General features: G+C 32.8%; 2 protein-coding genes across 3 annotated transcripts; one reads left to right on the top strand and one right to left on the bottom strand.

Moving 5' to 3' along the window:
* The first annotated feature begins 13996 nt into the window (after positions 1-13996).
* LOC146995980 (uncharacterized) lies at positions 13997-19791 on the top strand. The gene is made up of 2 exons (XM_085822494.1): positions 13997-16212; positions 16444-19791. Exons 1-2 carry the CDS (start codon positions 14035-14037, stop codon positions 18955-18957), a joined length of 4692 nt encoding a protein of 1563 aa, XP_085678620.1. The 5' UTR covers positions 13997-14034; the 3' UTR covers positions 18958-19791.
* A 12158-nt stretch (positions 19792-31949) lies between these two features.
* boca (LDLR chaperone boca) lies at positions 31950-55436 on the bottom strand. Of its 2 annotated transcripts, none has more exons than XM_035364288.2 (5): positions 55174-55435; positions 50616-50769; positions 41184-41265; positions 38897-39041; positions 31950-34492 (listed from the first exon to the last, which is right to left on the bottom strand). In XM_035364288.2, the coding sequence occupies exons 1-5, from the start codon at positions 55333-55335 to the stop codon at positions 34463-34465; spliced, it is 573 nt and encodes a 190-aa protein (XP_035220179.1). In that variant the 5' UTR covers positions 55336-55435; the 3' UTR covers positions 31950-34462. The 2 variants fall into 2 exon arrangements, with proteins under 2 accessions (XP_035220179.1, XP_035220178.1); XM_035364287.2 differs by lacking the exon at positions 31950-34492 and adding an exon at positions 34545-35178 and having other exon boundaries at positions 55174-55436.
* Positions 55437-72089: the final 16653 nt, after the last annotated feature.

The raw sequence follows: 72089 nt of genomic DNA on the forward strand, positions 1-72089 counted from the left end.
TAAGAGTCTTATCCAATGTCTTATTAGATTTTGAATCTTTGGCGCTTAACTAGATACTTTAACTCCGCAAGTTAAATTAATATTGTTTACAATTTGTAAATAGAGAAATATTTATAAAAGTGACAAAAGCGTACATAATTTAATTACGGAAGATATTTATACATTTTTAGAACCATTTTAAGGCCCTTTAATTAGTGTTTAAAATGTGAAGAGTTTTTTTTTTTTTTTTTTTTTTTTTTTTTTTTTTTTTTTTTTAATTTTTGATGCTATAGCCTTTTTTTTAGACCATAAGTCTCCATCATGATTTCCATCACAGAAAGGGTTTTCGGTAAATTTCCAGAAGTACTGATTTTTATATCTCTTGCACACTTTCCAGTCTTCACAGCCATGGCGGGTTTTCGCTTAGAAAGAGCACTTTTCAAGAGATCAGTGACAACATTGGTAAAACGTCAGGGAACTTTGCAATCAAATAGGCATTTTTATCCTGAACTTGACACCACATAAATTTGTTTAAATACGAATCTAAATGACGACGTATGATTTTGTTGTGTATTTTATTTCGCCATTTTGACAAACCTCAGAGTCTTTCTGTGTTTTGAGTATGCGCACCAGTATCAGGATCTACAAAATTATATATCAGCGGCTAACGTTAAAATGTTCAAATGCCTCAACTCCTTATTCGTTTTGTGCGCTTTCCAAGTACTTTAAACAATTCTAGATCAAAAACGAAGCGGGGTAAATACTTCTAGACTGGCTTGTTCAGAATCAATCGCAACTGCATAAAACCAAAGTAAACATCTTATGAGTGCGATGTGACATCATATTTAAACCAATGCTAACGCTGAGTTACACTATTTAGTGACACTTTTTGCTGACAAGAAAATACGTAAGTACCATTAATCATTTAAAAAGTCTACTCATCTGGGTTTTCTTACCAGTACTTTTCAGCAAGTATTCCAGCATTTGACGAATTCCTTGATCATCTGTATAAACTTAAAGAATTTAAACTAACATTGTTATCTTTTGCCCTCCCCTCTCATTCTTCTCTAAGAATTCATTAAAAGAGGGTTCATATTTGTCTGTGACTGACGCATCAAATGCTGGTCTTACGGTTGTTATGTTATTTTATTTTAGTACAGCTTGATAGGGTAAGTAAAATGCTTACCGACTGGAAACCCAAGGTCCGAGATCTCGGTCTTCTTCAGAAAAGTTTCTTTATAATTTTTTTTCCACGCATTCTTACTATTGATGTCCGAAAGAAACTTCCTCCAAGACTCTAATTTGCCCTCAAGAAGCATTTCATTGTATTTTTTCCTTAAATCAAGGTATTTCCGCTTATAAATGTTCCGTATATCATTACTAGAAGTTCCCTGAAACCTCTGTTTAGCAGCGTTAACTTTCTTTCCCATAATGGAAACCAGTTCTTCTAATGGGCACAGATTTAATACATACCCGAAAAATAACTGAAGTTATAAAATCAACAATCACGTCAAGCGAGTCAGTACTTGAGCAAGAAATCCAAACTATTTATGATCAAAGAAATATACCGTAAACAACATTTTTCAAAATATTTCCAGTTTGCTTTTTTATATTAAACAAAAGTCTAGTAATAGCAATAAAAGAAGCAGCAGAAACAGATAAGTCGAATTCAATCATTGCATGGTGTGACAATGATTCACAGTCCGAGAGACACCAGCGGGAAACATTCGCTAGCAAATCAGCTCTCATAATGGTGACGTCTATATACCTTGATCCCTGTTCTGAACAAAAGGTAGGACCGCAGTCCTCATTGATCATATATAAGTTACAGGAGCTGATAAAATCTCCAAGCAACTCCAAAGAAAATAGTGGGCTGGAACCTATTTCACAATATCGCTAGTACATCGAAATTCAATTTAGGTTCTCTTAGACTAAACCAGACATTGACGCTGCAGTAAAAATTTTTAACAAACTTCAGGAATTCCTACAAAAATGGCGAACAATTACCTGGACGGCACACTTCCTGCACGTATCAGAGCAGTTATTACTCAACGGAACAGATTTCGCAAACAGTACAGTAAGGATTGGAATCCGGCTATTAAGACGGACATAAATAGGTTCACAAGGCAGATTAAAGCTCTTATCATTGAGCACCGAAACAAAGCATGGAGCTACAAAATAGACAAATCTGGAGGACGGTTCATTCTGGAGCTTCGCTCGGAACCTAAAAAGAGCCTGTCACCATTCTCAGCCAATCAAAACAACACACAGTTTTGCATATACCGATCAGGAAAAAGCGGACACTTTCGCAAAGCATCTGAGCGAGCAGTTCACTCCGAATGTAGTTCTGAATAATAATGACTCTGATATTGACAACTTTGTTCAAGAATGGCTTGACATTAGCACACCGAACAACACGATTAAGCTCACTATTCCTTTAGAAATAAAAGATATCATCAAGCACACCAACTCAAAAAAGGCGCCTGGAAGTGATAAAATTACGAACAGAATGATAAAGAACCTGCTTCACTGTCTTAATTACCAAGCTGACTAGCATCTACAATGCTTGTTTGACGCATTCTTGTTTTCCAAACCCGTGGAAGCATGCAAGCATTTTTCTGATACAAATGCTACGTACTATGTACTATGATGCTACGTAAGATTTTGTTTTGAAGAACGTTTAATTTTTGTCTGTCTATTTTTCGGGCAGTAGCCCAGGCTGGAACTGCATAGAAGATTATTGAGCGAATAAGTTAGATGTAGATATATTTCTTACGAACTTTCTTAGTTTAGACAATTCAATTTAAAAGCAGTTAAAGTAAAGTAGCAGACGATAACACGGCGAAGGTAAAAACTTACTCTTACAAATATTTAAAAAAAAAATCTGATGTGTACACCACATGACTTCCTTGTACAGGATATTAAATTATGCGCATTATTTCTTACATTTCATTTAAACTTATTGGATTGAATTGAATCTACTTCGCCGACAGCGCATAAACCTTATAGAATAAATGCATTCTTTAAAACTCACTGTATTTGTTTACCATAGTGACACTCTGGCGCTAAGTTCACTTAACAGTATTATATTTCGTTCATATTATAACTCAAAAAGCATAAAATTTACATCATTTAAAGAATTATCTAATCGTTGCCACATGTTCTATTCAAATACTATAATAAAGCTAGAACGATGTATAAAAGAAATTAAGCAAGCAAAACAAAAAAGAAACAGTTTTTCACAGACGATTGAGTATTTCTCATTCAATTAATTCAGTTCTGACTTCGCGACCAAGCAAAATTACATAAAAACTCAAAATATCTGTATTAAAAATTACGAAGTAAATCTTAAACACTTATTTCCTCGAAAACATTCCAGAAAGGATTAAGCATGATTTACTTCGCAATAATAAATGAACGCGTTATCTTTGTTGTTGCGAAGCTAAGTTTCCCTAGATTGGTAACAAATTCACTAGTCTGCTGTTTCAAATGTAAACAATCAATGGCCGCCATAAAAAAAAGGCTTAGCGGCACTTAAACAACTTTAAAATTGTTGATAATTCTAAAAATATTGCATACAGATTTACTAATGGCATAAAAACCTTAACTGGAAGATAAAAACAACATAATTCAATCATTTTTAAAGCAAAAAATGTACAATTTACAAACATATAAGAGCAAAGAAACTGAGATCACTGAGCCGGGTAACAGAGCGGATATTTATATAAATATATTTATATACGTTTGGTGCGGCCGATTGCAACCAAAATACGAAGTGCACATCTACATGTTATAGCAGTCCTATATACAAAATTTCAACGTTCTGAGACTACTCGTTTTTGAGTTATGCGAAATACGTACGTACTGGGTTACTTCTTTGGCAATATGAAGCAACTCCAATGATGGAACACAGAAAAAACTTTATTTAACACTCAAATGGAGACATACAAAACAAGAAGAAGAAAGATTTCTAACATTTAAAAATAAATTACATTCTTCGTGCGAGAGTCGCACGTGGCACTCGAGTCTGGTTTCAAATATTGCCATTCACAAATACCTTAATGTTCATCTATTTAAATTATTTAAACTAATAGATTTTAATAATATTTAAAGCTGTTACAACCTCTTCCCCAACGGAGAGACTTTTACCGAAGGGAAAAGTTCTGTAAAATTCGAAAGTTTTATAAGCTCGGCTTGTTCAATTGCTTAAAGAGAAAAGGTAACTTCTCTCATAAGTTTCCAAATGTCAGGCCAAAATTTTAAGTTTGAAACAAATATTTTTACACCACATTTAAATAGGAAGAAAGTGGACAGCGTTCAAATTAGTCTTCCTTTTTACTTCCTTGTACGAAGTAAAGAGGAAGTATTGTAATCGCGAAAAGTTTCAGGCAGCATATTTCAACGAAAATATCCCATTTTGACCTCTTTCAAATGCAATTTAACGACGTATTTCCGTGATACTGTATGTAAGGACAGAATAAAACAGTCTTTTTCTCCAAAAAAATTATAAAACTGCTTTAAAATGAATTCTGAAGAGAATTTTTCGTGGCCTCTGTACGAACGTATGTACGTGCGTACATACGTATCTCGCATAAATGAAAAACGAGTAGCCTCAGAACGTTGAAATTTTGTATATAGGACTGCTATAACATGTAGATGTGCACCTCGTATTTTGGTTGCAATCGGCCGCACCAAACGTATATAAATATATTTATATATATATCCACTCTGTTACCCGGCTCAGTGATCTCAATTTCTTTACTCTTATATGTTTGTAAATTGTACATTTTTTGCTTTAAAAATGATTGAATTATGTTGTTTTTATCTTTCGGTTAAGGTTTTTATGCCTTTAGTAAATCTGTATGCAATATTTTTAGAATTATCAACAATTTTAAAGCTGTTTAAGTGCCGCTAAGCCTTTTTTTTATGGCGGCCATTGATTGTTTACATTTGAAACAGCAGGCTAGTGAATTTGTTGCCAATCTAGAGAAACTTAGCTTCGCAACAACAAAGATAACGCGTTCATTTATTATTGCGAATTAAATCATGCTTAATCCTTTCTGGAATGTTTTCGAGGAAATAAGTATTTAAGATTTACTTCGTAATTTTTAATACAGATATTTTGAGTTTTTATGCAATTTTGCCTTGTCGCGTAGTCAGAACTGAATTAATTGAATGAGAAATACTCAATCGTCTGTGAAAAACTGTTCTTTTATACATCGTTCTAGCTTTATTATAGTATTTGAATAGAACATGTGGCAACGATTAGATAATTCTTTAAATGATGTAAATTATGTGCATTCTGAGTTATAATATGAACGAAATATAATACTGTCAAGTAAACCTAGCGCCAGAGTGTCGCTATGGTAAACAAAGTGAATTTTAAAGAATGCATTTATTCTATTGTGGTTTATGCGCTGTCGGCGAAGTAGGTTTAATTCAATCTAATAAGTTTAAATGAAATGCAAGAAAAAATGCGTATAATTTAATATTCCGTACAAGGAAGTCATGTGGTGTATACATCAGATTTTTTTCTTGACGGCGCCTAGATCTCTTCCATGGTGGACCAGTTCCTCGGATATAATTCACAGCAAAGCCTTTCCTCAGTTCATCTGTGCCTTTCGGATAATATTCAATTGTCATTTTCTTTCGACAATTGTTTTCTTTGTCTATTAGTAGTGGCTTTGATATTAAATCAAAAGTCGAAAGATGATGATAACGCTGCATTGCAAAATGATTCTCAATATTAATTTCTTTATCGTTTTCCAATTTTTCGTGAACATCTTCCACGTCTAATTCCGGTGATTTAACTTCTTCTTCAAAGACATCTCTGGATGCTTTATTTCCTTCCTTCATCGGTTCCAAGATCTTCTCTTCAGCTATTTTTCTTTTCCTTTGACTCTAGTAGAGACGGCATTAACCTGGTGAGGATGACTATCAGGTTCCTTTCTTTGTTTATTCAACAGTGCAAAAGTTCGATTGCCTAATAAATACCTTCCCTTGTCGAGTTCATTTCTAATAATGGCAGCCTTAGTTATTACTCGCCCAAGAGCGCAATTTAGTTCGATCTCAGCCAATGGTAAACAGGCTAGATTCAAATTTAATGGCTGTTGCAACCACACATTTTCACCTGTCAGCATTTCTGGCGTGATGTATTTGCGACAAACTATATCAATACTAGCACCTGAATCCCTTAATATAGGAATTTTATGACCATTTACGTAACCCATACTAGTATAAGGTAATAGAAATTTATCCTCTGGTTTTGCACTAATTCTGTTAAGATTAGCAGGAGATTCAGTACTATTCTTAAGTTTTGGACATTGGGATCTTAAATGTTGATAGGACCCACACTGATAGCATTGTGGCGTCTTTCGTTTTTCATATTTATCATCTGGACGTGGACTTCTAGGTCTATGAAACCAGCTTTGCTAATTAAATCCTGATGAGAATTTTTTTTCAGTTTTATTTTTATTATCTGAACTCAATTTACCTTGAGTTAGTGCATTGTATCTTTCTTTCTGCCGATCCACTACAGGCCTTTTTTTGAAAGTTTTTGCAAACGTTTTCATAGGCATCAAGTTTTTCAGCTAATTTTTTAGATGAAACCATCTCTACCCACTCATCAAGAAAATGATCTCGAATTTCAGGAGGAACTCGACGTTTAAGTTGATCAGTCACCATCAAATCTAGCAAATGATCAAAAGTCATAACTCCTAGACCAGTCACCCATTCTTTGAAATAATTTTCTATTTCACAATTGAAATCCAGCCGTGTGGATTCGGTACTCTTTTGATGTTTCATAAATTTCTGCCTAAACTTTTCCGGGCTTAGTTTAAACCGTCTTAACAATAAATTCTTCACGTGCTCATAGTCTTTAGCTTTATCGGAGGGTTCTCTAGCTATTAACTGGATTACTTCGTAAGGAAGTAGTCCTAGTAAATGAGATAAAAATTCTTCTTTATCAATTTTAGCCCATTCTGCTTGCCTTTCAAACAAAAGCAAATATAGACTGATATCTCCTTTCTTGTCATCGAATTTCTGCATAAGATGACGCAGCTTCGTTTTCGGCCGGATCTGTCCGCTATTTTGAGACTTCGTCTCTGCTTCAAGTCTTAATCTCTCTAATTCATACAGTTCGTTCTTTCTCCGCTCTTCTGCTTCTTCCTGTCTCCTACGTTCTTCTCTTTCCCTTTCCTCCCTCTCTTTCCGTTCTTCTCTTTCCTCTCTCTCTCTCCCCCCGTTCTTCTCTTTCCTCCCTCTCTTTCTGTTCGTCTCTTTTCTCCCTCTCTTTCCGTTCTTCTATTATTGTGTCTAAGACTCCTTTGACGAATACTTCATCATAATCTCTACTTCCAACAATTTTCTGTTTTAAATCGACTATTTTCAAATCTGCAGTCACATGAACTCCCAGTTCAGCCGCGACATTTTGCAAATCTTCCTTACGAGCTCTTCCTAAGTAAGACATTGTTTCTATGTTTAAAATTAACGAACACTGTATTCTTTATACTTCCTCAAAATAGCTCAATTCAATTACTTTAATTAATTAATGCAGTCAGGAATCACGGAATTAAATGCCGTGATACCTTAAAAATGAAATATTTAAATTATATGAAGTTCATTCTCTCTACCACATTAATTATGACTAAAATAAGAATAACAACATAGAGCAATATATATATATATCTACTGTCTGGACAACTAAAATGAATATTAAAAATAATATCAAATACGTAAATAAAATAAGACAATTCAATATTAACAGGAAGTAATAATCTGCTACCGCTAATATTATGTTCAGTGATGAACTAATAAAATAAAAATACGCACGATTATTCGATCTCGGTCGGTGCCTCCAAAATAATTATGACTGTGATACTTCTTTGGCAATATGAAGCAACTCCAGTGATGGAACACAGAAAGAACTTTATATAACACTCAAATGGCGACATACAAAACAAGAAGAAGAAAGAATTCTAACATTTAAAAATAAATTACATTCTTCGTGCGAGAGTCGCTCGAATTATTAAAATTATTTAAACTACAAGATTTTAATAATATTTAAAGCTGTTACAGTACATACGCCACGAAAAATTCTCTTCAGAATTCATTTTAAAGCAGTTTTATAATTTTTTTGGAATGATGATGCGTAATAAATAAATATTTATTACGCATCATTGAGGGAAAAAATTTCATATTATTAATTCTTCTTAAAAATTTATTTGAAATTTAAGATTAAAAACAGCTGTGGCAATTCACTGTAAGAAAAATCCATAAACCACATTTGGCGTTATTATCGCTCAAAAAAAAAGATGCCAAATTTCAAAACGCGACACAGAAAATTTTGAATAAAAAACTGTAATTTTTGCAGGTATGCTTACAACTACAACTACTTTAAGATGATGGTAAAAATTTTAAGGTTCAAAAATAAGGTTTTAAATTCAAAATTTTTTTCGAAAAATTTATAAAAATTATTTTAAAATAGAAATTTTACAAATAAAACACAAATTGATGAATTTTATTTGGAATGAACCTAAATTTCGAAATATGAAAAAAAAATAAAAAAAGTTTAATAAAAAAAAGAGATATTAATAAATATATGCCAAATTAAGTTAACATTGAGGAGCTAAAATTTTGAGAGCTAAATTTTTAAAAACTACTCGTACGATATTTACAAAACTTGGCAGTCTGGCATAATTTGAGTCGTAGAATCGAAATATGGAAAAAAATTGGTATGTTATTTCAGAAAAAGTCCGGTTTTGTGTCAAAATACCTATGTTAAAATAGTGCTATATATAAATGTAATATATATTCTAAGTTGCGCTTTCGAGATAAGAAAAACGCAATTTGAATTTTGTCAATCGGCCAAATAGAACGGGAGATATAGAACTGCCCCCTTTTTATTATTATTTGCGCAGTGCACATGGTTTTGAATTATAGGCGCTCCGTAACTTATCATTGGCATCAATGACTTAATACGTTCAAAACTTTTAGAAATCAAACACTTTAACTCACACACTGCATGCCTTGCTTCTTCACGAATATTCTGGTTCATATTACACGTTGACTTCAATAGCCGTTTCAAGTTTATCATAGCAACATATCATAGCGCACTATAAAACGCATCATCGTCCTCTTCGTCCATTTTTAGCACCCCTTTACTTCGTAGCACTTCTCAAAGATGTAGACAAACCGTCGTGCTAGACTTAACTGTACCGAAATCTTGCAAGAGCCGTAAAATTAAAAATACTTCTTTCAACTTGAAACATATTACACAAATATAAAGCAGAGTACTTGCACAAACAAAATTATACATAATAAATAGTTTACACGCATTAATTACCGCAAAATAAAGCTGAAAATCAGAGCTCAAGAAAACACACACGGCAATCATTATTATTTTGTTGAAGTAAAGCTTTAAATTGACCTTATATTTTTGGGAGAATGTCCTTGATGTGATGGTTTTCAGGTTTATGATCATATTTAAGTGCTGATATTTTTTATACATTTATATATCTTTTCATGCATTTCTTTTTATTTAATTCTTTCTTCACTTCGAATTTGCATATAGTTACAAATTTATTCAGAAATTTTGAATAAGCCAGTTTTTGTTAACATGTAGAGCTAAAAAATCTTTAAGAAATATTTTAATTCAAGAAAATTGGATAACTGGAACAAAATGTACCATATTTTTAAACAAATTCAGTGCCTCAATAATTTATTTCTGGTTGGAGTAACATTTAAATAGATTCACTCGAAACATTTAGGTGAGTAAACTATAAAACAAAATTTAAGGATAGAATTTTATAACTATGTACCTAAATACTGAAAAAACTCTTTTTGAGAAAATGAAAAGTTTTGCTCTTTCAAATACATTTAATTTTTTTTTTAACTTTATTGTACCGTAGTCATGTTGCGATGGCTGCTCGGCAGATTTTGGTTCCGTTTTATTTTTGTTTATTTTTTGTAAGATTTTGCTTTTTGAGCGACTTTAAAAATAATTGTTTCAACTTTGAAGAATGGAATTTTTTTTCGAAGCATCTTACTCGTTATACTGCACATCTGTATTAATTTTTAAAATTGTCAGTTTTTAAAATTCAGTTTCACGCAAAATAATTTTTAAAACATACAACTACATTTCACTTCAGAACGGTTTACACCAGCAAACCTTTTTTTTTTTTTTTTTTTTTTTTTTAAAAAAAAAAAAAAAGCTTCATTTTGTACATAGAAATGATCCTTTGAATTCAGATTTCTAAAAAGTATTTTTGTTTCTAACTGATGTAATTCTGAAAGCAAATGCTTATGCGCAATACCATTGACAGAGCGTAATAGTCAGGAAAACTACTGTCGAGTCTCGGTTAAAAGCTATTTAAAAGACGCCTCTTGAAAATCATATTGTTACGGATTTAGTATTTAAATAGCTTATGTTAGTTGAATTGTAAATTAAATGGTTTTATTTCCCGCGCAGTGCAGCGCGTGACGAATATTAAAAGAAAACTAAGCCGGAAAATTGAAAATACAAGAGCGCGTGCATGTAACATTTAATAAATATCTCTTTTTGATTTCGAGAAAGTACTAGAAAATTCTCGCGCGCGATTTTAAAATCTTATAAAAGGAGGAAAACCTCTCAGTTCGTAGTAGTTACTTAGTTTGTTGTTGTTTTAAGAGTTTGTTTAGAAAACTGCTCTTGTTGATTGTAGCGAATTCGCGGATTAGCTTTCTTTAGCTGTTTTGAATTAAGTTCTCTTGAACGTTTGAGTAGTCAAAAAATAACTACTGTGAGATATTATAATACTGCACGAATATCTGAGGAGATTTAAGCATTTTTGTTGTGATAATAATAAATTTTGTTGACTTTTCATTGGTCTTGTGCATTCATTTCGTAACGAACCCGTACGCATGCAACAATTTTTGGTGTCAGAAGTGGGATTGATGTTCAGTAGCTCTTGTGTCGTAGCGGGTCTTCATCTTCTCCGTCGCCAAGTTAACTCGCTCTCGTGCAGAACGGTGCATCACCTCAAACCGGGCCTGGACATCTTGGATGTATTCTTCAGGCGATGAAGGCGCATCCGTAGGGCGACCAAACAGGCGGTCACAAGGCTGACGAAGGTCTGGACCGAAGAGCATCTCGGATGAAGAATAGCCGGTAGTCTGATGTTTCTCTTCGACCCTAGTATGATTTCGGCAGCTTTCTGAGCTGGGTCTTTCAGACAAGGCGTAGGCGGTTCCAGGTGAGGATCCCTTCTGACGATGGATAGTCGTGTCCTCAGATGTCGACAGCAGTTTGTTGTTTTTGAAGTCTAAGGAAAAATTGTATTTCCTTAAAAAGTCCAATCCGAGTATGCATGGATCTGTAATATCCGCCACATATGACGCGTGATGGTAGGCGGCACTTCCAAACATGATGTTCACGTTTAACTTACCAGCTATGTCAATCTTATCACCCGATGGAGTCTGAAGGGTAACACAGGATGGCGTCCAAATAAGTTTATCTTTAATCCGTTGAGCTAAATCTCTCCCAATGATGGTAACATTAGCTCCTGTGTCAATGATCATATTGCAAGGATTTCCATCAATGTGCCCATTGATGGACAGTCCGCTACTGTTGCCACTGTAGAAATCTTGAGCGCTTTAAAACAAGGTTTATCATTCTCTGGCAACCTCCGTTCCTCGATATGGCTATTAATTTGTTCCTGCGTCGTTGCTGGGAAATGATCTTATTTTCCGTAACTTGGGGTATTCTGCAATTCTTCCGGACGTGGCCTTCAGCTTCATAGTACCAGCACTTTGGTTTCTTGTCACATCTTTTCCGTCCCATGGCATTTAGTTGTCTGTTTAACCCGCCTCTCTTATTTTCCGTGCTCTGGGGTGTTCTGCAGTTCCTTTGTATGTGGCCTTCAACGCCGCAGTTCCAGCAATTTAGGGTTGGTTTCTTCTCACCAATATTCCGTGTCAAGGCATTCACTGGTCTTGTCAAATCATCCGTTTTATTATCTGTGCCCTGGGGTGTTCTGCAATGCCGTCGTATGTGCCCTTCAATACCGCATTTCCAACACCTTACAGCCACTTTGTTCTCATTCCTACTCCGTATCAAAGCATTGACTTCTCTAGCTAAATCATCTAAACGAGCCATTAGTTGATCTACTGGCTCGTGGACTCGCGCAGCTCTGACTGGGTAGCGATCTCTACGAGTTACTTGCTGGGCTGCCTCCAATTTCACGGCGTACAACAGAGCGCTTTTTACATCTTTATCCGCCATTCGCTGAGCCTTCTATATTTCGGGATCCCGGATGCCATCGATAAAATATTGCAGCGACAGGATTTCTCTTGTTTCTGTCGGGCACCCCGAAAAGGCGTGATGTGACAACATTTCAACATCCGTGGCGAGCTCCTGAAGTGTTTCGGTGGACTTCTGCTGACGGGATTTTAGTTGAAGCCTGCTGTAGTCTTTTAAACACTTCTCTCCAAAGCGCAGCTCCAATGCGCCGGATAAAGCTTCAAAGTCTAATCTCTGGTTTTCGGGAAGAGTCAGCAGGATATCCGCTGCGTGTGCTCTCAAAGAAGCGGCAAGATGACAGGCCTTATTCTTCCCATCCATTCGCTTCCGCCACTATAGAAATTGCGTCTTATATACTTGCCGGGAAGTCTTCCCATCATATGTACATAGCTTCAGAAAGGAACGAGTAGGCATGGGTAGAAATTTAAAACCATCCGAATTGCTCCCTGCCGTCGCTACGAATTTCTTTAAAGTATCCACTTCTCTGGCGACTGCAGAAACTCTGTCATCAATTTGTTGTTCGACATGTTCTTGGACGACAGATACTTTTGTTCATGTTATTTGATATTGTAATGTAATGTTTATGCCTTAGTTGCATTTATGCCTCAGTTATAAGTTTGACTTCCTGTCCAGGGATTGTACTGCCCGGGACGTGCAGTCCTTGGGAAGGGAGCAGTGTTACGGATTTGGTATTTAAATAGCTTATGTTAGTTGAATTGTAAATTAAATGGTTTTATTTCCCGCGCAGTGCAGCGCGTGACGAATATTAAAAGAAAGCTAAGCCGAAAAATTGAAAATACAAGAGCGCGTGCATTTAACATTTAATAAATATCTCTTTTTGATTTCGAGAAAGTACTAGAAAATTCTCGCGCGCGATTTTAAAATCTTATAAAAGGAGGAAAACCTCTCAGTTCGTAGTAGTCACTTAGTTTGTTGTTGTTTTAAGAGTTTGATCAGAAAACTGCTCTCGTTGATTGTAGCGAATTCGCGGATTAGCTTTCTTTAGCTGTTTTGAATTAAGTTCTCTTGAACGTTTAAGTAGTCAAAAGATAACTACTGTGAGATATTATAATACTGCACGAATATCTGAGGAGATTTAAGCATTTTTGTAGTGATAATAATAAATTTTGTTGATTTTTCATCGGTCTTGTGCATTCATTTCGTAACGAACCCGTACGCACTCAACAATATTATATTGGATTAATCGATTATGTCGAAGAACTCGAGGATATCTGCTTATGGGAGGCATGCCTCCATGGAGGGTTCTCAAGGACTCACTGTTTGAGTAGGATGTGGCAATTCCGAGGTACCCTAGCTTTTCAAGGAATAATCTTTATAAGACGGGTGTCACGATACTTAAGTCCCCGTGATCTATCTTCTTGTTGCATAATCGAGAAAATATTGTTAAGAATTTTATTATTACTATTTTTTATTATTATTGTCTATTTTTCAAAAGTGTGTTTTTGTTTTATTATAGTGGGAAGCTGTAACTATATGTCTTTTCTTGTGTGGCAACAACGCTTCTGTAATTCTTCAATTTGAACTTTTGGATGTGTGCCAAGTTTGATGGCGTAATGCTCTGGTGAGAGCGTCGATTGATTGTGTAGATGAAACATGTTGTTTCAGAACGTTATTTCTTTAAAATATGTAAAATAAATGTTTTGTTTTCTGAACTGGGATTATGCAAACGTTATTTAGTTTCAACATAAAAGTTTGGCGTCCGTTTGACAGGACGTTTGTGTGATTTCGAGTAGTTTTGATTTAGGCGTTTTGTTAAAATGGAGTTGTTAAAGGCAAAACGTAAAAGTGAACGTACTTCGTTTACGTTAACTACGAAGATTGTGGAAGAAGAATTGCCTACTTGTACGGATCCTGAGAGATTGCAAGTGTTGTTGGGACAACTAATTGACAAATTTGAACGCTTGGACAGTACTCAAAGCAGTGTTTTAGAACAAACCAAGGAAGCTGATTTTGAAAATGAATTTAATACGGCTGAAGGATACAGAGATTCCTTTATAGCTTTAAAGGTGAAACTTCAGAATAAAATCGGACAATTGAATTCGATGAATGTTACTACAGATATGGCTTCAGTTTCGATTTCGGATCCTAAAGAAAATAAAAACAGGAAGTTCAAACTTCCTAAACTTGAACTGAAAAAATTTTCTGGAGATGCAAGAGAATTTTTAGGCTTTTGGAGCCAATTCTCCAAAATTCATGAAGATGCGGATATTGTGCCGGAAGATAAATTTTTGTACTTAGTGCAAAGTGCAGTACCTGGCTCAAAGGCAGCTCAACTTTTGAACAGTTTTCCTGTTACCGCCGCGAATTATCCTAAAGCTATCGAGCAGCTGAAAGAAAGATTTGGTAGAGAAGACCTTCTGGTGCAGATCTATGTAAGAGATTTGCTTGGGCTTGTTACAAAGAATGCTACAACAGGCAGAACGGCGTCGGACTTAGGAGTACTTTATGATAGTATAGAAAGTAAATTACGAGCGCTGGAAAGCTTAGGACGCACCAAGGAAAAGTTTGCTGATTTCTTGGGACCTTTAGTGGAGTCGTGCCTACCTGAGAATATTCTACGTGCCTGGGAGCGGAGTCGAACTTCTGAACAGGGACAGGAAAAGAGTTCTGAAAGAACGCTTGAAAAACTAATGTGTTTTTTAAGGCATGAAGTAGAATCGGAAGAAATGATTAGATTAGCACAATCAGGATTTACTCATTCTGTTAAGCGTCTTAATAAAAATGTTATTTCAGGTAATTCAGATTTAGCAACAGCTGCCGCGCTGGTAAGTACAAATGAAACCAGTAAAGGTAAGCAAAATGTTTGTATATTTTGTGGTAAGCCTCATATGAGTGCTAAGTGTTTTAAAGCTGAAAATATGAGCTTAAATGAAAAGAGGCAACTTGTACAAAAGAAAGGTGTTTGTTTTTCATGTTTAAGAATTGGCCATTTAAAAAACCAATGTAAAGCCAATATTAAATGCCCCATTTGCAGTTGTGATCATATAAAATTTATGTGTCCTCAGAATGTTAGTTCTGTAAAACAAAATGACTCTAAGTTGGATGTTTCCCTTTCTAATAACAGTAAGAGCGAGAAAGTTTATTTGCAAACTTTATGTGTTCTAATTAAAGTTAAAGATCGAGAGAGAAAAATTAGAATTCTCTTGGATTCGGGATCCCAACGATCATACGTTGGGGAGAAAATTATGAAGCGAATGAAGGCTGATCCTATTCGACAGGAGAAAGTAATTCATGGTTTGTTTGGGGGGAGGGAAACTGCGCCTGTAACCCATTCTGTTTTTGCTATTGACATAAGCAGTTTAGATAACACTTTTAGGTGTTGTTTTGAAGCTTTTTCTGAAAAAAAGATATGTGGATTTGTTCCAACAATCAAGAATGCTCAGATTATAGAGGAATTGAAAAGCAGGAAAATTGAGGTCAGTGACACATTTTGCGAGGAAAGTGAAATTGATTTATTGATAGGTGCAGATGTCATTGGTAAACTGTTAACTGACGAATACCTAGAATTACCCTCTGGTTTAACTGCAGTCAAAACAAAACTGGGTTGGACGGTTATGGGTAAAGAAAATGATACTGTCAGGGATAATGCCCTAATAAGTCTTTCCTTGCATGTAAATAATGCTTCTTTGAAATCTTTATGGGAGCTTGAAGTTTTGGGTATTTCCGACCCGACGGAAAATAGTAAAACGAAAAATCTTCATTGCGACTACGAGATTGATTTTCAGAATAAATTATCTATTCGGCCCGATGGTAGATATGAATTAGAATTACCCTGGAAATGCGAATCTACCAATTTATCAGATAATAAAAGCATTGCTTTGACACGTCATCAAAAAATGATAAAGAGGGCAAAAGAAAATAATTCTTTGAAGGAATATCAAGAAGTGTTTAGAGAGTGGGAAAATTTAAATATTATAGAAAAGGTTCCGGAAAAGGTGTTTTGGTGTATTTAATTATGGCAAAGCACACAAGGGCTATCTGCCTAAAGTGAGGGATGCCTTTCGTGGAGGACTTTCTAAGGGAAACTGGCTCGTATACACGTTACACATGGGGAAAACCACGAAAACGCCCATGCAGCCAGCCCGTTCGCGGGATTCGAACCTCAGGCCGAACTACCAGTGTTCAGCGTCTTTACCGCTCGGCCGCTGGTGGGCGTTCCGGAAAAGGAATTAAACAATAAATGCCACTTTTTACCACACAGACCGGTTATTAAGATGAATAGTGAAAGCACTAAGGTAAGACCCGTTTTTGATGCTTCATCTTGTGAAAAGGGAAAACCATCTTTGAATCAGTGTTTATTGAAAGGACCTAATTTAATAGAATTAGTCCCTGATATTTTAGACAGAATGAGATTTTTTCCTATTGGTCTGAGTGCAGACATAGAGAAAGCATTCTTGCAGTTAGGAATTTCTCCGAAGGATAGAGATTACTTGCGATTTTTCTATCCAAGTGATGAGGGAGAAATAGTGTATAGGCACTGCAGAGTAGTTTTTGGGGTTTCCTGCAGCCCTTATCTACTAGGTGCGTCTATTAAATATCTCTTGAATAATTGTCCATCTGACTTTTTAGATGTGGCTGACAAATTAAAAAATTCGTTCTATGTAGATAATTGTATTACGGGTGTTTACAATATTGAGAAACAAGAGGATTTAATTCAAAAGGCCAAAAGTCTTATGTCGAGAGGCAGATTTAATTTAAGGGGATGGGAGAGGAATGTTGCTTCCAAATATATTACAAAACATTCTGGGGACACACCTCTTTTAGGAATATTGTGGAATTTAGACAATGATACTTTAAGGTGTAATATAAATGTAAATATGATAACTTGTGATACTAAGGTAACTAAGAGACTGATTCTGTCTATTGTACAATCAATTTTTGATCCAATTGGAATACTTGCACCAATAACTTTGCTTCCAAAACTTTTGTTACAAGAAACATGGAAGTTGAAATTTTCTTGGGACGAGGTATTTCCTCATGATTTTGTAAGTAAATTTTTTGTGTGGTTATCTGATATACTTTTGTTGAAAAATGTGGCAATACCCCGATTCATTGGAACCTTTGCAACAGTTGAATTGCATGTATTTGTCGATGCCTGCAAATATGCTTATGCAGGATGTATTTTCGCGAGAAGTGTTGATTCATGCAGTGTAAAAATTACTCTCTTAAGAGCAAAATCTAGAGTAGCTCCTATTAAGAATTTGACGATTCCTAGATTGGAATTAATGTCCTGTTGCATTGGATCCCGATTATTATATTCTGTTTGTAAAGCTCTTAATGATTTTGATATAAATGTAATTTTATGGTGTGATTCCACAGTCGCATTATGGTGGATCAGAAATCCTGGTAATTGGTCAAACTTTGTAAGCAACCGTGTTAAAGAAATTACTAAGTTGACAAAACCTGAATCATGGAGGCATGTGCCTGGTAATATGAACCCAGCAGATGTGTTATCTCGAGGTTGCTCTGCTAAACAAATGATTAACTCGGAGTGGTTTAAGGGACCTCTCTGGCTAAGAGAAAGCCCTGAATTTTGGCCTACCAATATTGTTTGTCAGCCGAGCGAAGCTGACTTGGAAAAGAGGAAGGTAAAACTTATTAATGTTAACTTTTCAGAGGATACCACTCCTTGGTATGCAAAAAGAGTTTCTGATTATGAAAAAATGATTCGTGTAACCGGTTGGGTGTTACGTTTTATTTCTAACTGTAGGAAGAAGTCAAATTTGTGTAAAGAATCTAAACTAACTGTTGCTGAAATCATAAATTCCGAAAAAGTTTTGATTCGGTTGGTTCAAAGCTCAAATTTCCCTGACATTGGAGCTCTTAATCCACTTGATGTATTCATTGATAATGAAAAAATTATAAGAGTTAAAACTAGAATATTGGAACGCAAAGACAATTCTGAATTTTTAACACCAATTTTGTTACCGAGTAAATGTATCTTTACTACATTGTTAATTGAGTCAGTTCATAAGAAACATTGTCATGCTGGAACTCAAATGCTTCAATCTATTTTAAGAGAAAGATTCTGGATACTAAAACAACGTAAAACTGTGCGTAATGTGTTAAAAGGGTGTGTAATATGTCAACGATATAAAGCGAAACCGATGTCTTGCGAAGTGACTCCTCTTCCTGAAGATCGCGTAGGAGATTATAGGGCTTTTGAAATTTTGGGAGTAGATTTAGCTGGCCCATTGTTTTTGAAAAACGGTAAGAAGGTTTGGATGGCACTCTTCACATGCGCTGTGTACAGGGCAATCCATCTAGAACTGGTGACTTCGTTATCAATAGAATCTTTTCTTTTGGCTTTAAGACGATTCATAGCCAGACGTGGCAGACCACGAACCATTTATTCTGACAATGGGAGTAACTTCCGAGGAACGTATAACGAAATGTCTAAACTTAACTGGGACATAATAGAGAATGAGGCAAAAATAAAGAGAATAGTATGGAAATTCAATCCACCAACAGCCTCCTGGTGGGGAGGTTGGTGGGAACGGCTAGTTCGCATGGTTAAAGAACTTTTAAGACGTTCTTTGGGAAAATCGGTTTTATCTTATGAAGAACTGGAAACCTTAATTTGCGATTGTGAGTCGGTAATTAATTCTCGACCTTTAACATATATTTCGGAGAACTCTGAAGATGCTATCCCTTTTAACTCCGTCAATGTTTTTAATTGAAAATTGTACTTCGAATGTAGCAGATATAGATAAAATTGACTCTCAGCATTTTTTGAGAAGAATTAAATACCGCACAAAACTTCTTAAAGATTTAAGGAACCGCTTCCGAAAAGAATATTTGGGGCAATTAATAATGAAACAACCACAAAATAAAGTAACCCGGTTGCCTAAAATTGGGGAGATAGTCTTAATAGGCGATGATTTCAAAAAACGCTTGTATTGGCCTTTGGGTAAAATTATAGAGAAAATTCCTGGTCGGGATGGCAAAGTTCGAACAGTTAAACTAAAAACTCAGAATGGGATTTTCATAAGGCCCGTTCAGCGTATTTATCCACTAGAGATACAACTAAGTGAAAATTATTTAGTTGAAGAGCCTAACGTTAACGATGATAAGAAAAACGATCAGACTGACGTACAGCATATAAAACAGAAATTTACGTCGTCAGGACGGCTTGTTAAGAAACCTAATGTACTAGACCTTTTTAATAGGATAACATATGTTTTTGAGTCGTTTGCCACTGACTCAAAAAGGGGGGAGGATGTTGCATAATCGAGAAAATATTGTTAAGAATTTTATTATTACTATTTTTTTATTATTATTGTCTATTTTTCAAAAGTGTGTTTTTGTTTTATTATTGTGGGAAGCTGTAACTATATGTCTTTTCTTGTGTGGCAACAACGCTTCTGTAATTCTTCAATTTGAACTTTTGGATGTGTGCCAAGTTTGATGGCGTAATGCTCTGGTGAGAGCGTCGATTGATTGTGTAGATGAAACATGTTGTTTCAGAACGTTATTTCTTTAAAATATGTAAAATAAATGTTTTGTTTTCTGAACTCGGATTATGCAAACGTTATTTAGTTTCAACATTCTTTTCCCTTTCCCATGCTCTTTGCTTTCATTTTATACTCCTTTCCTCCATTGTGGTTTCTTCTTCGGAAGATCGGATTTACTGCTAAATGCTATTACTAAACTTTTATTCCTGACTTACCATGGTGAGAAAAGTGCCTGCGCGTCTACCGTGCTTGAACGCCCTTACGGCTGGAAAGGAAGGTCATGGTAGTGGAGGAGCGAGGTCCTATCTACAACATCCTGCTTTAACCTCTGCTTCAGTCCAAACGGGAGACATTTAGCTGTCCTTGCTAGTGCCTATCGGCTAGTCACTAGTTCGGGAAAGCTGAGGCTTCAGAATGTGGAGGGACACGACTAGCTCTGCAGCAGGGATTTGAGTTTCCTTGTTGGGCTACATAGTGGATGCAGCCACCGGACCCGAATTTCTCTTATTTTTTAAATATGGATCCCAAAACTAATTTCAAATTACAACAGACAAAGAAACCAAGAACAGAACCAGTAGAAAGTGTACCAGACCAATCTTCTGATCGTTTTCTTGTCATCACCAGTCGATCAGATGATTTATAAACACCGCCGTCGTTATTTATATACAAGCTTATCAAGGAGAGACTGAAGTGAAGAAACTTCGTTCTGGTGACTTGCTTGTCAATCAGCTTCTAAACAATTTTCACATTTTCTGAAAATGACTACTATGGAACAGGTTAACCCCTGGAATAAACCTCTTAATTTCTCGATTTCAAAACTTGATTTCTTTCGCATTGCAGAGAAAGAAATTTTCAGCGAACTATTAGAGCAGAATGTCAAGTGAATCAAAAATATGAAAGAAAGGCCAGTTGAATAATACAAAACAGTGATCCTTATCTTCAACTTGCCTGATCTCACAAAAAGCATAAAGGCTGGGTTCTTGAACTATCCCATAAGAACGTACTTTCATAACCTAATGCGGTACTTCCAGTGCCAGCGCTTAGGCCATAATATCCTATTGTGGCAGTGTAACATGTGTTCGCTGTTCTGTGGTTGGCCACGATAATAAAAGTTGTATTGCTGGGGTACTGCGCACAAACTTCAAGCATTTTCGAGATCTTATCCAAACTGGGGAACAGAAAAATAAATCCAAGCAGTGAAATTATACAGATGAAGAGAAATAGTAAATAATACTCAATCACGATGTAACATATCCTATGCAAGTGTTGTCAACCTACTCTTGGGCAGTAGACAACTAAACAGTATTGTGTCAAACCAAAACCTCCTCCTAAACCAGCAATAGTCTAAATTACAAATGTAAATCAAACCCCATTATCAACAAAAATTAATGCAGTTATGGGGGAAAATACGGTATGGAAATAAAGAACAAGAGAAAATTCAAAAAACTCTCATAACTCAAAGCCTGAGCTCTTTTGGGAGCATGCGTTCGGAACATTTAAATACCAATATGGAAGTTTCTAAACACCTAACCAGGGAAAACCAAAAGCACAGCACCGGAAAAACAAGCACCACTCATGATGACCATCACAATTTCATGGAACTGTCATGGCTTCCACGAGATCTCTTAACATCAAGGATGTGATCGATGACCATCATCCTATGCGCTTGGCAGTACAGAAAACTATGTGAAAACTTGAGCAACAAGCAAGTTCAAGTTTGGGAGCTAGTCTTTTACTAGAAAGGATAATTCTGTAGGTAAGCGTGTCAATGGAAGTGTAGGTCTCCTCGCCTCACTTGACTATCCGTTAAGTGCTCTTCGTTTGACAACATGCCTCCAAGCTGTCACAATACTAATTAATTTTGTTTTCAGTTTGTTCTGCCTATTTACCTCCAAATGATCAACGAGATTTGGGTGATCTCATAGACAGCTGTCTGAGCTTTTTAATTTTATAGAAGACTTTGATATTTGCATCCCTCTTTGGGAAAATAAGGATCTAAATTCACGAAGGAGACGGATCGAAAAACGATGGAAGCTCATTTATTATGCTTGTTGAACAATGGGCAGCACATCTGCTTCCATCATCCTACACAAACTTTTCAGGCAGTCTTGTCATTTGTTTGTCATGCCTTCTAGCACATTGCTCTTTTAACGTGAGAAATGACCCGTATTACATTGATCACTTATCTATATCTGTAACTTTTACAGGAAGTTTCCCATTCAAAGAGGATCTTCTTTCGTCGTATACAGATATCGGGGAGGAAATGGTGAACAATGCGCCTATCGATGAAGCAATGAAAGCTACTAATTCCAAGTAGCTACAAACTCTATCCTTGTAATACCAAGAATTGTTCCTAAATGCTCAACACCATGGTGGAACCGTTGATTTTAAGGCAACAGAGTATAAAAACCTGAGGAATTTTTTTTAGATACCTTACTTTCTCAAGCATCACAGATTTCAAAAAGGCCAAAGGAAACGCAAGAAAAGTAAGAGGCAAAGTCAAAGAGAATCATATATATCCCAAGTGTCATCTGTAACACTCAATGCGCCAAGTAAACGCGTATAGCAAAGGCATGTGAAATGTATATAAAGACCACTCACTTTCCTTTCTAGAAAAAGCTGAGTGATTAGTACCACGGAAGAAATTGCAAATACTACTGGTGAGACTTACTACCATTCCTAGTGGCAGTAATTACCAAGCAGCATTTCTTTCTGCCAAGCGACCAGGGCGTAGGTAGCTAAAGGGGAAACATCTGTTATCACGCGCAGCATCCAGGGAGCGCTGAACTGATGTTAAGAATTTTATAGAATGAAATGTTTCTCATTCTTGGCAAACAAGAGGGGCGTGAAATCTTCAGTTTTCCCCGGACCCTAAAAACCCTAGGGGTAGCTCTGCAAGCGACACTCGGAAACATTTCCCATTGCCTTCACCTCTCCCAAATCGGATTCATTAACAACGATTTTACCATCTTTGAGCTAAAGAGGAACTGTTTTACTGACACACTTTGTTACTGATCAGTGATCCTCCGAAGAACCTTAAATTTGACATTAAGTACATTCCTGTATATACAGATAGTTCAAAAAGAATTAATTATATTGGAGCTTGTTTTGTGATTGATAATCATATGAAGAGCATCCGTTTGCATGATATTTGCTCACTTTTGACCTCTAAATTAACTGCTATATACTAGGCACTTTCTTTGATATGTAAGCTATGCCAGAGAAAGTTTATTATTTATAGGAATTTGTTCAGTGCACTTAAAGCTTTAGAAACATTTTCCGACATCCAGAATCCTGTGGTTGTTAAAGTTCTGAAGTTAAATTTTAAACACCGCAGATATAAAATTCTTTACTGCTGTGTTCGAACATGTAGAAAATGTAATGAGCTGGCAGACATCACAGCAAAGTCTCTTGTTGAAATGTGCAATCGGCTTATTCCTTCCAGAGATATCAACATTATCATCAAGTAGAAGATCCTGTGTAAGTGACAACAACTCTGGGACATTCAGCTCCATAACATGAGAAACATTAAACCTAGAGTAGAATATTGGGAGGGTAATAGAAACCGGAGAGAGGAAGTCTTGTTAACTCGTCTCATTATTGGTCATTCTTAACCAACACACCTTCTAAAAGTCAAGAGTGTACCTGTTTGTTGTAATTCCGTTTTTTCGGAGCGTCACATTTTATTAGAGTGCCCTTATTTTAATGTTCTTCATGAGAAGTATATTCATAGTTCTGAAGTAATACAGTCAAAAGTCGTTAATTCGGACACCCATAATCCGGAATGATCTATAATCCGGACCTAAAAGCTGCAAACTTTCTGCGCATGCGTCGCATTGAAGCATGCGCGTAAGACTTTTACGACTGCGAATATGCTTGTGCGCGTTTAATGTATAACGGACGGTATAAGCTAAGCTAAAATTATCTAATTATCTATTTCAGTTAATGTTGCAGATTGCGTTGTTCCTTAATCTTCGAATTGGATACGGCTTATTATTTTTTGCAAACTGTTAGAGTAATTTTATAAAAGTAAGCTTGAACTTTCGATTATGTCAAATAGAATTTCTGATTTATATTTAGTAATATGTAAAGGATCTACAAAGCGAAAGTATGTTTCGAAGTTCATTAAACAAAAAGTGGAATTGCTGCAAGAAATGGATAAAGGCATATCCTTTGTTTATCTAAACTTTGTTTACCTTTAACGCCGCGGCGCGCAATGAATTGGAACTTGATCTGCCAGCACTATTCTTATCTTCAGGGCAGATGTTTTTATTTTATTTGGCTTATAATTCCTTACTAAATGTAGTATTTCATCTCGATGTACTCCGTCTTTGATATGATTTAAATCAAATTCCTCGTCATTATAATTCGCTTCCGATAGCGAAGAAAGTGACAGAGGTTATTGAAAACGAAAAAATTTCGATTGACAAATTAGTCGGTAGACACAGCAATTATAGGACTTGAACAGTGGAACTTTGTAACTGAACGAGAAATTATGTCTGTTTATAGAATTAAAGAGAATGTATTATCACATAAAAAAACGAAGCAACTTAAACAACTTACATTAAAAGAAATGTTTAATAAAGTAAATAAATAAATATTAAGCTTTTTTTGGGGGGGGTAAATTTTGATACCCTTTAGATCATAATTTTTCTTTATATAAATTACGGTTTCATATTTTTAATTTTATAATTTCTGCATGCCATCTTAAACTGATGATCTATAATCCGGAATCGCCGAAGTTCCGACGAGTCCGGATTAACGACTTTTGATTGCATATGATCCTTTAAAAATCGAGTAAGACTAAATTTTAATGTATTCCTGTATTTAAGAGATACTGGTTTTTAATATTAACTTTGAAATGGTTTTAATGTGTGGTTAATGTACAGTGGTGGCCAAATTGTGGACACTTTTGGAAATTTTTATGTTTTTGAACTTTGTATGCTTATAGAAAATGTTACGTTTCGCAAAATGCAAACTAGTATATATCATTTTAAAGACAATTCATTACTGAATTCAATACAAAACACAAAATTCAATTATTTGCAATACAAAAAAGTTATATGTACTTTAATATAAATAAAAAACACAGTTATGAAGTGGTTTGTAATGTCTAGCTTTCCTGGCCAGTCACTGTTCTTGTTCTGAGAACCAATCAAATGTTAGTAACTGCCAGTAGAAGCTGACATCATGTTTACACTTGAAACAATACATTATTATGCTTTGTTCTGTAGAAAGAGGACCTGTTTCTTATACCCTGCAATTACAAGTAGGAATTTTTGTAAAAATTTTTAATATTTAGTCAAGAAGCAATGACATCAAATAAAAGAGTAGATTGAACACCTAGAAAGAGATGTAATATTATTGCGTTACGAGAAAGTGGACCTCCAACAAAACTGCAGTAGTGATACAACCCAGTTTCTTCCTTTCACTTTTTTTTTTTTTTTTTGTTGTTGTGTGCTGTTTTGTTTCAGCTGAGAATAGAATATTTTTGTTAGATCAGTGCTCGATTTCTATAAATGTGTGAATTAAGCGAAGCTACGAGAAAATGAAAAACATGCATTCAAGTACTTACGTACTTCCCCACTGGCCATAACAGTTAGCGGAGATCCCTGCAAACATTTTGGCGGAGGTTTAAACAACCAGATTAGGTTATTCGAATATGGAAAAGCAATAAGGACAATCTGCCTAATGCTGAGAAACCTTTGTTGAGGACGTTCTAATGGAAACTGACTTGTGTTCACGTTACACAAGGGGAAAACTTATGAAAAACCAACCATACAGCCATCCCGTTCATCTGGAATCAAACTCCCTGTATTTAGTGGTTTTATCCACTCTAACATTGGTGGATGAAGGAAAAGATAGCTCTTTTAGTTAATCAGCTGGTAAAAGTTTATGGCACAGCATATAAAAATTGAAATAAATATAAGCTCGAAATTTGTGCCAATCATTCCGATGGAAATTTCGAAGCAATATCAGTTCACTTATATTCGTTACAAATACTAAACTGGCTTATCAAACAACTTGTATTACTCATTGCTAAACCAACCCAGTATTAATCAAGACATAAATATACAAAATCAAGTTGTGTAAAAATATATAAATAAAATCAAGGTGCTATCTTATGAGCGTATTATGTAGTCACGCTATCCTTTACTTTCATCAAATCACACTATTTATTGATTTTCTTTGTCAAAAACTGGCAACAGAATGTATGTAAGTACTGTTGAACCTTGTAAGTGATTAACAGACCCCACTAAAGAAAGTAACAGAAAACTTACACACCTTAATTATAACATTTATCATAAATTATGATATTCCAATTTATCAACCATTAATTCTAGTCATTTTCTTCCCTCAACAAGAGCCCTTATTCTAAAAACAAAATGTTCCCCTAAACAATTACTCTAGAATGAAACATCAATTCAACAAATTCTAAAGCTCTACATAATATTAGAAGGAAAAAAAAAATTAATTTAAGAGAAAACTTTTGTTATTTAATGCTAGCAATTTAAATAAAATTCCTATTGATACAAAATTAGAATTTGTAGTTATATAATTAAAATTGTAAGTTAAATATTCATAATAAAACTATACTCGAATCTCCTGAATATTCACGGAATACAGGTTCTTTTCGCTGCCAAGATATAATGTTTGTCAAGTAAGGCACTGGCAATATTCTACAGCAAATTTTACATTAAAACTCAGAAAAGAACACCCCACACACAAAAAAAGGTGGAAACTAAATAGATGAAGATATCAACTTAAGTGGTCACGCAGATTTTAAAATAAACATATTCTATGTTCTGATAAAAGTGTAGCACATTGATACCCCCCCCCCAAAAAAAACACATTAACAAAATAGTTTGAGTACTTTTTTAAAGAATTTAAAGAAGGTATCGGTCTATGCAAGTGAAATAAAAAGAAGTTTACTTCAATGACATTCTGCTGAAGAGTTAGACAAGCTGAAAAATAATTTTAAAGACAAGGAAACAGAACGTGTGAGACCAAACAATATGCAGCAGATTTAAAAAAATATTAACACATCTTCTTTTTATTATAATGAAATATTATTCAAGATTTGCTTAAATAGGCCTATAATTAAAGCAACAGGAGAGAGATCTTTTTTTGTTTCAAAACAAGAATTATTCAAGAAATTCAGCAGGGTAGGAAAGACAATCTTGCTAAAGAAAAGGATGCTCTCAAACAGCTAAACTGTGAAGATATCATTAATCATTTTTCTGAAATGGAAATCTAAAGTAAAAATAATAATAATAATAATATTTTAAAATCAGCTAAATAACTATAATTATCTAACCTAAAATAATTCTCCTTATATCAGAAATTGTATGGTAAATACAATTATTGTATTGGTGTTTATATTCGATATTATTATAAAAATTTTAAGTAAACCACTTATATAAATGAAACTCCATGTCTACGGCCCATAAGAGGCTTATTTTGACACTCCTGCATCTGTTTAATATACATTACCAGCATATTCAATAGTTACTGAATTTATATCTTAAGTTCTGGAGCCTATATGGCTCACTTAACCTTCAAAGCTAAGAGACTGCAGCCAAGTTTCAACAGGTCAGTGCATGACTACACATGGCCTGCAACATTCAACAGTACTTCACACCGATCAGATCTCAGTGCAGTCTTAATTCACTCATTCTTCCACACTAGTAAAATGCTATCAAACACATCTGGCTGTCATGCATCAAACACATCTGGCTGATGATTCATAAAGCATACAGTGGACCAGCATACACCATTCATAGCTATGCCAAATTAATTTTAGACTAGTATAGCCTATGTACACATCCAAAAAAAAAAAATTTTTTTTTTTGCAATACTGAGGTATGTTTAAGCAGTTACCAAGAGGTTTAAGCCAACCAAGGAGAGTTCTCAAAATATGTGATTGATGATGTAATTTCTTCGTGTTCTGCAAGTTGAATGGGCTTTAACTATAACCAATTTATCTTTGCATCTTACAGTTCAGTAAAAATGACTCTAATAGTTTTTATTCTCATGCTGTTGGTTTTAGATGGCCAGTAGCATATTTTTTTTTTTTTTTTTGTGTCCCATGTTTTTACATTTTCTTTTCACATTTTATCTGTGGATAGATCTTACCAACATATCTGTGACTTTTTATGGCCTTCTGCAGTGGAAATAATTATAAAGAAAACTGAAATTTTTTCACATTTAAAAAAATTATTCACTAAAACTAATGAATCCTTTCAAGTTTTTTAAATTTTAAATTTAAGAATATTAGTTTCTTTCCACTTTAAATAAAAATTCAGTGCTTTTCATTGGCATTTGTTCTTTTCCCAGGTACCGAGTACCTTCTAAGACATTCTACTGAAGAAGTAATGAAAGCAACTTGCCAACAACCACTTAATCAACTTACTTTTAATTCAGAGTATTTCACAGAAATACTATGAAGAAAAACAGCATAAACTACACAGATATATAACAATTTAAAACTATTTACTAAAACCAACATTTTCACATTTTTTAAATTTTAAAATAAACTCAAGAAAGCCAATTTCTTCCCCCTATAAACTACAGGTTAAGAAAAAAAACTTTTCTGTTCAGATTGCTCGTTCTCATAGATACTAGATGTCTTCTGAGACAAATTATTAGACTGATGTAACAAATTCATCTCATTCCTTTAGGTGAAAAAGATACATATGCTTTCATATAATAGCCATAACTTATTATGGCTTCTTGCCATCTACCTTGCAGTAAAATAATCTTACATCAATAAAAATATTGATATAGAATTTTTTAAAAAAATCGTAATGTTGTATCATCCAAGGTTTGAAGAGCCAGTGTAAATTCTCTAATAACAATAACAATAATAATAATAATAATAATAATGGCATTCTGAAACAAAGCCAGGGAAATAACTTACTGAGGGTTGCAGTACCACTTCAATCATACTGGAACAACAAGCAATGGCTCACATGTACATTATCCATTTTAAACATTTGACACTATATGGTTTGGTTTATTAGATTACGACAAAGCACTCGAGGGCTATCTGCCTTAAGGGAGGGATGCCTTCATGGAGGACTTTTTAAGGGAAACTGGCTCGTATACACATTACACATGCAGAAAACCACGAAAACACCAATGCAGCCAGCCCATTTCGAACCTCGGACCGAACTACCAGTGTTCAGCGACGTTACCGTTTTTGGCCGCTGGTGGGCCTTTGACACTATATGAATAATTTACAAAGGCAAGCATATTGCCTTTGTATGCTGTCTGTCTAAATGTTTTAATTGACTGAAAATTTTCATTATCACAGTGTCATATACAAATGTCAAACCCACTTGTAATTTGAATCTTCACTAATGGGACAAACTTTCATCAACCCATTACAAATATCTGACAGAAGAAATGGATTATATTCACATTACACACAGGGAAAACCAATGTTCAGCAATGTTATCCACTTATAAACCCATAAATATATGTAATAATAGCAGTTACAAACTACACTAACACATGAAGTAGCTAACTGAAAATGTAACACTTATATTAACCACATTAAAGGAATTTTGCAAAATAATGCACAATTACTTAAATTGCATTCAGATTATTAATTGATTATGAGAATCAGTCAAAATGTTAGTGGCACTGCCTAAGGAAAAAAAAAAAAAAAAATAAATAAATAAATAAATAAAAACAGGAGCAAAATTTTTACAATAACTTTATTTATATCTTAAAGTTCCATTCAAAATCTACTTTTCAACATAATTACCTCCGTTATAAGCATTTGTCGAGATGTGGTACAAGTTTTTCGATGCCTTCTGCAAAGAAATCCCATCCAGTGTCCGATAACCATTGTTGGGCTGCAGCTTTCACTTCGGCATCCAAATGGTACCTTCGCTTTGAAAGTTCTTGTTTCATGGGACCAAATACATGGAAGTCAGGAGGTGAAAGGTCTATTATAAGGAGGGTGATTCCACACTTTCTACCTAAACTTTTTCAGAAGTTCGCACGTTTGTTTTGCTGCATGCGGTTTTGCATTGTCATGCAGGAGCACAATGTCTTTCGACAGTTTACGTGGCCATCAATTTTTAAGTGATTTCTGCAATCATTTTAGTGCTTCACAATAAGAAGATGCATTAGTTGTGGCACCCTTCGGCATGATTTCTGTATGCACCACGCCTTCTCTGTCGAAAAACAGCGTCATCATCACCTTTCCTGCATATGGAACAGTTCGAAACTTTGTTCGTGTTGGGGAACTGCAATGTTTCCACTCGAGCAACCTGCATTTCATTTCAGGTGAGAAGTGGTGAATCCAAGTTTCATCTCCAGTCACAATTTTGTCCAAAAACTCATTTCCTTTTGTTTGGTAAAGCTGCAGAAATGCAAATTCACTTTCAAAATGCCTTTTTTTTTTTATGTTCCTCCGTCAACGGACGTGGCACCCATTGAGCACAAACTTTAGGAAATTTAAGGTGATCGCAATAATTTTATGCACACTTCCATGAGAAATATCCATTTCATTTGAGATTTCATCTATTGTTATGCGTCTGTTTGCAAGAATGCATTCATTCACGCAAGCAGCAATTTCCGAATTTGTCGCAGTTGATGGTCTTCCATCGCGCTCAGCGTCGTCAGTATCTGTGCGTCCATTCTCAAACATGTTGCACCATTTCGCGATAGCTTGACGTGACATTGCATTCACCATACACTTCATGCAAATGCCCATAAATTTCAGAGCAGTTGCACCTTTTTGCTCACAAAAAATGAATCACTGTAGACATTTCTAATTTGGATGCTATTTGCAGCTGTCAAGACATGTTTGCAACGGATTATCAGAAAAACTAAGCTTGCCTCGGGGTCACTCGATAAAGGTACATGTCTGAAGTGTTGCCACACAGTGTCATCCAAATAGTCTTAGATGGAACTTATTTACGCAGTAGTGCAACAAACTTTCCGACTGACCTACATACATTGCAAATCTACACTCTCTAATCAAATTTGAGTTCAACAAGAAATACTGACACTAGTTTTATATTTCAGTCATTTAAATTGTTTTTTCCATGAAATTTTTAGAATGCATGTCTGACCTAATTTAAATCAAATGATTTCAAGTTTGGTTCTTTCAGTTTATGCAAACAATAGTTTTTGCTCATCTTTCAGGTCAATTTAAGTATATAATGAAATTAATGGAATTTATTTTTAAATAATTTAAATATGAATCCTGAATCAAGTATGTCTACGAAACTATGTATCAGATATGTCTATGAACACACTTTATTGGATTGATTACAATTTCAACAAAATTTTTACTGAAATAAATGGTTGTATATGGTCATACCTTTCTACTAGTTTTACTACTTAAAATTAATTTATATATCACCAAATACTGGTTAATTATTATTAAAATTAATTTATACATTACCAAATACTGGTAATTATGTTCAACACAACTACTATTCTTGGACTGGCTGCATATCAATAAGAACATCTCCTTCCAGATCACAATCATCAGTTTTCATCCATTTATTGCTTTATAAAGATAAAATGCATATTTTGCAATTTTTTTTATAAAGAATTTATGGTAATTTAATATTGAACTAGTATGATATGATGATGATTAAGAAGAACATGATTACAAATCTCCTATTTTATCTGAAATTTAAACATTTCTTTTATTAATATTTTATATATACTCAACTAGAAATTATCACTGAAAAAAGAAAGTTAATCACATAATGAGAATCCTTGGACACAATTTTCAGGTTTATGTAGCAAAGGGATTATTGCCTCAATAAGTTCATGCACAACTTTCTAAATGAAACTAACTTAAAACACGGAGTACCATAAAAACACCCACACAGCCAGCCCAAGAATGAAATACCACATAAAACTAGCCAGTGTTTAGAATTCACTAAATCATTTGTGGGCTTCTTTATAAAAGAAAGATGAAACCTGAAATTATTGATTTTTTCAAATGAAATTTTAAAATTAATAATAGATCAAGCATGAATTAGATAAAAACAGCTTTCTCAGTCTATTGATAATATAATGAAAACTACAATATCTCTGCACATACATCTGACATTTACAGTTTTTCCCATCTTACTTTGATTATTAATTCAGACTATAAATTCTATGAGAATGAACTGAATAAAGAAATACAGTTAATGTAATTAAACCCCACAGAAAAATTTAAATTTAGACAAGAGACTTAATGAATAAATATGCAACCATTTTATTTCCTTTTCCCATTACAACACATGAAGGTAAAAAAATCTGATTGAACTCATTTTTAACAATGCATAGGAAAACCCAGACATGATGGCAGCAAACATATATAAGCTGCAGCTATTTATAATTGACAAGTTCTTACATATGAAATTCAATAGTTTTCTCAGGTACAATTTCATACATGATTGTTCAAATATTCAAAATTCAAAAATTATAATCAAATTTTAAATTGAAGTTATAGGTTTTGAGAATACTTTTCTACTTTATAAAGAAAAAATTTACATAAATTCAATGGCCTAGTTCTAGTATAAAAAAGATTATTTCAGAGAAAGTTTATAACATTTGAAAAAATGAAATGAATACATATTAGCTGCAATATGTGTTCTGGATTTTCAATAAAACTGTTCTCAAAAGGCAAACTGATGTAAATGCACTGAAGTCCTGGTTATTTATATGTGATCTTTCCTGGTTATTTATTTATAGTGTGTATATGTGATCTAATAAAGAAAAAAATATCTTTGACAATTGTACTTGAAAGTTTCTGAGGAAATTCACAAATCTTATTGCGATGCAATTTATTGCTAAGCCTTGTAATAAAGTTAAAAACTCAACACTAATTCATATCTGAAAAACTAATCCCTTGCGTTATAAAGGAGGAAGATTTTCCCCATGAAATTATGTAATACATCAAGCCTTTTTAAAACTGCTTTGGGTGATCAAGATCTAAAATGTAAATGAAGAAAGCATGGAAGAACAGTTCATTTTGCTACACAGCTTTCATTTCTGCTAAGATATAGGATTTTTATCATAAAAAAAATATTCTGAATTCAGTAATGTAACATTCTGAAAATAGTAACATAGAAAAATTAGAATAAAATAGCAGGGAGGGGAATAAACCATTTAGCACTGATTTGTGTAGATAAGCTATTAAGACAGTATGAGCCAATAAACTGAAAATGAGAACAATGACATCCTAACTTTGTGTAGTATTTGTAATATTGCACAAAATAATGTCAACTTGACCTGCAAGTAAGTTATCTAAGAATTTTGTTATAAGAACAGCTGTAAATCTAAGTTTCATTATTATAATTAAAACTTATTTTACACAATATAATATATGCTGTTTTCTTTAAACCAATAAAGGGTTGATTTTTCATGGTACCCAAGACCATTTTCAGAACATCTATATTTTGGGATTGTTATGTATTCATGCACTGAATAGTACAGATAATCAAGAGTTCAATATACCTTTTGCAACATTGGCAATCAGAATTAAATGTATGAGAATGAAAACCTTCAAGTTAGTAGTTCATGGTTTATAAATAAATTACATTTGATCAAAAAAAAAAGGGAAAAAATTGAAATGCACAGTTCATATTGCATTAATGCAGTATTTGTTCATAACAATTTCAGTAATATGATTATAAATAAATTAATCACAAAATCTAATTAGACTTAATAACATTTTCTTTCTTCCTCTGTTAATAAAAATTGTATATATTAACCCAAAATAAATTTAAAAGACAATAAAGCATACTATTGTCAGCCTGCATTCAGTATTAAAGAGAGAGGACATCATTTTTCAATTTGAAATTTATACTTTACTATTAAAAGAAAATAATTGTCATAAGCATCGCATAATTTAACACATATAATCTTGAAATATAACTTCATGATTAAAGGTTTAACATGAACAACAAAAATAAAAAATAACATGAACAACAAAAACCCAAAATAAATTTAAAAGACAATAAAGCATACTATTGTCAGCCTGCATTCAGTATTAAAGAGAGAGGACATCATTTTTCAATTTGAAATTTATACTTTACTATTAAAAGAAAATAATTGTCATAAGCATCGCTTAATTTAACACATATAATCTTGAAATATAACTTCATGATTAAAGGTTTAACATGAACAACAAAAATATACATCCTTACAATATATATACACCTGAACTTCATTAAGAACAATACTGATAGCAAATCAAGAAATTTTTAAAAACTGTCTAACCTATATATAATATAAAATAATTCCAAATTATGTTATTGAGAAAATGTAATAGACTAAGTTTTCACACTGCAAAATTAAAATATTCAGATATTCCCCCTCCTCCAAAAGAATTTCCATAATTGAAGAGAAAATTTACATGAAAGATTTACCTTGTTCTTTTACAAAAGCAAAATAAAACAAATACATTTAATGGAACCAAAATAAAAAAAAGTAAGTTAAAATTATCAGATAAATTTCAATACAGTATATTAAATATATATGAATATTTGTTGGAGTTTGTGTAATCTAATGTATATTTAATGCAATGTGAAGTACAAAAATTTCAGTATAAAATAAATGCAAAGAATACTCAGTTAGCATACACTTTACAACATTTTTGGAAAAGTTATATTTGCAAAAGAAATACTATATAAAAAATAGAGATTCAGGATATACACATGAGCAATGCATATTCTTTTCAGGACACATTAACATGGCATCAGTGTCATAACTCATCTTTCTTTCCTTTATTTTTCTGTCAAAAAGATAAATCATATCACTTAAGATGCATTTAAAAGTTAAATATATGAAGCTATATATTCAAAAAAATATGTATATAAAAGATTGGGGAATGCTTAGTTGAAAACAACAAATACAAGAAAATTAAGGATACATAATCCTTAGAAAATATTTAAGTGTAAATCATTTTGATTTTCAACAAATCAGACATAGAGTGACACCTTGGTATACTTCATTATTCCGTCCTAGATCCCTCAATGTACACCAAACGAATTTTTCCAAAAGAAATAAAGGGAAAATAATTAATCCTCGCTTATTAAAAAACTATAGTTATAATACTTTTGATACTAAAATTTAAATGCAGTGGGTGAAACATATACAGTACATATATGAAGTACTGTACATAATACAGCATGTAAATATTCTTCTACTATCCAAATCAAAAAAACAATTTTTCAACATGCTCTGATCTTTGTTTCATAATCGATTTCACCTTCTTCACAACATTAGTCAAATTTAATCATGTCTGTTTTTCATAATCATGGACAACATTATACTTGGCATATGGTTTTGCAATAGCCAAGTTCCAGATGCTGTCTTCATACTTTTTAACAATTGCTTCTTTTTTTCCATCTCCATGGTAACCATAACAGTTTTCTTCAGTGCTTAACAGGCTGTTAACGAATTTAATAAACATTTATCCTAAAAAATACAAAATCACTTGAGAATTCAGATTATAGCATGAGTTGTTTAGTGAAAAGTAGCAACAGGCATACTGAGGCTCAGTTTTGGCATTTCTTGAAAGAGATATAAGTGTACTGTGCCCAGGCATGATCAAACTTGAGTTGCATTTCAAACAAATGTCATATACCAAATAAAAACTTTCCCATTCAAACAGGTTGTAAACCAAACTGGATATTTTTAAAGCAGATTATTATTAAGGTACCACTGTATCTCTAACACACTATTATACTGTAATATAATAGCATATCTCAATACTAGCTCTTTAGTAGAGGTGCCTGAAACCTGACAGATGCTATGACAAAGATCTCTATACAATAGTTGCTGCTTAATTTGATCACATTTGCCTATGGCTATTTTGATAACATTAAACAATGAGAAAATATATCCTTCCAAATAGCAACAGAATTAAACTAATTTAATGTAAAAATCATAATAAACATACACAGGGTTCATAGCCACATTTTAGTTAAAAAAATAAGCACCTATAAGCACTTTTCAAGCACATTTTAAGAAAAAAAAAATAAGCACCTGTCTAATTACATTATACATAACTGCATAACCTTAAAAATTAGACTTGTAATTTAAAATATGAGAAAAGCAGTATTTATTAAGAGAGAATAAGCATTACCTCAACCATGGAAAATAATTACTTTTTTTTTTAAATTTTAAATAAAAGTTCAATTTACAGAACTAGTTTACAATGAGAGGGAAAAAAAAACTATGCAGAACTAAACTATATTACAAGATTTAATGATGAAATTTCAGTTCAAAATAGAGAAAATAAATAATAATAAGGCATATTTATTGTATTCGCTTGGAACCTAATACTACAATTTATTTTCCCACTCATATTGATATTTAAATAATTTAAATCTAAATTCTGAACATTTTCTAAATTTTCATTGTATATCAGTTTTTTCTTAACAGATATTGCAAGCAAAGTAATTTAGGTAAAAAAGAGGAACATTTCTGAAATCAGAAGACAGTGTGCTTCATGCAGTCATCCTTTAACAGTAAAAGCTTAACTAACCAGCATACTTGGAAATTGGCGAATATTCGGACAGTCGAGCATAACTTGAGAAAGAGGAGTGGGGTAGACTGTAGCCGCTCTTTAGATTTTTCCGCTAAATAAATGCTTTTGACATTTCGATATGTGCATCATATAAAAATAAACCAATGGAACTGAAAAATATTCTGCTTAGCAAGCACAGTAAAACTCTTTTTAAGTGTTCATATACAAATCGCGGACAGAACATCAAAATTAATTATCTCTGCAAAATATCGCACGTTGTTGCGCAATACGTGTGCCGTAATTCTTTCCTACGTGATATTACGCAATTGGAATCAATAGCTGCTGGTATTGGGAGAATAAAGAACTAAATAACTGGGGTGTTTTTCATTCTAATTTTCAACAGACGGCGTTAAATTTCCGGAATAGAATCATTCTTCATTTGGGTTGGTAGACCGCAGAATTTTTAGTCCTATTCAACTATTCAATCCAGATTGGATAGTGACCAAAAAAAAAAAAAAAAAAATCCGCTGCTTGTTTTGCAGCAAACTATAACAGTTTCAATATTCGAGATTTTGCGGAGAATGGGGAGAACCTCCCAATCTTCGTACAGTATAATGTATTGACCAAAAAAATGAAATTATTTTTAATATTCGATTACTTTCCCTTTATTTAAGCCATTCCGAATATTATTCCTTAGACAGCTAATCTGTGTTGAAACACAACCATTTTTGGAAGTTTGCTATACTTTAGCAGGTACTGCAACTATGTTATTATCAACATTCATACATATGCTCATAATATAAGCATAATGATCATAATAAACATGAATATGAACTGACCACGCGGAACGAGAATGCAAATTATTTAGATCTTGATAGAAATTCAAACGTGTGTAGTATTTGGGTGGGAGGAGAAAAATGCCCAATGTACCGGAATTTTCTACTGCTTTCACAATTCTTTGACCAATAGAACGACGGGCACCTGTCTGTAGTCTTCTTGCACACCAAAGGTTATGTTAATGCAGAGACAGGGGGAAAAGCTATTTCTGGGAGTATGATTCACCATGACATTTCTATTAGGAAGAAAAGTTGTTTATTTAGTTTCGGCTTTGGTACGGGGAAAAATAGCGCGTTCATTAAAAAAAAAAAAAAAAAAAAAGCACTAAAAGCAAAAAATAAGCACTAAAAACCAAAAAATAAGGGCTTTAAAGAAAAAGTAAGCACCTATAAAGGCCTTTATATTTTACTTTCAAATATAAGGACTTATAAGGACTGCTACGAACCCTGATACAAATAGATATTTTCACAGCATTTTAGTTAGACTGTTCATGATGTTTCTGGAAACTGACTGATGCTGCACCCTTACTCATAATTTTCAGGCATCCCTCATTGAAGATGAACTTGCCAATGTAAAATTTTAAATTATGCATAAAAGCAACCTTGATTTGTTGGAGACATTATCATTCCCCCCCCCCAAGGAAAAAAAATTATGCACTCCCTACCCCGTTGCATAAGAAAGACTGGCATCTCATTACCCCACAAAATCCATGTCAAACTTAAGTTGTTTTTTTAATTTAAAATGGTACACTGAAATTAAAACTATGCTATTTGTTAACTTAACTCCTCACTTGGCAATATTTTTCTGTCACCTAGTATTTTTTATACTTAATGTTAACCTTATTGGGCAAATTTCTTTAAGCAACTTAATTTTTAAAAAATTATTCTATAACAGTATGATCATATTAAAAAAGTGATGCATTTTTCATGTTTTCATATGCAAATGGGTGGGACTTTGGCAAATTGATAACAATATCTGAATAACAATATTAATTGCAACATTAAGTGCCATCTCCAGGAATAATATTTTTGAAGATAATAAATAGCATGGAATATTTCCATTTTACTGATTAAGCAAAATACTGGAATAACAGTTTTAAGGGATTTGCATTTATTTCTGTATGATAAAAAAATGTTCTTTTTTAAGTAAAATTAAGACCATATTTTTTATATAATGTTTGAAAATATTTCCAAAGCATTACTTTTGCATTTCTAACAAATTTTGATCTTGCTTAGTGACATGATGCATACATTACTCCAAATTTGTATTAAAATACCTGCTAAAACCCATTCACTCAAATAAAACTTAAAATTTCATTTTTAGCACACGGATGTATTACAATGAGACCTCTTGTAGTGATTATCTTCGTAATATAAGCACTTCTGAAAATGATAAGTATTTTTTAGAACCTAACTAGATAACAATATGAGTATCACCTCTCTAAAATGATTATTTATGCAAATCAAAAATGTCCAGTACTCAGACTTAATATGTTAAAGAAAGTTCACTGTATAACATTTACTAATTTCCAAAACTCATTTTAATTCATATTTTTAGGAAAATTATAAGAATTATAAATACTAAATTTAATTATTCAAAACACTAAATGTTTTTTTTATTCTTAAGCTGGCTTAAAATAGATGAAATATTTATTTATATCTTTTAAATCAAGCAAAAGAAAGTAAGTTAAAATATATAATTAAAATAAGACCACAATAAAATTATATACAAATATAAATTCTTTAAAAAAATTTTCTTACTAATTATATCAAATTTTTCCTTATGCATCATTAAATAGAAAATATTAAAGTGCTTTAAAAAACATACCTTAGAACTATATTTTCCATAATACTCTTTATTCTCTATAGAAACGACCTCCATTCGTTTTTGCTCAACTAAGAAATCTTTTGCTTCCCATGCCTGGCTGCCATCTTTAAACATAAATATAACTCTGTCTTGCCCTATCGGGTATCTATATTAAAAAATAATAATAATAATTTTTTACATTACCTGTCTAAGGGCTTTTGCCCATATGCCTTCGCACTTGAAATTTATTTTTTACATTAAAAACTTGAGTCTATTACATAACATCCAGTTATTAATAAAAACTCAGATTTTATTTAAAAAAAATGCATTTGATGAGAAGTTATGTAGCTGCAAAGAACATTTAAAAATACATTTCATAAAATAATGAAAAATTGTTTAAGTTTTAAAGAGTCTTAAGCGCACACATTATACCTCTAAAGTGTATCACTATTCATATCATAAATATTATGTACATATTCATACTCAGAATTATACGATCATCTATAAAACCATGCATTACTCACAATTATATGAAAGGAAATGCAGTATGCTTACTGAATAATACAGAAATATGGGTCATTAAAAAATGTGTTTTTTGGACACTGCACATAGTGCTTGCTTTGTTTCTATTTTGTTAACAAAGCAATCAGTCACAAAATCTTTACATATTTTATTTCCAGAAATGATGCCTAATAGTTAGATAAAAGAATTTTTGCCCAACACTCGGATAACAAAATATTTTCTCAATACAATAAGTTCCAAATTTTTCTAACTGCTATCTATATATATCAAATTTCTCAAATACTAAGCAGAAATTAATGAAATCTGGTAGAAGATTGCAATTTATGCTAAGCAATTATACCATACAACACTGGAAGTACTAATCATAAATATAATAAATATGAGTACTGCTCATGAGAGCAAGACTATCTAAAATTGGCATTTCAAGATGGTACATAAAATGAAGCCAATAAGGAATATGCTAACTTCTATTAAACATACAGATCACAAAATGAGTTATGAGACAGCTGATGAATTTCTGTGGCATCCATTCTTGCATCAAAGCTATTCTAAGCTCCTAAATGATTCCTGAAAACAGCTAGTGACTTGCAATTACTCTCCCAAGTACATCCCTGTCTTGTTAATCTGAAGATCTAGCTGACCAATATATATGCCTAATATCTTCATTTTGAAGATATTTGTTCATCACTTTAGCCCTGTGTGGAAAAATATTGTCATCCATAAAACAAACTGACAGCCAACTCGCAATTGAAAAGTCCCACCTAAATCTCATATCTCTAAGCCAGTATTAATCAAATTTAAATTGTACTATAAACTTTTGCCGAATTGGATAAGGGCCGAATTGGATATATTTAGTTATTCTTCCTGTCATTACGAAATGCATGTCTTATACATATATAACACTTAAAATAAGAACTACTAGTATTTTAATTACCAATTCAATAAAAACTATAATGTAAATGTATTTTGAAAACTAATAAATAAACTGTTGTATAACTTTAACATTGAAAATATGCAGACAATTTTTAATAATGCATTTTATTTCATCGAGTCAAAAATTATTTCTTCGCATGCATTGTAGCATATAGTCACACTGATCAGTATGGATATAGCAATTTTCTAATCTCAAAACCAAGTAAGTATAATCCCTTCTTTCTCCAAATTTATTCCCTTGTGACTACCCTCTCCTCCCAAAATCAAAGCCATTTCTCTCAAATGGTTTTTCTCCACCCACCCCCAAAGAGATTCAAAAATTCAAAATATAAGGTTACAATCTCTCTTATGATGTGTATCAAAAATAGACATTTACAAGTTTTTCCTTTTATTATCTAAAAATGTCACCGATAACCTTAACACAGAAGAATCACATTTCAAATAATATATATCAGTTAAAGTTCAATCGTTTTTTATTTCTTTCCTTCCCCCTTTCCCCTTAGTCCTGGTCTATTGTCTTTAATTTGATGTGATGGTGCTTCTGTTATGTTCAAAATACGCTTCTTGGTGTGAAATAACTTTCTCTAACTATCAATGCCATTTGTACTGCATTATTAATTCCTATACAATATGAATTTTAATACTTTATTTTATGTATATAATTTTTTTAATGAATTTTCCCTTGATAGCAATTACAAAATCCACAGTATTGCAGTTTACTTTCTTCTTTCTCACAAATTATGATTGAGCAAACATAATTTAGATTAATTTTTACTTGAATAGTCATTACAAAAATTCAGGAAACTAAGGAAAATGTTAGACATCTCAAGGTACAGAAAAGATATTAAATTACCTCTCAACATTTATATGATTATTCATTAAACTGGTTTGCCACAAAGAAGTTATTTTTTCTGTTTCTTGCTCAGTGGGATTGCCTAAAACAAAACAAAACAAAAAATGTATATATATTTAGATATATGTAATGAAAGCAAAACTCAGAAGCAATGATATAGAAGAAAAATTGTTAGCGCAGAAGCAGAAATATTGCCTTTCATAGATACTGAGCATGGGAATCCATTATAAAGAGCAACTTAGGAGCCGAGGTAGATGAAATCGTTATCTTCAGTTTAAAAGACATGTTGCAACCACAAACAATATCCATGCTTATTTCAAAACATTTACATTTTTGATAGCTTTGCAGTAAGAACAAAGCAGCAAGCTGCAGTTCAGCTAGGCCAAAGTGAAGAAAAGTTAGTAGTATTGAGGATGAAATCTTAATTCAGAATGAGTTAATTTTGGTTCTCAATACATCTGATTGGACAATTAATACTGCTGTAAAATTATTATTGTCTGACTGAGTTTTAGTTCCATTTACATCACCAGCATTATGCAAATGTCATACGACATGGATTAGTCTCGAAATGATGTAATGCAGAAAGAAATTAGTACTTTGAGAATAGAGAAGGGAAATAAATTAAATTTAAGCAATGAGGGGTTATTGCTAATTTAAATAAAAGTTTAATATCTTTTATCATTCTTACATATTCCACCACTCCTGGGTGAATCTTGATTGTTGTGGGAGAATACCAGACCAGGTGAGTTGCTTTCTAAGTTATACATGTTAGAAATATCATATCTGTGTAACTACAAATTATGTATTGAAATATTTTTAATGGAATATTATGGCATCATATTGCACTGTTATCTACAAAAAGTGTGTGTGGAAAATTTCATATTATGTGTCGACAGCTTGTCATGGAATAGTTTAAAAAAAATCAATCTCAGTGCTTGGCCTTAGCGACCGACATTATTAGTGAGTTAAATAAAATGTAACATATAATATCATCATAGTGGAAAATTCCCCTTCTGTTTTAAGGCCCAGCATGCCATAGTTTTAAAATATTCCTGACAATCACACAATTAATATCTTTTAATCATTTAGAAACAATTTATAATCTTTTTATCTTTCTGTTTTGAAAGAAGACAAAGAGTTTGTTTTATTGCCTATAAAAATTTCAAAACATAATAATACATATATTTTTATGTTGGAATTTAAAAATGATAAGCATCAAATAGTTGGGAAAAATTGAGCAACTTTCAAAAATTCACCAAAAATCAGAAATTATGTTAACAATTGTGCATAAGATCTTTTTCTGCTCTATCTGATGGTGCAATGAGTAAATTCTGAGATTTTCCACTTGTTTGTTAAATGCAGATATGTGTGAAAAAATCTTTTCAACATTAGAATTAAAAAATTAATTTTGAAAAAATTACTTAACCACATTACACTGCCATTCGCAAAGAGCATTTGTGCAAAATTTGAGCTCAACAGCTTATCAGGGAAAGGTTACAAATGACTCTAGCTACAAGCACCATGAATGTGCTAAATAAAAGCTTATAAAAATGAATAAACCTAGGTCATATTTTTTTACAACTAGCTATATTGGCGACTCTGGAAATTAGAATGCAATTAAATATATTGAACTTTATATTATCAGAATTTTATTCACCAAATTTCCTTATGATTTCATGATAAAAATATTAGAAAATATAAATAATCAACAACTTTTGATTAAAAAATATAAACAAATTCAAAATTGTTCATAATAATAATTTATGAATAAACAACTGATGCTAATATCAACAGTACATTTCTTTCTAAAATTTTAGAAATGTACCTTGTGTTATTATTTCCCATTTCTCTAACTGCAATTATGTCATTCCATTGAAAATTCCATAGTTTTATTACAGGTACAATAACTAAACATATATTTAAACTCAATAATTATTAAATTTGGCCTTCATTTGATATAGAGGCCTTTATTTATTTATTTTAAATTAACCGACACCTTTCCATCTTCTCTGACTTCGTTCTTAACCGACACATTTAAATATTTACAAAAATTTTTATGTATTTCTCAAAGGACAGAAACATAGATTGACAAATAAAATCAGTGAATAATTATTCTATCATAAAATATATGACGTTTGGCTTATGAGCTGTTCTGCTAGTGCATGTGCAGTTTATGCTTTTCGGCATGGTGATAACTCTCTCTTTTTTTTTTTTTTTTTTTTTTTTGTATGTATGTATGCATATGTACTACACTGTGCAAAAAAAATAAATGGGACAGTTCTATATCTGCGGTTCTGCTGCGCCGATTGATGAAATTCAAATTGCGTTTCCATGTATCAAAAGCCCATTTTAGGATATATATTAGATTTACACATAGCATTGTTCTAACTTAGATATTTTGACGGTTGATCTTTACATTATGGTAACTGGTAGTTTGGCGACATTTTGGAGGCGATAAAGGTTACTTACTACCTGGGACTTTGGTAATAATGTGAGCAGTACTCAGTTCCGATTACGCATTATTTTGTGTGAGGGAAATGAGAGATCATGGGATATGTCATGTGATATTAATGGACGAATTAGGGTTCTTTAATCGGAAAAGGGGGGAATTTGGACAAATATCTGTGGATGTATATTATTTTGTATTGAGCTTCATTGTGTGTTGTGTGAAGTAGGGTTGAATAATTTTGGGATTGTATGGCGCTGTCTAAAGTGAATTCGAAATTTTTAATACGTTTGTGTGATAATTCAAAAGAATTGGTTGAATGGTGCATGAGTGTAGGTTTAATTGCGGATAAGTATGAATGTCCAAAATGTGGGAATGAAATGAGATTGTGTGAAAGGAAGGATATTACTGATAAGTTTGAATGGCGGTGCAAGAAATCTGGTGAAAATGGACATTTTGTGAAACGGAGTGTAAGGAAGGGTACGTGGTTTGCTGAAAGTCGTTTGAGTATGGGTGAGATTTTATTGATTTCTTATTATTGGGTGAATAGATTGCCAGTTGACTATTGGATTTCGGATTTAGAAATTAGTAGTAGGACTGCAGCTGATTGGAATTCTTTTTGTAGGAAAGTGTGCGTGGAATTTTGCGAAAATGATATGGGTATGCTTGGTGGTATGAATGTTATTGTGGAAATTGATGAGAGTAAGTTTGGGAAGCGGAAGTATGAGAGAGGTAGGAGAGTGGAAGGAAAATGGGTGTTTGGTGGGATTGAAAGGGGTAGTAATAAATGTTTTTTTAAGGTTGTGCGAGATAGAAGTAAAGATTGTTTATTGAGTTTTATAAAACAATATATTTTACCGGGTACTATAATTATTTCAGATTGTTGGAAATCATATCAATGTTTGGAAGATGAAGGGTTTAAGCATCTTGCTGTGAACCACAAATATTATTTTAAAGATCCGGAAACTGGTGCGCATACCAACACAATAGAGGGCACCTGGAGTGGTATAAAAAGCGCCATTCCTAGGCATTGCGACAAGGAGAATTTTGCTTTTTACTTAGCGGAGAAATTTGGAGGAAAAATTCGGAAAAAAAATCGTTCAGTAATTTTATTGAATCCATAATAAAAGTGTATCCACCATGTAAGGAAGATTAAGAAGATTAGGTTAGTTAGACATTGTTAAGAATGTGAGTAGTATTTAGTTCTGATTACACATTATTTTGTGTGAGGGAAATGAGAGATCATGGGATATGTCATGTGATATTAATTGACAAATTACTGTTCTTAAATCGGGAAAAAATCTGGAAATTTTGTATTTGGCTTTATTCTGTGTTGTGTGAAATAGTGTTTGTGAATTTTTGGATTCCATGGCCGTAACTAAAGTGAATTCGAAATGGGTATTTAGTGGTATTTAAAAGGGTAGTAATAAATGTTTCTTTAAGGTTGTGTGAGAGAGAAATAAAGATGTTTTATTATGTTATTTATTTTACCTGGTGTCTTGCTTTGAAAGAAAAGTATGATTTTAAAGATTCTGAAACAGAAGGAAGAAAAGTGTATCCGCCACGTAATCAAGATTCTGAAGAAGATTAGGTAAGTTAGTATTTTTAATTATTTGAGGATATTATTTTTATGCATTGTTCTAAATGTAAGGTGGAAAGGAATTTGGTATTATTGGGAAAATTGTTATTAGCAATGATTTAGTTTAAAGTAATTAGGATTGTAAGGTAATTTTTATTAATTTAACGTATGTGCTCATTTATATTTTAAGTAGTGTTTTTGAATTTAATTATATTTTAATGAAATGATAGTTATTTTGTGAATTTTATGTTTGTAGGAATTTGGTATACGTTTAAGTTGAAATAAACGTACATGGAAATAATTTAAATATTTGATACTAAGTATTTGTAATACTTGCGGTATGAATTCGTTGGTGACGTGTATAATGTAATAGATGATTTAGAGGTAAAAGTTTTTGGATATTTTATTTATTTTATATGTGGAAATGTTCATATTTGTAAAGGGTAAATACTTTTTCGCGATCAGGTAATTTCATATATGTTCTTTTTACCGGGTTTAAAGATTGAGAAAATTGTCATGTATTTTCGTGAAATTTTTCTAATTTATGAGAAAAAAGCAGTGTACATGGATATAGTGAAGAGTGTGCGCAATGCCATTTTTGTGCAATTCTGGGATGTTTTTTTAAGTAAAAATAAGTCGACGTGTACATGGTTTAGTGATATTTTAATTAAATGATAGTTATTTTGTGAATTTTATGTTTGTAGGAATATGGTATACGTTTAAGTTGAAATAAACGTGCATGGAAATAATTTAAATATTTGATACTAAGTATTTGTAATGCTTGCGGTATGAATTTGTTGGTGACGTGTATAATGTAATAGATGATTTAGAGGTAAAAGTTTTTGGATATTTTATTTATTTTATACGTGGAAATGTTCATATTTGTAAAGGGTAAATACTTTTTCGCGATCAGGTAATTTCATATATGTTCTTTTTACCGGGTTTAAAGATTGAGAAAATTGTCATGTATTTTCGTGAAATTTTTCTAATTTATGAGAAAAAAGCAGTGTACATGGATATAGTGAAGAGTGTGCGCAATGCCATTTTTGTGCAATTCTGGGATGTTTTTTGAAGTAAAAATAAGTCGGCGTGTACATGGTTTATGTGTATGTGTTATTTTGAAAAACGCGTAAGGAGGATGGTATTGTGCACTTTTTCCCAATTTTTCAGAGAATATTTGTTATGATTAAGCAGTTTTGTTTGATAAAATTTCTAGTATAAGTGTAATTCGGTTAGTAGATTGTTGGAAGAAGTGTTCAGGAGATAAAAAGAAAAGAAACATGTCTTTACTTCATGAAGACAAAATCGCGGCGGGGAAAAAAAAATAGAGGGTTGCTGTAGGAGAGTTGGTCGCCAAAAAATCGCCAAGTTACCATAATGTAAAGATCAACCATTTTGACAAAAAAAAAAAATCAGACTTTTTCTGAAATAACATACCAATTTTTTCCATATTTCAATTCTATGATTTAAATTATGCTTATATATTAAATTTTGTAATTTTTGGTGAAAAATTTATGGAGAAATTAAAAAAATTTATCTTTAGAAATTTTTTTCAGTTTGTGGCAAGCATAATTCACTTGGCGAGCTTCTTAATTTATAGCAACCTATTTTCCTTTGCCTTTTTTAATTGTGCACAAGTTGGGGAAAAAGTCATCGTTCATACTTTGAAATAATTTTTAAAATGTATGGATACCACATTTTCGTTATTATCGCTTATAATAAATAGGTAAAATTTCAAAATGCGCTAAAATGTAAATTCACATATATCTTTAAAAATTTTGAATAAAAAAACTCCAATTTTTCACAAGTATGCTTAGAAATAGATCTACTTCAAACTGATGTTAAAAATTTTATAGGTTTATAGGTATATAATATGCTTTGTTTGCTTCACTTTCACTCCTGTACGAAACCGTGTTCAAATTAATCTCATTAAAAATGTTGATTGGTGTTATAATCTATTTAGGCTCATTTTTTTAATTCAAAAATAATTTTGTTTTTATTCCAACATTCTATACTTAACATAAATTAAATATACATGTTTCTGACTAAATAAAAAGTACATTGATAAATCAAAACATTATTATGACCTCTACAATGTAAAAGTGAACTTGCAGAAATAAGGCATATGGCATGTGACAAAATGACATCTAATAGCTGCTAATATTTATTACTATGTGCAAATGTAATGGGAAAGACTGCAGAAAAACTAGATTATAATGGCTTGGAAGCTATGAACAAGCATCTTCAAAATAGCACTGCTTATCACTACCTTCCATTGTTAGAAACTTTGAAAAGATGAAGAAGCAAGAGGAAACCAGTAACTGATATTAAGGCATTAGATATCCACACTTGATCAACAAATGTTGGAGATTGTCCACCTGCCTTAATCAAGGCAAATAGGCAGCTGCCAGTAGTGCACCAGGCTACTAAATACAATGCAAGTCCAAGCATATTTGAACATGTAGTTTTATATATATGTAGTATAGGGCACTACAACACACGTTTTTCTCATGTCCTCTATTAATCTAGCATCATCAACATTTCAGACAACAGGTACAGGCTGAAGGAAGTACTGTACCTGTGCATTACTATAAATATATATCAGCTATCACTGGGCTTTGCTAACTATTAAACTCTCATCCCAATTTTGAAGATTACCGAAAGAAGGCAGGTCAAATGTCCGAACCCTCTTCCCCTACTACCAACCTCTTAAAAGGATTTTTGGTTTGCCATGTATTTTGAATGCCCACTTGTCACACATACACTATATGTTTACACGTGGTATTATTTATGCTTTTACCTTTTCTGGGATATAAACCCAGGCCCATCGATATGGCATTCAGCTTCACTAACCATTATCCTATCTGGGAGGCTGTAACTACATAGCGCCTCTAAATATCATAATTGGACCATGCAAGAACAGAAAATAACTGCTCGGAATTTGTTTCTTTTATATAATTTTAATGGCCATAACACATCTTTCTGGTGTTTGTTCATCAACATATGTACTGCAGAACATAAGCAGGCCAGTAATAAACGTATCATACTTTGAAAGAAGTTCTCGTGGATCAGTAACTGTTATAGGACATACTATGGCAACTGTGCAATGCTGCTTAAAGAAACTCACTGACTGGTGTCCTGGTCTCCCAACTTACTGGGTATTAATCTTATTGACCACATCTGGAAAGTCATAAAGCACCCACTTGGTGCTTACCACCTCCTCCTAATCTACAAGAAGTGGATGATCTCTGTTTGCAAATCTGGTACAGTCTTCTACTGCATATTTATTAATATTTTCTAATATACATGCCATGACAGGTTCCAACTGTTCTGTATGCCAAAAGCATTAACAGGATGGTCATAATCAGTATACTCAAAATACACAAGATATTACTCCTAGCTAAAAAATTTGCTATGTAACAAAATGTACCATAGTACATTTTGAAATGAAAATGTACCATAGTACATTTTGTTACATAGCAAATGGTAACAAAATACAGTCAAAAGTCATCAATCCAGACTCGTCGGGACTTCGGCGATTCCGAATTATAGATCATCAGTTTAAATTTGGTAAGATGGCATGCAGAAATTATAAAATTAAAAATATGAAACCGCAATTTATGAAATAAAGAACAATTATGATCTAAAGGGTATCAAAATTTACAAAAAAAAAAAAAAAAACTTAATATTCATTTGCTTACTTTATTAAACATTTCTTTCAATGTAAGTTGTTTAAGTTGCTTCATTTTCTGTGATAATACTTTCTCTTTAATTCTATAAACAGACATAATTTCTTCTTCAGTTACAAAGTTCTGCTGTTAAAGTCCTATAATTGCTGTGTCGAGAATACCGACTAATTTGTCAATCGAAATTTTTTCATTTTCAATAACCTCTGTGTCACTTTCTTCTTTATCAGAAGCGAATTATAATAATGAGGAATTATTTAATAATGAGGAATTTGATTTAAATCATATCAAAGACGGAGTACATCGAGATGAAATACTACATTTAGTAAGGAATTCTAAGCCAAATAAAATAAAAACATCTGCCCTAAAGATAAGAATAGTGCTGACAGATTAACTTTCAATTCATTGCACGGCGCGGCGGGCCGCAGAGCAGCGTGAAATTGATAAACAGATTTCGGAATGGTTCGAGAAACGAAGGATATGCTTTTATCCATTTTTTGCAGCAATTCCACTTTTTGTTTAATGGACTTCGAAACATACTTTCGCTTTGTAGATCCTTTACATATTAGTAAATATATATCGGAAATTCTATTTGACATAATCGAAAGTTCAAGCTTACTTTTATAAAATTGCTCTAACAGTCTGCAAAAAATAATAAGCGGGATCCAATTCGAAGATTAAGGAATGACGCAATCTGCAACATTAACTGAATTAGATAATTTTAGCTTAGCTTATACCGTCCGTTATACATGAAACGCGCAAGCGTAAACGTATTACGCACATGCGCACACACATATTCGCAGCCGTAAATGTCTTATATATATACTTTCTGTGCATGCGTCAATGCGACGCATATGCAGAAAGTTTGTAGCTTTGAGGTCCGGATTATAGATCATTCTCGGATTATGGGTGTCCGAATTAACGACTTTTGATTGTACAAGTATTCAAATAATCAGTCATTTTGTTACAATTCACCATAAAGTTTATCATGCATCAACTGACACCTATCATTCTCATGGTGTCACTGGGAATTATATTGCAGTAAATATCTGTTGCTTTCAACCATGTTTAACTAAACAGGTAATAAAAGAAATAAATCATACAGCAATTATGAATGGAATCTAGTTATTCCACATCAATTTCCTTATTTTATTCCAATGATATATATATATATATGTGTGTGTGCTTATTAATATTATTCTAATAAATGTTTAATGCTGAAATTACACAATATACTTTTCAGGGAAAATGCAGAGTAAAATATATTTAGCTCTATGGCAATACATTAACAATCAGACAACAATCAATAAAAAAAATTAACAACTTTTACTTTCATAAGTTAACAAATCTCTGATATGTATTTAGTTCTATGGCAATACATTAACAATCAGACAACAATCAATAAAAAAATTAACAACTTTTACTTTCATAAGTTAACAAATCTCTGACATGTATCAAGAAACTGAAAACAAATAACTAATAAAATGTAAATTCATTAGTAACAACATTATCAGTTTAAAAAGAAAAAAAAGAAAAGAGCACTATGATTATAACAGCTGTTTATTTCATTTGAACCACAGCATTTAAACAAATATAACACACCCATTTGAAATAAGTTTGAAAAAGATATTACATATAATGTTAAATAAGATTATTTTATTTTTTTAAGAATCTATATCAGGAATAATTTTTAAAAAGTTAAACATGTAGTAGACACTCACCAGACACAGTAATGAATGCCATTAAAGTCTGGCCCTTCTTAGCCATTTTCAATAAATTTTCTGGATTTTTTGTATCTATGTTAGAGAAATCTATTTTTGGTTTAGGTCTCAAATGCTCAGGCAATTCATCAGGTTCCAAAGGCTCATCATCCTCCTGTAAAATTTAATTAACATTAACTCTTAAATGCATGAATTTTTATTTTTATTTTTAAAGTCAAAAATACATTAGTGATATCAAATAAAATAGGAAAAATACTAGAAAAAATCTAAACTAAGTTTTTATTCCAATATTCGAAAAACTATTATTACCTTTTACAAAAAAAAAAAAAAAAAAAAAAAAAGATAGGCAAATGTGTAATAACAATTTTATGTAATAACACGTACCTTATAAACATGTTCAAACAATTTTAAAACTCTGAATATATCAAAATAACAACAAACACAAAATAAAAAATTCGTAAACACAAATAATGTCCTCACAATAATGACTGTTACACCATTACTGGTGTAAGTGTACCACTATACTGAAACGTTCACGACTATATATACTAAAACAGTACATAACCAATTGGCTACACTATACAGTAAGCTAAAATTGGTTGATCTTTGGCTTATGGTAACATGGCGATTTTTGGGCGACCAACTCTGCTACAGCAATACTCTATTTTTTTTCCGCCGCCATTTTGTCTTCACTAAGTAAAGACATGTTTCTTTTCTTTTTATTTACTGAACACTTTTTTCAACAATCTACTAGTGGAATTACACTTATGCTAGAAATTTTATGTAACAAACTGCTTAATCATGACAAACATTAACTGCAAAATTGGGGAAAAGTGCACAATCGCAAACTCCTCGCGCGTTTTTCAGAATAGCACATACACATAAACCATTTACACGTCGACTTATTTTTACTCTAAAAAACATCCCAGAATTGCACAAAAATGGCATTGCACACACTTTATCCATCTACACTGCTATTTTCTCATAAATTACAAAAATTTGCACGAAAATGCAAAAAAATTCTGTGAATCTTTAAACTCGGTAAAAAGCACATATATGAAATAACCTGATCACGAAAAAGTACATACCCTTTCCAAGGATGAACATTTCCACGTATAAAATAAATAAAATCTCCAAAAACTTTTACCTCTAAATTATCTATTATATTATAAACGTCACCAACGAATTCATACCGCAAACATTACAAATGGTTACAAATACTTAGTGTCAAATATTTAAATTATTTCCATGCAAATAATTTACTTCAACTGAAACATTTACCAAATTCCTACAAACAAAAAATTCACAAAATAACTATCATTTAATTAAAATATCACTAAACCATGTACATGTCGACTTATTTTTACTTAAAAAAACATCCCAGAATTGCACAAAAATGGCATTGCGCACACTCTTCACTATATCCATGTATACTGCTTTTTTCTCATAAATTAGAAAAATTTCGCGAAAATGCATGAAAATTTTGAGAATCTTTAAATCCGGTAAAAAGAACATATATGAAATTACCTGATTGCGAAAAAGTATATACCCTTTCCAAAGATGAACATTTCCACGTATAAAATAAATAAAATATCCAAAAACTTTTACCTCCAAATTATCTATTATATTATAAACGTCACCAACGAATTCATACCTCAAATTTTACAAATGGTTACAAATACTTAGTGTCAAATATTTTAAATTATTTCCATGCACGTTTACTTCCACTGAAACGTATACCAAATTCTTACAAACATATAATTCACGAAATAACTATCATTTAATTAAAATATAATTAAATTCAAAAACACTACTTAAAATATAAATAAGCACATACATTATATTAATAAAAATTAGCTTACAATCCTAATTACTTTAAACTAAATCATTGCTAATAACAATTTTCCAATAATACCATTCCTTACATTTAGAACAATGCATAAAAATAATATCCTCAAATAATTAAAAATACTAACTTACCTAATCTTCTTCAGAATCTTGATTACGTGGCCGATAAATTTTTCTTATTTCCGCCGCTAAATAAAAAGCAAGCGTATGTGCGCCTATTTCAGGATCTTTAAAATCATACTTATAGTTCACAGCAAGGTACCAGGTAAAATAAATAACTTAATAAAACGTCTTTACTTCTATCTCGCACAACCTTAAAAAAACACTTATTACTACCCCTTTCAATCCCACTAAATACCCATTTCGAATTCACTTTAGTTAGGGCCATGGGATCCAAAAATTAACCAACACTGTTTCACAGAACACAGAATAAAGCTAAATACAAAATTTCCAGATTTCCTCCCTTTTCCGATTAAAGAACTATAATTCGTCCATTAATGTCACATGACATATCTCATGAACTCTCATTTCCCTCAAAAAATAATCCGTAATCGGAACAGAGTACTTCTCGCATTTTTACCAAAGTCCTAGGTAGTAACCTTTATCGCCTCCAAAATGTCGCCAAACTACCAGTTACCATATTCCAAAGATCAGCCCTAAAGGTTATGTTTTGATTTGATTTACATGACTAAACATGTATTTAAGGGTTAAAATAATATGTACTGACAGCTATAAGATTACATATTAAAACTATAAAAATAATATTTTGGATTTAAAGGCCACTCAACATTTAGTAGAATATTTGTTAAAAAAAAAATCTACACTGCTGGCCATTAAAATTGCAACACCATGAAGGAAAGCAAATACAAAAAAGATATTTGTTGTATGTAAACAGTATGGCATGAAGACAAAATGATTAAATTTGCAAGCAGTTTTGGGGGTTACAGGGGTGCAAATTTAGTGGAAACAGCTGCCAACACTGGCAGCAAAAATGTCCCTTACTCCATTAGGCATTGAGTCAAACTGGGCTTGGATGACAGAAACAGAGAACTCATTTCATGCTGCTTCAAGTCTATGCCACACTTTATCAACAGTATTAGCTGGAGATGGGTAGTCGGCAAGTGTCTCAGCAACCCATGAGCAGATGTTTTTAATGGGTGACAGATCTGGGGACCATGAGGGCCAGGGCTTCACCCATCCTTGGATAGGCATATATTCCAGATAAATATATAAAAACTTGCATAGAATATGAATTTTTTAATGATCAGGCATTTTCATACAGGTCCCTTATACCGATTTCAAAGATTCACAAAATTTTCCTGCATTTTTATGCAAATTTTTCTAATTTATAAAAGAGATTTACAAATTAAATACATAAATTTATCCTACAAAAAATGAATTTCTGTACACGTGTGTTCCACTACTTTCCAAAAAATTCTGATTACTATTTCAGCTAATCAGCACTTAGAAACAATTTCGCACCTAAGCTTCGTAATGATTTTGCACTTTAATTCCACCAAAAGTTTAGCATAAGTGTAATTCAGCAAACGGATTGTTGGAAAAAAATATAAAGAAAAGTGCCTTTACTTCATGAAAACAAAATGGCATCAAAAAAAAAAAAAAAAAATCACAGATTGCCATAGCAGGGTTGGCCACCAAATTTTCACCAAAAAATCACCAAGTTACCATAATTTGAAGATTCCCCATAATTCAATCACTTTTAAAGCAAAAAATGCACAATTTACTCACATTTAAGAATTTTTAAAAAACAATTAACTAACTGAGCTAGATAATAAAGTGGGTATGTTTTATATATATATGTGTGTAAGATATAACAAAATTACCTGCTTTAAAAAAAAAAAATTGATACCAAGAACTTTACCAATCTCATTTTCTCTCTGATTCTAGGTAAAAAAACATACAATTTATCATGAAATATTTCAAAATGATTCACTTCATTAACATTCTTTTACTGAGTCATCTAATCCTAGTTGCAAACCATTAGTTATGAAATGTCAAATTAGAATACTGGAAAATTTAAAAGTTTGCCAACTGCCTATTTTCTTCCCAACATTCCATTAGTCCTGTCAGAACAAAACCATATAAATTTAACATAGGCATTTGGCTGTAGGGTATCCTCAGCCCAAAGAAAAAGTACAAGGAGTTCGAAAATTAGAACAAATTTAACACAGAGCCTACCTCGAGATTCCGTGATTCCTCTCATAGCTCATCACTGGCCATGACTGAAGTTTAGCCGCTTATATTTTAGAAATACTTTTAACCAGCAGTGTAAAAAAAGTAAATCCAGTAAAAAATGCTGTACTAACTGCACATATAAAAAATGTAAACTGAAAATGACATTTGCGTTTTACGTTTCAAAAACAAAACTCTCTTCCAACCTATACATCACTAATTTTCCTTAGAGTTAATAGTTTCATGTCCCCTTTCAGTCACAGAACTGTATAACATATAAAAATATACTGGAAATCAAATGCAACACTTGGTTAATCATATGCAAATATATAACCAAAGGCACAATGTATGATTAATTAGCAATTTACGCTAATTAATAGGGATAAACACAGATTAAGTTTATTACGCTAGGTATTAAACAATTTACGCTAGGGATAAAAGCAGATTCTTTTAAGTTTTATTCAATAAATGTTTAAAAACGGTGGGACAATAGAAAATTTAAATATGTAATACAAACCTCCCACTGATCATATAAACGCTCCAAATCGGCATCAGTATAGTCTCTGATATCTTTTTTAGCCCATGCAGGCTTTTCCTTTCCAGACTTTTTACTCTGAGAAAGGTGAATTATTACAATTAAATATAACACCACGAAATTCCTAGAAAATTTAATCAGCATGTTTTTAACGTGTTAACAAATTATTCGCCAGACAGGAAAATAAAGTACATAAAGCTCAAGCACTTCTTTCATAAATCTCGTCTTTTGCACCCGCAAAGTCTTTCTGCTGCCAACACCAACACAGTTAGTGTTGCTTAAGTGAAGAACTAAGAAGACAAAAGTCAAAGCTGTTCTCCGAACCTTATCCTAAAACCTGCAGTTTTATGGAACCGCACTACCCTAGGCTAAGCGAGTCACTTATCTTGAGGTGATCCTCACAAATTCTTTCACATAATTTCAAAATGAGCATATCTTTAAAATTTCCGATACACTGCCTCACGCGCTGGAAATAAAAATGATTTTACTTCCTTGTACGAAGTAAAAAGGAAGTATTGTAATCGCGAAAAGCTTCAGGCAGCATATTTCAACGAAAATATCCTTTTTGACCACTTTCGAATGCAATTTAAAGATGCTTTTGCGTCATATCTGTACGTAAGGACAGAATAAAAGACTCTTTTCCTCCAAAAAACTAAAAAACTGCTTTAAAATGACTTCTGAAGAGAATTTTTCGTGGCGTCTGTAGGAACGTATGTACGTACGTGCGTACGAACGTATGTACGTACGTACGTATCTCGCATAACTAAAAAACGAGTAGCCTCAGAACGTTGAAATTTTGTATATAGGACTGCTATAACGTGTAGATGTGCACCTCGTATTTTGGTTGCAATCGGCCGCACCAAACGTATATAAATATATTTATATATATATCCACTCTGTTACCTGGCTCAGTGATCTCAGTTTCTTTACTCTTATATGTTGGTAAATTGTACATTTTTTTGCTTTAAAAATGATTGAATTATGTTGTTTTTATCTTCCGGTTAAGGATTTTATGACTTTAGTAAATCTGTGTGCAACATTTTTAGAATTATCAGCAATTTTAAAGTTGTTTAATTGCCGCTAAGCCTTTTTTAATGGCGGCCATTGATGTTTACATTTGAAACAGGAGACTAGTGGATTTGTTGCCAATCTAGAGAAACTTAGCTTCGCAACAACAAAGATAACGCCTTCATTTATGATTTAAATCATGCTTAATCCTTTTTGGAATTTTTTCGAGGAAATAAGTGTTTAAGATTTACTTCATTTTTAATAATTAGTAATTTGATTTTTAATAATTAGTAATTTTTAGTAGAGATATTTTGAGTTTTTATGTATTTTTGCCTTGTTGCGAAATGAGAACTGAATTAATTGAAAGAGAAATACTCAATTGTCTGTGGAAAACTGTTTTTTTTTTTTTTTTTTTTTTTTTTTTTGCTTAATTTCTTTTATGCATCGTTCTAACTTTATTATAGTACTTGAATAGAACATGTGGCAACGATTAGATAATTCTTTAAATGATACAAATTTTGTGCATTCTGAGTTATAATATGAACGAAATATAATACTAATTCAGAAGTCAAACAACAAAACTATTAAGTGAACCTAGCGCCAGAATGTCGCTATGGTAAACAAATAGAGCGAATTTTAAAGAATGCACTTATTCTATTGTGGTTTATGCGCTGTCGGTGAAGTAGATATAATTAAATCCAATAAGTTTAAACAAAATGCAAGAAAAGATGCGTATAATTTAATATTCCGTACAAGGAAGTCATGTGGTGTACACATCAGATTTTTTTTTTTTTTTTTTCCGTACAGTGTTGTCATTGCTCGCTCCGAAATCGTTAATTTTTTAATCAAAAATTCGTTAAAGTGTTACAAAATATGAAATCGATAATAGAATAAATTCCAAATTATGCTTTCAGATGCCCATATTCGGTGGAGAATTACATAGCTGAAAATTGGATAGCTCTAGGTACCGTTGTTTTATCACAATGCGAGAAACATACATACATTTATGCAGATTCTTTATTACTTAATTTTTTAAATACAACACAGGGCGATAATATTTGGTGGCAACAATTTGAAGAGTGAAACGGATATTTTAAGTTTTCAACGTAAAATGGCAAAACTAAATTAATAGCCCTTTGGGCTAAAAATATAAAATTTAAAAAAAAATCTGAAAGCTTTTAGACCTTATATTACGCCCAAAGGGTCCCCTTTTTTTAATGTTTTGTGTGTTACCTTTATTTATTAAATATCATGGTCTTCGCACTAAAATCATACAATTCAATTCAACAGCAATATCACAAAATATTTAAAGAGAACATATCTTTAGAATTTCCGATAGAGAGCCTTGCGCTAATGTCAGGTTGAATTTATAGTTATATACAGAGCTTGCGCATTCAAAGATCATGGAGGATTCTGCACATTCACATAAGACTTCTGATCATGACTACACTCACTCTTTTTTTATCAGATCCTTAATTCATTAACATCCTCAATCACAACATAACTTTATTGAACAATGCTAACATCGCCAGACAAGTCGTACTCAGCATTTTCAATATCAAACAAATGTTGGACTCTCCCTTGAAACAATCAAAGAACTATATCAACTACTAGCAAAAGCCATCAACCAATTAAGGAGATCAAGAAAATTATCAAGTAACTGAAATTATGAAAGAACTCAAAAGTTCTAATGAACTCTTACACAAGCAAATAAACGAATGGAAACAATAGTAGGAAGCCTATCAAACTGAAGATGAATTCCGTAAACAACGGAAACATCAATTTGGAAAATCTTGAGAGTGAAAATGACGAACCAAATCTTAAAACTAATAACAAATTTCAACTTCTCCAAACCGATAATGACTCAATGAGCTTAGATGATACTGAACACGACAACATACCCACTTATAGTCAACCAACTACACGTGCCACCATTCCAAAAATTATCAACAAGAAATTCGCTGAAAATAAAACTCAAAAGAATAAAGTTCCACACATAAATAGTGGATAATATTGTCAAAGCCGACGAATTTCTTTCAAATTTAAGTAATCAAACTAGGAAAATGATAGTGGGCACTCTTAAAGGAGACAGATTGCAAACTGAACCCCCTGATGATCGCTTTGTTTGTAAAATCAGAAGAAACGCATCGTAAAGCCCATACATCTCTTCTGCCTGAAGAAAAGGGGATTAAAGTTGTAATCATAGACCTGCCAATGAGCATAAACCCTATTGTCCAAGAACCCACAACCAAGTATTAATCACATCACAATAATGCGAAACAGAAAGAAGAATAAGCCAATACCTCTTTTCTTATTCCTCTTCCTCAAGCATCTAAAAACATTTATCACATCAAGCACATAGGATACATAAATATAACTGCTGAAACCTTAAAACGTAGGTCTCACCCTTCACAACGCTATCTTTACTAGCAATACTTCCACATCTCACTTTTATGTACTCGTGACTGGGTTTGTGTGCGTTGTGGTAGAAATCATGAGCTTAAAGACTGGCCAGTTAGTTGACAAAGATAAGCCTGCCATTTGCTGCCATTACAGTGGCCCACATCCAGCTAGATCACGTATTTCTGAACCCTACCCCACTTTTCGAATTTTTGATGTCACGGAAAAATCGACTAGTTTCTCCTGGATGGATAATTCTTGAGCATGCGCCAAGTAGCTGAGGAGAGAGAAGTAACATAAACAGAACTTTGATATGCCCTTGTAAACAGTACAAAATATATAGTCTGAAAGTTCATACTTTTATGTAATTACGTAATTTGACTGTTTCTGTATATGAAAACTTCATTCAGATAAAATTTAATTTAATATTATTATCTGCTTATAGGATTATACGAAATGCTGAATATTGTAGATACTATTGTAATCTTCACATATTTTTCACATTGGATTTTGCCTTATTGTAAAATATATTGTATTATAAATATTAAATCAAAGCAAATTACTTTGTTAGAGTAATAAGATGTGAATGTTCTAACTGGATTTTCGTTTTATCACTTATTATTTATTTCCGCTTTGTTTTGGTTGGGTTTGGTTTCATTAGTTTATGGCAAAGCACTCGAGGGCTATCTGCCTTAAGGGATGGATGCCTTCGTGGAGGACTTTCTAAGGGAAACTGGCTCGTATACACGTTACACATGGGGAAAACCACTTAAAACGCCCATGCAGCCAGCCCGTTCGCGGGATTCGAACCTCGGACCGAACTACGAGTGTTCAGCGACACTACCGCTCGGCCGCTGGTGAGCTATTTCCGCTTTGGAAACACATTCGTATTTGACATCTCTGTTAAAAATTTTCTGTTTCTTTAAAAACTATATTTGTCAATGACGTAATAAAAACTGACTAATCTAGTGCTTCATAGATCAATATGGCAACAAATTCAAAATGTTTTAAAAACAGTTCTTTAATCTTTAGTTTGTAATAGATGCAATTGAATGGTACAAAGAAAAATATTTCAGTAAAAAATATCTCTCAATAGCAAAATTATTTCTATTCCAGTGAGAAATCCACTTTCAAGGCTGATATAACAGAGAAATATAACATAAGCATTTTGGAAGCTTTAAAATATAAGCTAATAATATAGCTATACAATATACAAATATAAGCTATACAATTTTATATAAGTTTCATTCCTTTTAAATCGGCATATTGATTTCCAATTGATAACCAAAATTTTGGCAAGTCAGAGATTTAAATTGAACACACAGTATTCCGTCCTTGAAATATCAATTAATTCTTCTTTTTTATTTTTTGGGGTACACTAGAATTGAAAATACCAAAGGCAAATGGATCCCAGATCCAACCTAATTCCTTATTTGGAAATTTTTCAAAAAGTTTTTCTGTCAATTTTATCATATGTTGCTTTAAATAAGAAACCTATATTATTTTCTTTAGTAAATTCTAAAAAATATGTTTCTATTGTTTTTGGTCAATTATACTTACTTAATTGTAAAAGCTTCAACATTTATGCTCAGTATTAAAATGTTTGTAATTTCTGTCTAGACATAAATTCAGATAGTTAAGTTTTTGAAAATGTCTACTATGTAACTGAGTTTTCCTAACCAAGCATTTTTAATGAACAAACTTGCTGATGTTGCTGAGCTTGCTGTTCTTTTCTTCCAAAAATATGTAAACTGTATTTCTCAAATCGAAAATATGTCGCAGTATTTTTCTGTGTGAGAGCCAACCGACTTCGGTAATAATGTATCATGAACAGAACTTATCTCATTACAGAGTGTTAAAAAGTGATGACTGTTTAGGCTTTTGCCTTTTAATGTAATTAAAACTTTAAACCTTCAATATCTTGTGCAATTCTTCATCAATGTCTTATGCAAGAAGAACTTGTCTATGTGTAATACAATGGTTGAATACTATATGGTTAGCAATTTTTATTGTTAACCCTCTTAGTCCTTCATTATTATCTGTTAATGCTGCAGCAGTATCAGTACAAATTGCGACACAGCGTGTCTCAGTAAGATTATTTGTTTCAAAATATCTGTTAATAATTTCAAACATTTTCTTTCCAGTTGTTTTTCCTTCTAAAATTTTACAACACAAAAAATATTCTACTGTGTCGTCTTCAAAAACGTATCGCAGATAAAAATTAATTGAGACATTTTAGTAATGTCGGTAGTTTCTTAAAGTTGTATAGCAAGGATGTCAAACTCGCGGCCCACAACAAATATTTTTGCGGCCCGGCCAATATATCGGCAAATAATAATATATAATAATAAAATAACATATCGACGAAGAAAAAAATGAAATGTTTGCTGCTAAGTAATTAACGATAATTTATTCAGTGTTGTTAGATTACTCACAGTAAGCTGACACACACACTACTTAAATTACAAATGTGTGTGAGTAGCTTGCGTTCAGCTACCTTCGGCTTTTGGGGGACACGTGCACTCAGAACTTGTACGCATCCCCCGATAGCCGAATGTGGCCGAACTCATGGTCTCAGTTTTCCAATCATAGTTTTGTACGATATATTGGTGCATGCATGTGCATGCACTTTGCTTTATTATTAACTAGCTGTACCCGCCCGGCGTTGCCCGTGCATTTAGAAAATGCAGATAAGTGAATAGCGCAGGAATAGTAGTGTAGGACATGTAGACTGTCTCTCTCTCTTCCCCCCCCCCACAAGCTACAAAAAAGAAATGAATTGTAATTAATCGATTTAATGTATCGTCAAAACAGCAAACTAACGCTAGAATAAAGAAATCAATTGTTACAATCGAACGTTATTTGAAAACAAATAATAATATCAGTGAGTCAAAAAAACCGTCATTAATTAATTATAAATAATTTTTTTTTAATTTTTCTAATTCAAAAATCGAAAATCGGGCTTCGAGGTCTGGTGGCCAGCCCCTTTGTGCTTCCGTATAAAAAATTCCAGGTCCCTGCGTGCGATAGATTTGGCTGGAGAGCTCGGTCAGACAGACAGACAGACAGATAATTAATTATAAATAATTTTTTTAAAATTTTTCTAATTCAAAAATAGAAAATCGGGCTTCGAGGTCTGGTGGCCAGCCCCTTTGTGCTTCCGTATAAAAAATTCCAGGTCCCTGCGTGCGATAGATTTGGCTGGAGAGCTCGGTCAGACAGACAGATAATTAATTATAAATAATTTTTTTAAAATTTTTCTAATTCAAAAATAGAAAATCGGGCTTCGAGGTCTGGTGGCCAGCCCCTTTGTGCTTCCGTATAAAAAATTTCAGGTCCCTGCGTGCGATAGATTTGGCTGGAGAGCTCGGTCAGACAGACAGATAATTAATTATAAATAATTTTTTTAAAATTTTTCTAATTCAAAAATAGAAAATCGGGCTTCGAGGTCTGGTGGCCAGCCCCTTTGTGCTTCCGTATAAAAAATTCCAGGTCCCTGCGTGCGATAGATTTGGCTGGAGAGCTCGGTCAGACAGACAGACAGACACATTACACTTGCTTTTATTATTATAGATTATTACTTAATTCATATTGTTACGAATTTCATAGTTATTTATTTAGTTAGTTTTTTTTTATTTAGAATTGTAATTAGATTTGCTTCATGTTGCCTTAGCAACGCAGACGATTTTTGAAAAGACAGCTGCGTTGGAAGGTTAAAAATAGAACAGCGCGTGCATTTAATACCTAATAAATAAATATCTCGTAATTGCTGTTGCCATCCACAAAAATCTAGATATTTATAGATGTTTCCAGTATATTCGAGAAATTAATTATAAAGCTTATAAAAGCCGAGAACAAACAACTCATCTCAGTAGTAGCTGTAGTTCTAGCGAACTGTTTGTTTACTTAATGCTGTGATTGATTTGTAGCGATTTCGCTGTGAGATAGAATTAGTTTCTCTGTTTTGAATTGATTTTTGCTAAACGTTTGACATTTTGTGATATTGTTAGAATATTTTTGAAGAAATATTTCAGCATTTTGATTTATCTCTTGTGGAAAGAATAAATTTTTGTTAACTTTTTAACGTTAACCGTGTTTATTTCAGCCCTTTGTATTCAGTACGTCTATATCAAAACCAAGTGGTAGTAAAATTAAACGAAAAATCGCTGACGAACATATAATATTCCAAGTAAAATGGGAATTAGAATATTTTTGCTGTGAAATAAAAGATAAAATAATCTGCTTGATATGTATTAATACTATTAATGTACCAAAGTTATATAATATTAAACGTCATTACGAACAACACAAATCGAAATATAACAATTACGAAGGATTAATGAGAGAAGAAAAGTTGAAAGAGCTCAAGTTAGGAGTGAAAAAGCAACAGTCCATGTTTAGTAAAGTATTGCAAGAAAGTAAAGCAGCGGTACATGCAAGCTACGTCTTGTCCGAGTTGATAGCTAAACATTCAAAGCCTTTTACTGACGGTGATTTCATCAAGGAATGCCTAATGAAAGCTGGAGAAATTGTTTGTCCTGGAAATGTGAAGGCTTTTCGATCAACTTCATTGTCTCGAAATACAGTTGCGGAAAGAGTTACTGATTTAGCCGCAAATTTAAGTGATCAGATCAAAGCAAAATCATCTAGTTTCGAAAGTTTCTCCATTGCCTGTGACGAGAGCACGGACATTAGCAGCAAAGCTCAATTAGCAGTGTTTCTTCATTCTTGTGACAAGAATTTTAACATTTTTGAGGAATTATTGGAACTAATACCGATGCCTGGTACTACCACAGGAGAAGATATATTTACTTGTGTTTTTGGACTTCTGCAGAAATACAATCTACCTTTGGCAAAATTAAATTCTGTAGCTACAAATGTCGCTCCATCAATGACCGGGAAAAACATAGGCTTCGTAGCATTACTAAGAAAAAAAACTTAGTGAAATTCGCGGTTCAAACATTCATCATATGCATTGTATTATACATCAAGAAGTTCTATGCACGAAAGTAATAAATATGGAGAATGTTTTGTCATATATAAAAAAAAGTTATAAATTTTATAAGATCTCGAGGTTTAAATCAGCGTCAATTCACTGCTTTCTTAAGTGAGTTAGATAGTGAATATTCGGGTTTGTGCTACTATACCGAGATACGTTGGTTATCTTGCTCCAAAATTCTCAAACAATTCTGGGATTTGAAAGAAGAAATATATCAGTTTTTAAAAACGAAAAATCAAGACGTAAGTTTGTTTTACGATCCAATATGGATACAAGATTTATCTTTCTTGGTTGATATAACCAAACACTTAACCGATTTAAATTTATCGTTACAAGGAAAAGATCATATCATTACGAACATGTTTGACATAATTAAAGCATTCAAATGTCAACTAGTTCTTTGGGAAAAACAACTTAAAAATGAAGATTTGACGCACTTTCCGACGTGCAGCATGAACAAATCAAGTTTAGATGATACTTGTTCGTATCAAAAATACGCAGAAAAAATTTCAAATTTAACAACTGAATTTGAAACGAGGTTTAATGATTTTAGTTCCCTCGAAGACAATTTTTTTTTTTGTTTTTGTTTTGTTTTCTTCGATTTTCTCAATAAGTATTGACTCAGTACCTAGCCATATGCAAATGGAGGTGATCGAGATTCAATGCAACTCAAATTTGAAAGCAAAATTCATTGAAGTGGGCGTGCCTGAATTTTACAAATATTTACCAGCCAGGTTTGAAAATACTCGAAAATTCGCATATGAAATTATTTCCATGTTTGGTAGCACTTATCGGTGCGAGCAGTTATTTTCAGCCATGAAAGGTAATAAGTCTCCTATTTACGCACTTGCTTTCCACGCTTTGGCCTAGCTACACTGCTGCCTGTCTGCTGCTGCTTTCTTGCTACAAAGTTATAAAAAATGTAAGCCTTTTGAAACAGGCACATTTAATGTGCCGACTTGTGTGTAGCCGCAACATGTTTACTGAAATAAAACTGAAGATTTAATCTGCCTTCGCCTCCAATTTCCTAGTCATTACGGATCAACACTTCTACGCAATCAATACTGTTTAGGAAATAAATTATATATATATATATATATATATATATAAAGAAATTAAGAACCAACCTTTCACAAACACTAAAAATTGAAATTCAAATGAACTTCATAAAATCCTATAAATGTAGAAGAAGAATATTTTAAAATGTAGAAATTAAAATAAACCATCACAAGAAAAACCAAAAAAAGAATGTAAAAGAACTAGAAAGAAGAGTGATCCAACCAACTCCAACATAACATCGTCAAAAGGAGGTATATCAAACTTGATTACACTTCCCCTTCTAAAACAAAATCCTTGCTTTTCTGCAGCCAGAATCAGCTGACGAACAATTTCAATAGATTTTTTAATTGTAATAGTTCATCTGAAAATTCTAGTTTTCCTCAAAGCGACGGAAAATGGCAAAAATACAAAGTAAAATCATTAAAAATATCTTCCAATTTTAAAAGATTTTTCTAATCTAAAAAGAATCTTAAAAAATTAAAACTTACCCTTAAAATGTAGAAAAAATTAAAATCCTACAGTGAAAAATCTTTGAAAGTTCAAAGTAATTTTAACAGAAAACTTTGCTAGAAACGTTTATCAAACACCGGAAGCAAAGGAGAATGGCGGAATAACAAAGTAAAATCATTAAAACTATCTTCCAATTTAAAAAGATTTTACTAATCTAAAAAGAATATTTAATATTCCACATTTATATGAGTTTATGGAATTAATTTGAATTTCAATTTTTAGTATGTGAAAAGCTGGTTCTAAATTTCTTTCTTTATATAATAACTGATCAATTTTCAGCAGCATAATGCACGAAAATTCTTGGAAAGATTATAAATTTTCCTTTTAAAAAATATTTGTATATATCTATTGCACAAAAATCACTTTTCTAGATAAAATATATATGAATGCATAAAGTAACTAAATAAATTGTAAAAGGAGTCAGAATAAAAAATATCCTGTTCTTTTCGCTTAATTAGCAACTATGAAATCTTAAAAAAGTAGTACGATATTTATAACGGCAAACATTAAAATAGATGAAAGTAAATAAATTTTTATTATGGAATGTACTTTATAAAATTAATAACAAGTGGTTGAAAATATAAATTTTAATTACTTAAAACATGGAAGTTATTTGGTAGAGATTGTTGAATACAAAATTATTTCTTCAAATTTTAAGATTACTATTGTTTATATTTAAAGTCTCAACCCTCAATCTTAAACCACACAACAACCATTGCAAAAATCACCCGTTATCACATTCCAAAGATCAGCAGCATACATTTCCCCCCCTAAATCTTGCAATATATTAAATATTGGCTTTTAACAGTCAAGTTGATACAAATAAGATGAACCGTTTATATGATTTTAGACTAGTAGTTTATTCTTCCATTCACTTACTTTTCTACAGTATTTCACTTTTTATATGCTCGACTATCCAAAATTGACTCATCTGCTTTAATTGGAGGGGACTCCAAAGCATAGCATTAATGCTGGAATGAAGAAGCTAGCAACATAAAAGGACGAGAAATTTTTAACATAATTCAAAATCCGAAATTATTCCATTCATGCCACTGATATACCTACGCATTACGGCTATAACAGTTCTTCTATTATTAACTTTTTTCTATACAACTATTACAACAGTTCTTCTATTATTAACCTCGACTATAACTTAAAAATTTCAGTTTTTACAGCTCTCTCATCTGACCATAGTCCCATCTTTTCTAAAATCAGCATAAATAGTTTCTTACCTTCACTAGGCAGGAGTACTGGCGTGACAGACTGAAAAAAATTAACAAAAATCATTTCAGATATCATTCCTGGAAATTCCAACATTTCAATGAAAACGATATTGACTCTAAAATCCAAGAGTTTACCACCTATGTTCAACATGCTATCAATTTCTCTACCAACAAATTCATCAGTTCCCATCCTTTTCTTCCTCTTCCAGCCAGCATAACACAAAAAATCAAATGCAAAAATCATATTAGGAAAAACTGGCAAATTACAAGAGAATTATGACTCAAAACGGACGCTTTTCAAAGTGACATCAAAAAGGACACTACATTTTCAAAATGCAACGCTGGCGAAACTTCCTCAACTCTCTCTCGCAACGGAAAATAATATTTTTTTTTGACATTGCAAAAAAATTTAAGAAACTGCTCAAGCAAATTCCGCCATCAACGACATGGTTTATTCAGACGAAGATAAAGCCAACACTTTCCCTGATATAAGAGAAGAAACGTTTACTCCCAATTCTACTCCTTATGACAACATTCATATCTCCAAATTTAATGATACTGTTAGTAGCTTCTTAAAAATCGCTGGTCTTTTGAACTTTACATTTGTCGCCACACCTAGGTTGCTTGCCGATTATATCAGCTCCTTAAACCCCAAAAATGCTCCAGGTGTTGATGGTATATCTATCAAAGCGCTGAAACATTTCCGAATCAACGGTATCCCATGTCTTACTAATATAATATCATCAGGTCTTCATACTTTTAGTAATATGTGTAAACATGCCATCATCGTCGTCTTCCCAAAACCGCATCAAAATTCCACGTTTCCACAGAGCTATCGTCCAATTAGCCTTCTCAGTCAATTTTCTAAAATAGCTGAAAACATTGTTCTATATCATTAAAACAAATTATTCCACCTCTTACATTCCTGAAGAAAAGTGCGACTTCGGTCATCTTCATAGTACTAATCACCAGCTGCTTTGTGTCATCAACTATATTACTGACAGTTTCAATTGTAAATTCCCTACCTGAGTCATATTCCTTGACACTGTGAAAACTTTTGATAGGGTATGGCACAGAGGACTTATTTACAAACTTAATCAAGTTGAACTTCCCAGGTCATTGCATTAGACTTATTGCTTCTTATCTCCAAGACAGAACCTTTGCAGTAGAAAAGTGGCAATATTATTGTTTCTACCACGACAAGCATCTTCGATGGAGTGGGGCCCCAGGGGTAAGTACTTTTGCCATATTTAAATAACATTTACACTTACAATGTTCCTAAAGACAAACAAATTACCATAGCTCTTTTCGCAGATGATACAGCAATTATGACCCAAGCTTCAACAGTTACAGTGATTCGGCTCCTTCTTCAACATTACCACAGCCATCTAGAAAATTGGCTCAGTCTTTGGATGATTGCAGTTAATACTGAAAAATCAACATTAATTTTTCGGAGAGGACCAAAAAATTTCACACCACAAGGACCTCTTCTGTTTGATGAATAAATTGACTGGATTGACGAAATTAAATATCTAGGAGTTATTCTAGATAAAAAATTCACTTTTCAGAAAAACTTCAGGGAAACTGTGCAAAAATTAATATAACGCTTGCAACTATGCGCGCACTTCTTGGTAGAAGTCTAATGACCATTTCAAATAAACTCCTTTTATATAAATCTGCACTTCGACCAGCATTACTCTGTGCTAGTCCTGTGGATCCACGCTGCCAAAACTCACCTTCAACATATCAAAGTTCTTCAAAACAAAGTACTTAGAGATTATTAACACGCCTATATTCATTCCAAATTCGTATATCCACCGTTATATCAAAGTAGACACAATTCAAAATTATATTCAAAAGCGTGCCAGATATTTCTTCTATTCAGTTCTCACTCATCCTAACAACTGCATCAACACTCTTAGATCTTCTTCAATTCCCAGAGAAAAAACGAGTATCCCAGAGAAAAACACAAATATTCCAGAGAAAAACACAATGTTCTGACATTCTCCATCTTTAACATTTTAAACATTTTCTTAACACAAATTCTCGAATGTATAGGTGAGTGATCCAACTTCGCCAAATAGGAATTTCTTAATTCCTTTCCACCAAGCCTCCACCTGTCCTCGGAGGGCACTCGAGGCAATAGCCACTTTTTGACTTTCCGGTACCGGATGCAATTGGAAGTGAGTCTCAAGGGCTTCCAGGAATGAGGCGAATCTTTCCGTTGAATACCACTGTTGGTTTAATTGCGGCCCTCATTGTTTGTTTTAGGAAGCTAAATCCATTTAACAGGGAAGTTACCATTGGGTCTGCTACTTCTGAGCCTTGTGGAGAAACTTCTTCTTTGGCCATATTCTTGTTGGTTCGTATTAATTCGGACGTCAATTTAGAGTCCAGTAAATGAACTTCTGTCTGTATACTGGAGTAGCAGGAACCTACACAGGAGAAGGGGTGACGTACCCTTCATTAACTTTTTAAAATTTACAATGCGTCAACTCGATGCTAACAAACTTCGCCTCTACTTGGGCGGTAACTGAAAGTCAGATAATTGAAACTAAAAGTCGAAATATTAACAAGTGATAAAACTAGCCTACAGGGCTGAGCGAGATCCCGTAACTTCAACTCCCTTCTAAGCTAGTGGCAGCAAAGCAGTGCAATTAAGCCACTTGATCCAGCAATAAGCAAACGTACCTACGGCAGAGACGGCAGCTAGAGCCTAACTCTCTCTTTCTCTTACCGAAACTCGGATTTTAACTACTTCCTTAGAAATACAAAATTTGCATTCGTTCACGCGCGCTTCAACATTTAACTATTCTGGCACTGACAATTAGGGGAATGAAGGCTTATAGGAAAATTTCAAATAAAACTTTAAATTATTAGTTAAAATAAATATAAATCCCTACAAGGTGAAGGTGGAAAAGAGAGAGAATCAGACTAAATAACGTTTTTTGAGGACGCAATCCCATTATTCTTGATCTACTTTATTGCAAGATAAACACAGAGAAATTCCACTTGAAATATAATGTGCATTCATTTCGAATATGGTGCTTAAAATAATAAACTTCAGAAATGGTCTTCAAAAAGATTAAATGCTAGATTAACCTTATTATAAATTTTACTTCGTGTTTCTCGCATTGTGGTAAAACAACGGTACCTAGAGCCATCAAATTCTGAATAACGTAAGTCTCCACCCGAATACAGTCATTTAGAAGGTCTAATGTGGAATTTGTTTTATTATCTATTTCATATTTTGTAAAGCATTTATGAGTTTTTGATTAAGAAACTCAACGATTTCAAAGCGAACAATGGCAATACTTTACGGGGGGGAAAAAAAAATTATCTCCAGCGTGCGCGACTGTGTATCGGAAATTCTAAAGATATGCTCTTTTTAAATTATTTTGGAATTCTGCTATTGAATTAAATTTTATGGTGTAAGTGCAAATAACATGATATTTGATAAATAAAGGTAACACACAAAACGTTAAAAAAATGCCCCTTTGGGCGTAATATAAAATCTTATCTTCTGTTTTTATTAGCTTTACTTCTAACTGCTGAACAAACAATGTGACAAAATTTTTCAGAAGCTTATTTATACACGCAAAAATATGTGGGTTTTAAGCAGCTGGCTGAAGAATATCACAAAAGCATAAATTTCTATTTAATCTTCGAAAGTATTGCTTGGAAGATTACTTAAATAAGATTGCCTTGAAACTAGTTATTCATATATTCATTTTCCAAATCAATAGGCGGAACTCCTGCAAAAGCAAAAGCAACCTCGTAACTGAGTGTCTTATAACTACTTAATACGAAGATAAAGTGTCTGTTGACTCTTTCTCAGATTTCTTTTGTTAATTTTCTTCGCAAGAACATGTCTCCAGGTACGAGAGATATCCCTAATGAAAGGCGTAGTACGCTACATATACGTTAAATTTCTTGACATCCTAATTAACTCCAAAAGTAGTTTTAACCATTCGATGAGAAGGGTACTTTATCCGTTTTTTTTTTTTTTTTTTTTTTTTCCCATCTCAATTTATTGTATAGTATGGCAGCAAAATAAGTATAATCTTTTACGAATTGAAATTTTCTTCGCAAGAACATGTCTCCAAGCAGGACAGATATGCTAAATGAAAGGCATAGTACGCTACTTGTACATTAATTTCTTGACACCTTAGTTAACTCCAAAAGTATTTTTATACATTCGGTGGCAAGGATATTTTATCCATTTTTTCCACCTCATTTTACTGTATAGTATAGCAGCAAAGTACAGGGTGGAACAGAGCAGTTTGCTTATTTTGAAATTCAATAAAAGAAAAAGTAATGTATATATATATTTAATTCTTTGAACAGCATTAATGTAAAACATTTAAAGTTTATTTTAACACTTTTTTAAAAATAATATCAGGCAGATGGCGTCCATTATTGCCAGTACACAGCGTTATCCAACTCGAAAGTTTCGTTCAACTCTTTCCAGCACATCAACAGGTATGTTGGCAAATGTTACATTTGGCGCCATGGATAAACGGTTGCTTCGATAAAAGTGGGGGGTTGACACAGTCAAGAAACTGGGCCGTAAAATTTTAGCCTGTTCGATTATTTAGCGTCATGGAGTGGTCGAAGGAGGAGAGGGCGTTTGCTGTCGAGGCCTTCTTTTGTAAGGGTCGCTCAATCATCGTCACGCAACGTTCATTCCGTGCCATTTTAATATTGCCCCCCCCCGTGGTCGTGTTCCTGATAGGCAATCGATTGTTTCGTGGTAAACAACTTCAGGGAAACTGGTGACGTGAAGAAGAGGAAACCTGGACTTCCACAAACAGCAAGCTCACCACAAAACATAGATATGCTAAGGCTTTTGTTTTGTGATCTCCTAACCGCTCTGCTCGGAAACATGCTGCTGCTGCTGTTGGGTTGTCCGCTCGATCTGTACGGCGAATACTTCATGAAAAACTCAAATTTCATCCCTACAAATGAACTTATTTCACGTGATTTTATTTATATAGAAAATTCATATAAAGAGCTTCTTTGAATGTCTGACGACGCGCTTGTTTTCTTCATTGATGATGCCCACTTTCATCTTTTGGAATCAATAAATAAGGAGAACATGCGCTATTAAAGTCTTCATAATCCTAGACAATTTCATCAGCGTCCCCTACATTCAGAAAGTGTAACTCTTTGGTGCGTAATATTGCGAGTTGGAGTAATTGGGCCACGGTTTCTTGAAGAAAACGAGCAGCCCATTTCAGTGACTTCTGATCGTTATGTCTACAAGATTTAGTTCTTCTTACCAAAACTCAACGAGATGAATGTGGTAGATGTATGGTTCCAGCAGGGTGGTGCCACGACACATACAGTTCGTGTGTCAATGTCTGTTTTGCGGCAACATTTCCCAGAACGTCTCGTCTCTTTGAGGGGCGATCTTTGAGGGGCCAGCACGATCGCATGATTTAACCCTTGTGATTATTTTCTATGGGGCTATCTAAAATCACTTGTTTACAACGATCGTCCTAATACCTTGAAATGCAACATTCGTCAAGCTATAGCCAACATACTCGTCTATGTTCTGGAAAGAGTTGAACGAAACTTCCAAGTTCGATTAACGTAGTGTGTTGACAATAATGGACACCACCTGCCTGATATTATCTTTAAAACAGTGTGAACATAAAAACTTACATGTTGTACTTGATGCTGTTCAAAGAATTAAA

This window comes from Stegodyphus dumicola, chromosome 8 (assembly GCF_044657685.1).
Source record: "Stegodyphus dumicola isolate Sdum_Otavi_A_Nest chromosome 8, ASM4465768v1".
In the NCBI taxonomy this organism is placed as follows: Eukaryota; Metazoa; Arthropoda; class Arachnida; order Araneae; family Eresidae; genus Stegodyphus; species Stegodyphus dumicola.

Excerpts from the sequence above, each read along its gene's own strand:
- LOC146995980 (XM_085822494.1), top strand. The coding sequence starts at position 14,035 with ATGGAGTTGTTAAAGGCAAAACGTAAAAGTGAACGTACTTCGTTTACG. Across the intron at positions 16,213-16,443 it reads TAGAAAAGGTTCCGGAAAAG|GAATTAAACAATAAATGCCA; the intron begins GTGTTTTGGTGT and ends GTTCCGGAAAAG.
- boca (XM_035364287.2), bottom strand. The coding sequence starts at position 55,335 with ATGCTGATTAAATTTTCTAGGAATTTCGTGGTGTTATATTTAATTGTA. Across the intron at positions 39,042-41,183 it reads AATCATATAAATGTTGAGAG|ATACCCGATAGGGCAAGACA; the intron begins GTAATTTAATAT and ends TTTTTAATATAG. Across the intron at positions 35,179-38,896 it reads ATGGAAAATATAGTTCTAAG|GATAAATGTTTATTAAATTC; the intron begins GTATGTTTTTTA and ends TGTATTTTTTAG.